At 47.7% G+C, this 70,407-nt stretch overlaps 5 protein-coding genes and 2 pseudogenes across 6 annotated transcripts; 5 read left to right on the top strand and 2 right to left on the bottom strand.

The window, feature by feature from the left end:
- Positions 1 to 1,653, bottom strand: part of LOC120709840 — a 3,889-nt pseudogene extending 2,236 nt beyond the window's left edge.
- Positions 1,654 to 2,008: 355 nt separating this feature from the next.
- Positions 2,009 to 3,447, top strand: LOC120709839 (annotated as a pseudogene).
- Positions 3,448 to 5,605: 2,158 nt separating this feature from the next.
- LOC120707074 (PKS-NRPS hybrid synthetase CHGG_01239-like) lies at positions 5,606 to 9,894 on the top strand. Its single transcript, XM_039991852.1, has 8 exons — positions 5,606 to 5,765; positions 6,181 to 6,390; positions 6,510 to 6,598; positions 6,717 to 6,779; positions 7,103 to 7,580; positions 7,665 to 9,256; positions 9,340 to 9,453; positions 9,543 to 9,894. The coding sequence occupies exons 4-8, from the start codon at positions 6,730 to 6,732 to the stop codon at positions 9,706 to 9,708; spliced, it is 2,400 nt and encodes a 799-aa protein (XP_039847786.1). The 5' UTR covers positions 5,606 to 5,765; positions 6,181 to 6,390; positions 6,510 to 6,598; positions 6,717 to 6,729; the 3' UTR covers positions 9,709 to 9,894.
- Positions 9,895 to 15,412: 5,518 nt separating this feature from the next.
- On the bottom strand, positions 15,413 to 18,538 carry LOC120707073. 2 transcript variants are annotated; one of them, XM_039991850.1, is made up of 3 exons: positions 18,413 to 18,538; positions 16,127 to 17,248; positions 15,413 to 15,683 (listed from the first exon to the last, which is right to left on the bottom strand). In XM_039991850.1, exons 2-3 carry the CDS (start codon positions 17,233 to 17,235, stop codon positions 15,638 to 15,640), a joined length of 1,155 nt encoding a protein of 384 aa, XP_039847784.1. In that variant the 5' UTR covers positions 17,236 to 17,248; positions 18,413 to 18,538; the 3' UTR covers positions 15,413 to 15,637. The 2 variants fall into 2 exon arrangements, with proteins under 2 accessions (XP_039847784.1, XP_039847785.1); XM_039991851.1 differs by having other exon boundaries at positions 15,435 to 15,683; positions 18,408 to 18,538.
- A 12,406-nt stretch (positions 18,539 to 30,944) lies between these two features.
- LOC120710623 (protein RGF1 INDUCIBLE TRANSCRIPTION FACTOR 1-like) lies at positions 30,945 to 31,967 on the top strand. The gene is made up of 3 exons (XM_039996254.1): positions 30,945 to 31,124; positions 31,402 to 31,626; positions 31,752 to 31,967. Exons 1-3 carry the CDS (start codon positions 30,945 to 30,947, stop codon positions 31,965 to 31,967), a joined length of 621 nt encoding a protein of 206 aa, XP_039852188.1.
- Positions 31,968 to 57,700: 25,733 nt separating this feature from the next.
- Positions 57,701 to 60,008, top strand: LOC120710622. Its single transcript, XM_039996253.1, has 2 exons — positions 57,701 to 58,598; positions 59,696 to 60,008. The coding sequence occupies exon 1, from the start codon at positions 57,725 to 57,727 to the stop codon at positions 58,580 to 58,582; it is 858 nt and encodes a 285-aa protein (XP_039852187.1). The 5' UTR covers positions 57,701 to 57,724; the 3' UTR covers positions 58,583 to 58,598; positions 59,696 to 60,008.
- Positions 60,009 to 63,068: 3,060 nt separating this feature from the next.
- On the top strand, positions 63,069 to 65,982 carry LOC120710620. Its single transcript, XM_039996252.1, has 2 exons — positions 63,069 to 63,856; positions 65,759 to 65,982. Coding segments are annotated over exons 1-2 (789 nt in total). The 3' UTR covers positions 65,760 to 65,982.
- The last annotated feature ends 4,425 nt before the right edge of the window (positions 65,983 to 70,407 follow it).

The following is a 70,407-nucleotide window of genomic DNA, read 5'->3' as shown; positions in this document are numbered from 1 at the left end:
TAGGCCGCACTCCAAGGAAGCTTGGGGTGCGGGGGGCGGAGTCCCCCCCCCCCCCCCCGCGGTACGGTACATATACCTTTGATTAGGGTTTACTCCATTCATTCTCTTGTAAGCCGCCATACGGCGTTGTAACCCAAACTCTTGAAAATAGTGAGAAGTGTTGCTGGCTAGCACCCGTGGTTTTTCCCCTTCGCATTGGAGGGGTTTTCCACGTAAAATCGTGTCTCCATTGTGATTGATCTTACTTGTTTCATCGTTTAGTCGCTGTTACTTGTAACTGGCCCTCAGCGATCCATCTCCTTAGCAGGCTGGTCCTCCTAATTCTATGGTCCTGGGGGAGGATGGATAAATACAGCAAGCAGCTCTTGTGGTTGATAGGCAACTCGTTGTAGTAGAACGTGAGCATTGTCTTGGCAATGTTGTTTCTGTTCCGTTGTAGGCCTTTAAGTAAGATGATGAGTTCCCACGCAGACCTGTCAGGATATATGTAGAGTAGATGAAGGAACATCTGCGAGGCAAAGGTGTCGTGATGGCACTCTTCGGCAACTTCTCTGATCTTGCGTGAAGGGCAGCTTTCGGCGGCAAGGGCTTCTGCTCTGCTCTCTAAGGACAAGCGACGAGTTTCTTCTTTCGGCACGAAGACTGTATGATAAAATCTCCAAGGGATATTGGAATGATAGTAACCTTGATGTTTCCGTCCTGAATTTATGACAACATGGTATGAACAGAAAAATAGAACATTCCTAGAGAAGTCTTCGATACATTTACCACCGCGGCCGTCGTTCAACATGGTATGAAAAACGATTAGCAACCATTTACCTCGCAGACACTCTGTAGCCTTCGCTAATAACTCATATCCTGTCTCAGGTTGAGGTAGTGTTTGCCTCGGTATTTCTTCTGCTATCACAAATTCATGAAATTCATAATTTTTTGGAATGTCAATCCAGACCCTAAGCTGGAATGAGCTCACCACGGAACGATGTTCATACACATTCCTCGCAACAGCTGCTCTTCCCTCGGCATCGTCCCGTGTAATGTTCAACCAGGTCACCCTGAACCTGGCATCTTCCTCAACGGTGTCCAGCGGTAGCTGGCGGAGAACTTTTTCGGTGGCTTTCTTAATGGTGTCCGGCGGCACACCGAACAGCAACTCATCACGTTTCCGGATATCTTCCTCCTCTGCGCCGGCCGGCTGGTCATGGATGATGATGCCATATGGTGATCTGCTTGTGCAGACGGGACGGTGACGCCGTACCTCTGCCGTCGGTAACCCACGTCGCGTGCCCGGACCTTGAGCTCCTGGATCCGCGCTGCGATCTGGTGATGAACCCGAATCGTCCGCAGGAAGTGGTTGATCCGGCGGAGGTATCCTAAGAAGCCCTTGCCGGAGTTGCTGCCCGCAACGTAGTGGATGTAGAGCTCGACGTTGCCCCCGCAGTCGCAGCTGAGGCCGACGACCTGCTTCATCCAGGTGCGCACCTGGTGGTTGCGCTGCTGGGTTTCCGTGAGCTGGAGCAGCTGGCTGTTCATGCACTCCATCTCGTCCCTGATGAACTCCACGTCGCCGCGGACGCCACCAAGCAGCTGCGCCTCATTGACGAGGATGGTGGTGAGGCGGCCTAGGAACGAGTCGAGGCCGCCATTCGCGTCCATCTTCGGTGAAGCACCCGCGACACTATGGATCTACGAGCTGGGAATGCGAAGGCGGAGAAGATTGAGGCTAGCTGCAGTAGCATGCATGCGTGCGAATTAAGCGTGATGCCGGATGCACGGAAGCAGGCTGCTATATCTCTAGGCTCTAGCTAGGACGACCTGAAAATAATAACAGGCAGATCATCATGGAGTATTGGAGTATGTATGTCTACGCAGGCTCCATTGCAGGCTGACCAAGGAAATAGTGATTAGTGATGATTAACCACTTGCATTGAGGAAATTATAGCCTCAGTTAGTGTCCTGACGTGGTTTGATTAAGTTACACCTGCATCAACTTGCGTTGACTGTCCTGGCCATGTGGACAAATGTAAAGATGCCGATGGCACAGAGACTAGATGATTATATTCAGTAGGATCTCCCCATATGCTACGTACAGGTAGCCCTGCTCGATTCAATGTCAGAGGATATATAATTATATAAACTTGAAAAATACTTCCTAATACTTTTCAATGCCTCCCAATGTCTACCCATAATTTAGGTTTTAATTAATTTTAATTATGGAAGGGTAGAATAGTAATTGACCCCAAATCCCCCCCCCCCCCCCCCCCCCCCCGACGCGCACTCTTCCTCCTCTGCTCCTTCCATTCTCTGCTTGCAACAAGATGAAGAAGCGGCGACGTTTGCTGTGGGTCTCGCCATGCGCCGAGGAGCCACCCGATGCTGGGCTGCCTGGTGGAGTTCTACCGGAACCGGCGCCGGCTGCTGGACTGGTACACCGGCCTCCTCGCGGCGTCGCCGTCGTAGACGATCGTGGTGGCGCGGCTCGGCACGCGCCGCACCGTGGTGACCGCGAACTCGGCGAACGTGGAGCACCTTCTCAAGGCCAACTTCGGGAACTACCCCTAGGGGAAGCCGTTCACGGAGGTGCTCGGCAACCTGCTCCGCGGCGGCATCTTCAATGCCGACGGCGAGCCGTGGTGCGCAGCGGAAGCTCGTGAGCCACGAGTTCACGGCGCGGGCGCTCAGGGAGCAGGTGGACTCCGCGCTGGAGGCGGAGGCGCGCGCGGCTCGTACCGGCGCTCGACACGGCCACGGCGAGCGACAGAGAGGTCGACGCGCAGGAGCTCCTGCGGTAGTTCGCGTTCAACATCATCTGCCGGGTATCGCTCGGCGCGGAGCCCGGCGACGGGATGGCATTGCCGCTGTCGAGGCTGGCGGCGGCGTTCGACGCCGCGGCCGCGATCGTCGCCAGGCGGGGCCCGTGCCTGTGGCCGCCGTGTGGAAGGCGAAGCGCGCGCTGGGCGTCGGCTCGGAGCGGCGCCTGCGGGAGGAGCTGGCGGTGATACACGACGCCATCACGGAGCTCCTCCGCCGCGGGAGGGATAAACACCGGTCCCGCGGCGGCGGCCTGGTCTCCCGGATGGCCGCGGCGGGGTACGGCGACGAGGCGATCCGCGACATGGTGATCAACTTCGTCATGGCCGGCCGCGACACGACGTCGTCGGCGCTGACGTGGTTCTTCTGGCTCATGACGCGCCACCGCGACGTCGAGGACGAGGTGCTCGGGGAAATCGAGTCGGCGTCGATGTCGGCGTGCGGCGGCCGGCGGCGACGGCGGCAACCTCAACGGCTCCCGGATGATGCGCATACTCCACACCGCACTCTGCGAGACCATGCGGCTGTACCCGGCGGGGGCGGACGTGCTCCCGGACGGCACGCTCGTGGAGCGCGGCGACCGCGTGACCTATCTTCCCCTACGGCATAGACAGGATGAAGGCGATCAGGAAACTATAATAAGAATGATCATCCTTTTCTTTTTCTTTTAACAAATATTCATTTCACTATATTAAAATTATGAATTTACCCTTTTACCCTTAATTTAAAAAATAACTACAAAGGAATTGCCTTGGAATTTCTAATTCTCTAAACTTCAGAGGTATTGGGAAGTGTTGGGAGGCGTTACGGCATCTATAGGCCCACCGACCATAGACACAACTAATGCCTCCCGACGCCTCCTCATTGACGTCTCCCAATGTCTACCCTTAATTGGGCCCATAAATCATAGACACATGAAATACCTCCCAATATCTCCCCAAGCATTGTAAAAAATACATATAAGGATATGTAGAAGGGCCAGGGCAGAGCTCAGGTATTCTCCAATGTTCTAGCTTAGAGCTAGCTGGAGTAATTCTTTACTCAATAAATAGTGCCAAAATGAAGGAACTAACGAGTAGTAAAGAGATAGTATCAAATATGTATACAATGCAAGACTGACAAGCTAACTGCCTGGATGAAGTCTTGAACGTTCACATGGAGAGAGGATACAGTCATACAGACGCTGATCCTTTTGGATTCGTTTAGCTGGGCTGTTTGAATCTCATATTGTATAAAATAATAGTGAGGAATCAATGAATTCATGTGACCAACACTGAAACAGATCAGAGGAACTAGTAACAGAGTACTGCATCCTTTTCTTCTTCTTATAATACTACTTCCAGCTACATATGGTTGTTAGGAGTAAAAGCCCACGTGGTCTCCCGATCACTGAATCATCAACACAACAAAAAAAATCATCAATTCACGCGTTTAATGTCCAGACCCTTAGAAGAGTTGAAAAAAAAGGTGGCAGTAGCTTGGTTTTGGTCAAGTATTATTGGTTAGCATCAAATCGTTTGAAAGAATAACTGAATTTAGGTTTACGATTTATGTTCTAGTGGCGCTTGTTCCATGTTGTGATTATTCTTTTCGTTGCCGCCTTACACTCTTGAGGTCCTTGCTTGTAGCCATCACCAGCTCTTCTACCTGATTAGTTTTTTTTAAAAATAAATCTTTGGCAGTCATTCAATCAGTGAGAAATTTTGGGAATTAATGTGTTATTTATCTTAGTTTTGAGAAAATCTTCATATACTCAGATTCCCTTCTTGTCCATGATTATTTGAAGTTTATTAATCCTGCCTTAGCATGTCAAAAATTCAAATTGCTTACCCACCATTGTTCATCGGACAGAGCTCAAAGTGGCGATTATCAGCAAGAAGTGCCAAGACAGAGTTCTTCTTCTTCTTCTTCTTTTCTTTTTTTTTTTTTTGATCGTGCGTGCCTAGGCACGTTTTTCATTAAGAGGATACATGACAGAGTTCTTGGATCTGCACAAAAGTTGAAGGTACGTAATTTATCTTTCTCCTTATTAGCCATGGTCAATCTCTCTCTCTATGCATTTCTCAGTATATACACATTCATGTGTGCTGGTGTCTGGTTGATCGAGACGCTGTGATGGTGATGATGCCAGGGATCATGTCACTGGCATGCAACGGCGAGAACGGCAAGCTGGCGGTGGTTGGGGAGGTGAACATGGTGGTGGTCATGGTGGCCCTGCGCAAGGCGCAGCTTCTCGTGATGCTTCCGCGGGAGGAAGAAGAAGATGTGTTTTCCGGTTCCCGTACGTGAGACAGATAGGATAGGTAAAGGCGTTCACCCTCCTGTGTGGAGTTGGAAGAAGAATCACGAGTTTACTAGCTCAAATGGAGGCATGGTGAGGAGGGCAGAAGAACAGGAGGAAACTGCTTTTGCCTTGTGTTACATCAGCTTTCTTCTTCACAGGATTTGTCGGCCGGTAGCTTATTCAAATAAACTGTGGGTGCGCTGTGTCCTGAATAAGAGAGAAAGACGTTCAATCATAGTTCAAATAATATTTATTATATATAGTAAAATACAAGACAGTATCATCATCGTGTGGTGATGAATGTTACCACCATTGGTAGACTTGGTTCATGGCTTTGAAAAGGAGGAGATGCCTCAAACAGCGGGAATGAAATCATCGTGGACTGGGTGGGAGTTTTGAATGTTATTTAGACGGGCCACATTGACAACCCACGCGGCCCAATGCTCATCAACCGGAGGCCCGCAGCGAGACCAAAGGACCTCTCGGACGGCCCACCCTAGGCCACAAACGAGTTGCCGACGGCAAACTGCGGCCCCAGCGGCGGCGGCCGGCCGGCCGGTCGCAGCAGGGGGAGGAGGGGGGAGGAGCTATCCTGCGCCGCGCGGGGTACCGCCGACGAACGCCCGACACTGGCTCACTACTCGACAGTGGACACGCCGGCCGCTGCTTACAGGTAACCGACTAGCACTGCCTTTGGTTCGTTTCTGTTTGCTGATGGCCCTGCGAAATCCGAGCGATTCAACCAGCTCGAGTAGAGGTAACTGGTAAGGGGTGAGAGGGAAGCAACAAGCAAGTACTTACAGACGTAGCTGGAGAGGGATACAGGCCGATTCCATTTCATGCATCAGTAGCCAATGCGGAGGCCAATCCATCACTGGTTTTGTTGGGGGAGAACCGCTCGATTTCAGTGTCAGATGAAAAGTGCAGAGAAAATTGGATTTTTAGCACCCCAGACAACAGGCTTAGCAGAATTACTACTCTAAAGATGAGCTTCGCAAAATCACCATCCAAATCGTTGACAACTCGTTTCCTTTACAATTTTCTCCGTTTCATTCATTTTTAAATTCTTTTTCCATTTACAAGTACAGGAAAAGACCAAACTGCCCTTGATTATACGTACATGTACATGTACCTGGGATTGGATCGATCCTAAAAGCAGTTCACGAGGATCGCACGCCGCCGGCCAGGACGCCTCGCGCGATCGCCGCCGGATCACCTCGCGCGATCACCGCCGCGCGCCGCCGGCCAAGACGCTTCGCGCGATCGCCACCAAGCTGCTGCCCTCCATCAACTTCCAGGTCTGGACACCACACCCTCGTCTTTGGCCCCACCTCTTTTTCTCTCCCCGTGTCTCTCTACAATCTGCAGTTCTGGTGCTTTTGATCATGATTTTGGGGCTTGATCGTTGTTGTTCCAGGGACCACCTCGCGCGATCACCGCCGCGCGCCGCCGGCCAGGACGCCTCGCGCGATCGCCGCCAAGCTGCTGCCCTCCATCAACTTCCAGGTCTGGACACCACACCATCGTCTTTGCCCCCCCTCTTTTTCTCTCCCCGTGTCTCTCTGCAATCTGTAGTTCTGGTGCTTTTGATCATGATTTTGGGGCTTGATCGCTGTTGTTCCAGGGACCGCATTGAGATGACCCAGGACGGCAGCATGGAACCAGATCTGATGGATTTTTCTAGACGGTATTTATCATCATATTTTTCATTAGCCTGCAAATTTCATTGGTTATGTATATGAGTTGTAGTCGAGGAGTAATTAAAATGTCAAATGTACCAGAATAGACAAAATAGGTTGCACATATTATCTCACTATTTTTGTGTGATATCATGGGTACATGAATTATTGAAATGGTGCACGTGCAGTAGCTTGCAATTGCATTATACTGTAGACCTTTGCATTAATTGTACAAAACATATTCCTCTAGTTGTGGTTCAAACTTGCAATTACCACTTATTATCAATTAATTATACTTGTGGTTACGGTTTCCATTGTGTTTATGGAGCAGTAATGACACTCCATTGTTGTCGGTTGAGGCTTCTTCACATGTCCCACAAGTGGATTGGGATACCTTACAGATAGTAGAGGCACATGATGACGAAGGTAGAATTGAATTGATTAGTGAGGATCAGCTGTATGAGATTTTGGGCTTGGGAGATGAGGATCAGAGAACAAAGATGATTGAACCTCCTAGAATAGTTGAGCAGAGGGGCGATACAGAAGGTGCTGCCATTCCTGTTAGTGATGCGATACCGGATGAGGTAGTGATTACATATGACAAGGATCATCCAAAAATGGACCTTGGGACTATGTACCCATCAATGAAAGAATTCAGGTTGGCTGTAAGACAGTTTGCCATCAATGAGGAGTTTGAGCTAGGCACACAGGCGTCAGATAAGCAGAGGTATAGAGTGTTCTGTAAATCTAGTGAAAATTGTCCTTGGAGGCTTGTTGGCAGACTGCAAGGTGACGAGAAAACTGTAAAGGTAAAATTTTATTAGTTAACCTGCAATAACTTCTAGTTTTTTACATGTATTTCCCTAATTATTCTATGTTGATTTATTTTGTAGGTGACACTTTTAGTTAATGAACACAATTGTATTTCAAGCAGCAGGGTCAAGACCATAACACCATCTCAGAATTGGGTAGCTAGCAAGGCTGTGAGTATCGTTAGGAATACACCCAACATGGGAGCTAAAGAATTGCAGAAAAAGTTGCAGGATGAATATTCTGTAACAATTTCATATGACACAGTCTGGAGGGGGAGAGAAAAAGCTCTTGCAGAAGTTTATGGTAAATGGGAAGAGAGTTTTGAGATGCTATACAGATGGAAGGCTGAGGTACTAAAGAGGTCACCTGGAAGTGTTGTGGAGATAGAAGTTTTGGAAATAGATGGGAATGTGTATTTTCATCGTTTTTTCTGTGCACTCAAACCTTGCATCGATGGTTATTTGGAAGGATGTAGGCCATATCTGGGTATAGATTCTACTGCATTGAATGGAAGATGGAATGGCCATTTAGCCTCGGCTACAGCAGTTGATGGTCACAATTGGATGTATCCACTAGCTTATGGGTTCATAGCTTCCGAGACAGAAGACAATTGGAGTTGGTTTATGAATCAACTTAAGAAGGCAATAGGAGATCCTCCACTTCTTGCAGTGTGCACAGATGCTTGCAAAGGTTTAGAGAATGCAGTGAAGAATATGTTTCCCAATGCTGAACAAAGGGAATGTTTTTTCCATCTTATGAAAAATTTTGTGAAAAGATTCCAAGGGTTTGGAGGGATGTATCCTGCAGCAAGAGCTTATAGAGAAGAGGTATTTATAGACCATATGGTAGCAATTATTAAAGAATCAGACAAGGTGCGGGTGTGGTTAAATAAGTACCATAATTTGAAATGGATGAGGTGTGCCTTTAATCCAGAAATCAAGTGTGACTACGTCACTAACAATGTAGCAGAGGTTTTCAATAACTGGATTCGAGACATTAAGGACTTACCTGTTGCTGAACTAGCTGACAAGGTTAGAGAAATGATCATGGGTTTGTGGAGGAGGAGGAGGAGAATTGGAGAAAGACTACCAGCTGGAAGGATATTACCAGGTATTATGGTTCAGCTGAAGGCAAATACTAGAGGCTTAGGGCACTTGAAAGTTGTGGAATCTGCTAATTATAGTGCAGAGGTTTGGGACAATAGCGGCAAATGTGAAAGGCACATCGTGAAGCTTAATCAGAAGACTTGTACTTGTCTTGAATGGCAGCACACTGGTAAGCCATGTCAACATGTTTTGGCATTTGTGACATCACAAAAGAGAATAGACCTTGAACAATTTGTGCATGAGTACTACTCGGTGGACAGATTCATGGCTGCTTATGGAGGAGAAATTGAGCCAATGACAGACAAATCCCAGTGGCCACAAGTCCATCTCCCATTTGTTGTGGGTGCACCACTTGCTAAGAGAAATGTGGGAAGACAAAGGAAACTGAGGATCAAAGGATGTCTTGAAGGTGGTCACAAGAAGAAAGGTGCCAATGATGGCAGCACTGCTCCCACTGATGATAAGGGGAAGAAAATGATTAGAGGCCCAATGACCTGTCTGAGATGTGGTGAAAAGGGTCATAGGCAAGCTAGTTACAAGTGTCCACTCAATGGAACCAAAAAAAGGTAAGTCTTACATTTTTTTCATTCAAAGCATTAACTATAACCTAGAAAATTGAAGGCAACAATCTTTTTTTGTTTAACTGCAGAAAGAGGAAGCCTAGGAAGAATAGTACAAAAGCTAAACCAGTTGAGCCTAGCACCCCACAAAGGCCAACTAGAGAACAAATACTACAAGATAGTCCAGGCATTGTCACTAGAAGGTAAGTACCAAAGAAAAATAGTTTTATGTCTAGCAATGTCGAAATGAGAAAGAAAAGTAATATCTAAATCTAACAACATGTATGTGCAGCCGTCTTGCTTTACTGATGGGAGAGGGCACTTCTTCCCAAACCACATCAAGTAGTCCACAAACGATGGCCACTGCAGCTCCAGCAAAGAAGTTTACTCCAAAGAAAAGGCCCACTGCAGCTCCAGCAAAGAAGATGGTTCCAAAGAGGAAGCTTCAAATTGGATAAAGATTCTCTGTAGTTATGTGACAAGTGAATAACTTCATTAAGGATGTGAACTCATTTGTTCTGTGAGATGTAAACTCATTTTAGTGAGGCTATACACTCATGTTGTGAACTCATTTAATTTCTTAGCTGTGAACTCAATATGGATCAGTTTGAAATGTCTCGATTTATTTCTAAGATTGTGCCTCAGTTTTAAATGTGAGCAGTGAGCTCCTTGATGCTCAATTTATGTATTGTGAGATGGCTGAAACCAGAAGCACGTATAAGCCAAGCACAAGCATCCATTGGCATGTGCAATGGAATTGAATTGTCCACACAAGCATCCATTGAAAATATAACATTGTACAAAATGGTACCATTTTCAGGAACTTTTACGGTTGCATTTTAACAATTATAAGCACCTGCACAAGAACTAGCTACACTCTATTGGCTTACAGAAGTGCAAAAACTCTCCCTGCACAAGCACAACAAGATCCAGAAGCACAAGAAAACTGTGCAGAAGCACTAGCAAGCAGTTGCATCTTCTTCACCGGCAAGAGCACGACTCCACCTCTATCCATCAGGCGGCAGTGCCCATCAGGGGGCAACGCCCAACAGGGGGACCATGCGAGCGGATGTCGACGGCGGCCAGAAAGAGGAAGTCGACGACAGCCTGGAAGTTGATGGAGGGTAGCAGCCTGGCGGCGATCGCGCAAGGCGTCCTGGCCGGCGGCGCGCGGTGGCGATCGCGCGAGGCTTCCTGGCCAGCGGCGCGCGGCGGCGATCGCGCGATCGCGCGAGGCGTCCTGGCCGGCGGCGCGCGATCCTCGTGAACTGCTTTTAGGATCGATCCAATCCCAGGTACATGTACATGTACGTATAATCAAGGGCAGTTTGGTCCTTTCCTGTGCTTGTAGATGGAAAAGGAATTTAAAAATGAATGAAATGGAGAAAATTGTAAGGGAAACGAGTTGTCAACGATTTGGATGGTAATTTTGGGAAGCCCATCTTTAGAGTAGTAATTTTGCGAAGCCTGTTGTTTGGGGTGCTAAAAAACCAATTTTCTCGAAAAGTGCAGCAGTGCACACATTGTACCACAGGCTTGCTTACCTAATACTGACACTAGTATTACCAAATGAGTACAATACAGTAGTTTTCCTGATACATAAACTCAGCATCACCGAACAATCGAATGAGTACAATACAGTGGTGTTCTTGATACATACAAGTGCAAATGCAATTCCACGGCACAGAACAAAGAGTGGGCCTACTTCAGCTCACTCTCTCGTACACACAAACAAACAGACACACAAACACATAGAAATAAAATCCAATTCCAGAGAGTACATATAAAATACGGTGCTAAAGGGAATAACACAAGCAGGATGAATCCAAAGGACATTACCAGGCTCTCCTTCAGCTGCATCTTTATTTTTAAGGATAAACGATTTCAGATGAAATACCGAAAAGTGCTTCTGGTTGATGGGGGAGCGCGTAACGAAGTAATCATGGTGCTGAGCTCGAGGCCGCCACGTCTTCTTGTGGTTGATGGCGTGGATTGTGCTTGAGAAGAGGTTCATTAGGATGCTTCCCAATCGCTGCTCTCACTGGGTCCAGGTTGCAATCACCATTGAGCTCCAGCTTATGCGACTTGGGAAGGTGCTCAACTCCAGAAAGATCCTCCATGTTGGCGGAAGACCACACAATCCTGTAGAGTTTAGGAAGTGTGCCCTCATCAAAGCTAACCTTGGTGATTTCACTGCCCTCGATGAGTAGGAAGTTGAGAGCTTGGAATTCTTCTTCTTTGAAGGCGAGCACACTTTCCGAGTATGATCTCTGCTTAAGCCTGAGGAAGCGCAGGCCACGAAGCTTGCCAAGGATATGGACGCCTTCTTGATTCAAGTAAGTTTCCGTCAGTGTAAACTTGGCAAGTTGATGGAGCTCTTGAATCATGTGAGGAAGCCCGCTGGTGATTCCACTGATGTTAAGGCTTTCGACGAACTGTTCATCAAGTGCCCACTGATGAGGAAGCCCGCAGAGACCTGAATTTCACCACTTGCTGCTGGTTGGTTGATCCGGATTGACAAGGAGCGGAGGCATCTATGCAACTTCTCAATCTGACGGAACAGATCACTTAGCTTGGCATTTTTACCATCAAGCGCTACTCCTAGTTTCCTCAGTTTCAGCAGCTGAGCGATTAGGCAAGCTCACCGTCGCTGTTGGAAACTAGGACATGGGACAGTATCTCCAAGTTTTTCATTCTCTCAACACATAGGGGCATGCTTATTACTGCAGAAACTGATTCTTCTTCAGGTCTGGCAGCACCATAGCTTGGAGTAACCTTGTCACCAGCAAGGAGATGCTTTAGGTGTGGAAGCACAATAGTCTTTTTCCCAAGTGCTCGTACCTTGGTTTGACGAATGTCAAGAGTCTCCAAGCACTGAAGCTCTTTAATTTGCTTGGGAAGTTCCGTGACATCAGTGTTCCTGAGGCTCAAATACTTGAGCAGCAGTATCTTGCAGATGGTCTTCAGATGGTGCTTCTTCAAGCCTCTGCAGCCTTCTAAGTCCACCAGCCATGTTATCTAGTCGTCCGACTAATCGCGATTAGTCGCGATTAGTCGGGCTTATCGGTCCATGGACCTCGATAAGGGGCACCGATTAGGTTGGAGTGACTAGTTTTCTAGTCGTCTGATTAGTCGTCGTCTAATCGCGATTAGTCACACCGATCAGCTTGAAAAACGATCAGACCACGAGCCGGTGGTGGGCTATTTTGCGTTGTGGGCTTGGGCCGGTGGTGGGCTGGAGAGGCGGCCCATTAGGTTTTAGGTATATAGAGTCAGACACAACAACTCCCAGCTCCAGACCACGACCGTCCGCGACGCTCCTCCAGACCACGAGCGCCATCCGCCGCCGCCCGCCAAATCCGCGCCAAAATCGCGCTACCCCGCCCAAAATTGTGCTGCCCCGTGGACCGCCGCCGCCTGCTGCACGTCCGCCGGCGCAGCTGCTGGCTTGCTGCTGCTACCGCGGCAAGACCCGGCGGCCGGCGACCCTCTTTCTTCCGCTTCCTAAGTTCCTGGCTCTGCCTCCGCCTCCGCCAGGCCTTGGGCGCCGGCGTTCTGCAAGGCTGCCACCACCAGCAGCACCTGAAGGTGACCTCCTCTTCCTCCGACGGTAAGTGGCATGTTTCTTCTCTGTGCTCTCCTCTCCCCTGCTTCACTATCTGCTCGTGCTTCTTCTCTGTGCTCTCCCCTCCCCTGCTTTACTGTCTGCTCATACTCGAGCTCCGCTTCCCCCCCTTGCTTGCTATTCTTCTAGCTTCTTTCTCTCCTCTGCTTAGTGTTATGTGTATGTGCAGATGTGGATCGACGCCACAGAGCTGTGGAAGTGTTCCCGCACATACACTTCCACCATCATTGTTGCCTTCATGCTTGTTTTTTATTAAGTAATATGTAGTACATATATCATATCGGTCCTGGGACACTAGGACGACTAGGCAGACGACTAAGACCGACTAGGCTCGACTAATCGACCTGATCGACGACTAATCGCGACTAGTCGTCTGATCGGTCCCAAGGCGACTAGGTCCGACTAGACGATTTGAAAACATGGTCCACCAGTTTCAGCAGCTGCCATTGGTAGGATGCAGACAAGGTTGGAAGCAGAGCCACAAAGTCATTCCCCTCAACATCAGCGTTACATTCTTGCAACCATATCCTGTTGTGAACGGAGAGGTGGCGAGCAAAATCTTGTGGCATGTTTGCACCCACAAAGTTGACATCTATAGCAATCTTGGCGATGAACTCTTGGACCTCACGATGCACTGTAAAGCTCTTGATGTTGCCTGCAGTGCTGATCTCCACAGGAGAAACAAACCCTCGAGCTACGAGCACCCCTAAGTAGCGCTGTGTTTCATCCATTGCGGTAGCTCGGTTCTTCCCTTTTCCCGCTGCATGCACCATGCTATCAGTTACAGTGCTAGTGGCTATGAGGCCTTCAACAATGCATCTTCTAGCCAGGCTTGTTGCCCTGATCACTTGGTCTTGAGGGAAGATAGTCAGGTACAACAAGCAGCTCCTGTACTTGCTGGGTAGGTCATCGTAACAGAACAGGAGTACTTGCTTAGCAGTGCTTTTCTTGAGATGTTTACACTGTGTAATGATGGCACTATAGTGGCTCATATGATTTGGTTTTCTGCTAGGATTAACATATAGATGATGCAAGAATATCTTCATTGCAAAAGCGTTGGGGAGGTCCCACAAAATATTCTCAGCATAAGCAAAATCTCAACTGGAGCTGGAGTTTACCGTCAGCTTCACGGTAAAAGCAGTATAAATATTTAAGGCATGTTTGGCAGGACTCCGGCTCCTTTAAAAACAGCTTCAGCTTCACTGGTGGAGCGGCTTTTTTGATGGAGTTGGAGCTGTTTTAGAAAACATTTGGCAAAACAACTCCTAATTATTTAATATACACAAAAAAATGTAAAATGGCCATACTACCCTTGTCTATCTATTTTTTTTCTCAATTCATCTTCACTCCTTATCCTTTCTTCCTCCCGACATCCAACAGGCCACAGCAAGTCCGCCCCCTCCTCCCGCTCGGCCCCGGTGCCACCGGCAACTCCGCGCCATCTCATCCAGCTCGGCCCCGGCACCAGCAGCTCTGCCCTCCTCCTCCGGCTGTGCCGCGGCGGCGCTGGCACCTCTGCCCCCTTCTCTCGCTCGGCCGTGGCGGCGCTGGCAACTCTGTCCCCCTCCTCCAGCTCGGCCGCGGCGGCGCCGGCACCTCCGCCCCCTCCTCCAGCTCGGCCGCGGTGGCGCCAGCACCTCCCCCCTCCTCCTGCTCGGCCATGGCGGCGCCGGCTGCTCCGTTGTGCTCATCTTGCTCGTGCCGCGGCGCCACCATCCTCCGCCCCCGCCGTGGCCCGCCGCCGCCCCGCCCTACGCTACCACGCCTCGGCTCCCGCCACCGCCCAGCCTCCTGCAGTTGGCGAGGCTGGCCGAGTAGCGTGCGAACAAGCCGCGAGGAGACGCAGTGTGCGCGGGAAGGGGAGGCGAGAAGGAAAAAGGGCCTCCTGCAGTTGGCCGAGGAGCGCGCGAGAACAGGCCTCCTGTAGTTGGCGCGGCAAAGGTGGGAGGCGAGATGGAGGAGCCGCCGGAGCCGCTTGGAGCTACCATTTCGTGGCTCCCCCCCCCCCCCTCCCGCTCCAATCACTGGTATTCCCGGGGCTTCAGCGCCGAGCTGGAGCCGGAGTCGGGTTGCAGCAACATTTGGCAGGGTGGAGCCAGAGCCGGAGCTGCTTGTTTTGGTTTTGCGTTGGAATTTTGGGTGTCTTTTATTTTGTGGTTTTGCCCTGTGCAGATCAGTGGTCGGCAGCGCTGCTTGTTTTTTGTTTCCTTTTTGTCTCTGCAGGGGCGGCGCTGGTTAGCAGCAGCTGCTGCTAGCGCGGCTGGCTCGGGGCGGTCGGGAGCATGGCAGCGCGAGGGACCCAGGCCGGCGCCAGCCACGCGAGCGCCCAGGCGACAGGCGGCTCCAAGGCGCAGCCAGCGGCCGAGTGCGTTGACCTGAACTTGGGGGCATGTTTGGGAAGGCTTATAGATTTTAGGCCTAATACTAGAGTATAATTTTTTTTCATGCATGTAGTACAAAATCTTTTGAAAAAGATGGACGTTATTTTACAAGGCAAATCTAACGAAACTAATTAATCGATGTGTTGGCTATAGTAATACTACAGTAACCGTTCACTAATCATAAATTAATATATCTCATTAGATTCGTCTTGCGATTCCTGCAGGTAGTTTTGTCATTAGCCTATTTCCTTGCCGGAAATTACAAGTAGTGTTTGATTACAAGTAGGACGGTGAGGAGTGCATTGATGATGTTCGGCGATTGCTACAGTGACTCTATCACGTCCGATCAGAAAATTGATGATGTTCGGCCTCGGCAGTTGATCACCCAGGCGGCGCGCGTGCCTCATCTCCGTCGTCTTGTATGAGCCTGCCCAGTATTAGCAATTGCAATTCTATTATGAGATATGATAATTGCAAATGAAATAGCTGCAAAGCCAATCCTGCAGAAAAAAACCACCCCATTGGGAGAGATTTCTGAATCGATATCGATCCATTATAGATCAAAGGAAACAGGAGGATGATGCCCACATGCTGCTCATAAATCATAATAACACTAAAAAAACTTGGCTACAGGGTACTGAACATCCGAACATCATCAATTTTCTGATGCATCAGAGAAGTAACAGAAGATATATATCTAGGATCGCCAGGCCATTTTGCAGTGGATGATCATATTATATTTCCTATTATCTTTGCAGTGGTTACCAACTTAGCATCGCCTGATTAATTAAGCACATGAAGGTTTTTCCTTTAACATGGCGATACGTAATGAAGTATGGAGGAAAGGGAAAAGAAAGGATTTTGCCTCACCTGCCCAGCAGCACGGTGGAGCATGCCACATACGGGTACGCCTCCGATCCACGGCTGGCGAAGAAGGATGCCTCCGTCTGAGGATAGCCTCCAAAACGTAACTCGTCGAGCTCGTTGAGGCGATAGGCCCTGTAGTCCTCGAACAGCACAACGCCGGCATTCACCGCGCAGAGTGAATATCCTGAGAGGAACTTGGTCTCCCATCCAAACTCCCAGGACCCGCCGCCATCCTCCCTGCGAAGCCACACCTGCAGCGTACGGCTCCGGAGACGTCGAGACATTGCGACGCAGGCGAGGCAGCAAGTGCCGTCCTCCATGTCCCCGACCACGTACGACGCCGCCGCCTCTGCTAAGCCTGGCACCGGTGGGAGGGCAACGTGGCTTACCTGCACCGACCCGCTAGGGGCCGTCTCGAGACAGAGCAGCTTGTTGCTGTGCTTCCAGTAGATACGCCCGGCAGCATGCATCGCCCGCAACGAATCGTCCGGACTCCAGTTGATGATGCCGTGCGGCGTCCACGGCTGGGGACGCCACTCGCCCATGCGGGAGTTGTACTCGTGGACGCGCACCCGCTCCTGCTCATCGCGCTCTAGGGAAACCACGCGGAATGCCGCGTCGGCGGCAGGGAGCAAGCAGTCGACCGAGGTCTCCCTGTCATGCTCACCGTTCGGCAAGGGTACGCACGTGCGGCGGCGCGACACCGGGTTGAACACGGCGAGCTCGTCGTCGCTGGCGAAGAGGAGGAGGCCCTGACAAATGTCTTTGAACGTCCACAGGTCATCTTCGAAGAAGCTGGATAGCAGGAAGTCGCCGCCGCGGACCACAGCGGCCAGGTCCATGTCAGGGAGGTTCCTTGCGCGCTGGAAGACGGGGACCTCAAAGTAGCCGTCGTCGGCGTAGAAGAAGCAGCCGAGAAGCGGGAGCGAGGCGTGGCGCGCGCCGAAGCCGGCGAGGAAATCGCAGGAGGTGGCCAGGCGGCGCCACCGCGGGCAGGTGAGGGCGGCGCGGGCAAGCGAGGCCAGGGACGGGAGGCGGAAGAGGATCTCGGTGAGCACGTCGTCGCTGAGCGACGTGATTGTGGTGCTCGATATTTTGCTGGTGTTCTGCATGATGTCAAAGTCTCTGCGCAACAAAGTAAAAATAATGAAAACGTTAGAACTGAATGAGAAATGAAAGATATACATGTAACATGCTAGAGATTTGGATCCCCTGCAAAGATTTAGCATATGTGTTGTGTAGATTGGAAGTCACTTGTCAAGTTGTTATATACACTGTTACAAACATGCAAATTCTGTGCTGGGTGAAGCATGAAACAAACGTGAAAAGTGTGGGGAAAATGCCCAATTATACACTGAAATACAATTCAGTGTACTGTTCACAGATCAACCATTGCCTACAGAAAATATGTCAATATCCTGGGTTGAACCCTCCAACTAACATAAAACTGGACTCTTTTACCATAGCCATGTTACTCATGGGCATACATCTTTTTTGGATCTACTTGAGCAATGAGGTCCTTCTGTTACAGGGTTCATAAAAACTCAGAGGATGATGCTGACGAAATTCCTCTGCTTAGTTTGGATTAAGAAACCAAAGCACTGAAGGCCAGGTACAGATGTACCAAATGAACCAAGTAAAAAGGAAAAGTAGGGACTACAGAGCGATCCTATGTGCATCTGAAACCAGAACAAAAATTAATGTTATGCAACACACAGAAGAAATAATTTGTTCGAATGACATAAGTGCACAACAAAGTGCCAAAATGAGTACAAAAATCAAATTTGTGCTTCTGAGTTTATGGAGGGCAGAGCCCTAGCATCAGGTCAGGTTTTTAAAGTAGACTACATCAACGATAATCCAAAGCAAGCATAATGCAGTCTGCTACAAGACCAGTTTTTTTTCTTCACTAATTAATAATGAAAAGGATTAGAGCCTTATTAAAAAAAAAACCACACAAAGATTGCAGATCAACCATGACATACCCAAAGATTGAAACTTCTATATACTGTACCCACATTTTCCCGTTCAATTATAGATCTGTTCATTCAGATCTATCGACACTAGGGTTTTCCCGTTCCGTACATGTTACAGTCACACCAAAATGCAATACAAACCAAATCTAAACAGCTCAGTTCAAGATCACATCACATCGACAAACACACAACACAATTTATCCGTTTGGATGGTTCAAAAACCGAAGCACTACGAAAGGGGTAGGGATGCGCAGATGAACAAGGAAGGAAGAATAAAAACATCGGGAAGAGGGAGTGAGACTGCAGGCCTTGCCTAGGAAGCAGGCGGCGATCGGTGACGTCGGTGCCGGCGCCTTCACCGGCGGCGGCGATCTCGCTTCCCCTTTCTCCTCTTCCCACTCTGCCGCTTCCCAGTTGCGCTCGGCGCTCGGCGCTCGCCTCTGCCCCCTGCCCTACTACGCTTTTTTATGCACCAAAATTGGGCCTTGTGGGACAGACAGGGCCTCAGAGATATCACGTATTGGAAGTTTGGGCCAAAATGATGAAGCTTACAACTGGCCTAACAATACCTTACAATTTCAGAATTTTGCCCCCATTTGTTTTGAGCGACTATACAACATTTTCAATCCAAGATAAAAAAAAATTGTGACTCGCACTTGAGTGTTGAAATTGGACTTCAATTATTGTTTTACTAGAAAAAAAATTTGGTCACGTCAATTCCAGTTCCACATTCTTCTGTTTGGTAACCATTACAACTATATTTTGATTCTTTTTTTTCCTCACAGTATAGTTCGTTTCTTGTAGACATTAGTCTCTCACACACATTTCCTTCCAAATCGGAATTCCAGAGTTCCAAAAAAAAAAATCTAAGAGCATCTTCAAGAGTACCTAATATACACTCCCAAAAAGTAGTTTGAAATAAATAAAAAACAGCTGCTCCAACAGTTCCTAAACCATTGCCCGATATTCCCGCACGCCCAAAACTGACGAAAAACCAAGCCATTTTTTCGCCGCTCGGTCGCACTCCCAATCGCTGAAGTTGAACCGATTCCTCTCAATTTCTTTTCCTCCCACGTGATTTCTTCTCCTTGGGTGCCATTTTCCATGTCTCACTCATCTGTTCTCCTCCTGCAGTGCGACGGCACAAGGTCCTCCACTGTTGATGTGCCCGCAGCTCTACTAATGTCGCAGAGGCTTGTCGGTGGAGGAATGGCTGGTGTAGAAGTGGGGCGACTCGAGTTGCTAGCGCTGTTGGCTGGTTGTTTTGCTCAAGCAGAGTGAGGAAGGATGACCAGCAGTGGCGCATGGTACTCGGCCTGGACCTTCAGCTGCTGATTGCGTCGGTGGAGAGACGAACAGAAAGAGAGGGAGAGGGAGGAGCTCAAGCTACTTCGATTGGAAGTAATTTATTGGAGAGAGATGGTGTGGGTGGTTTTGCTACTTGGCTAGATACTTGGATTTGGAAAGGAGCTGAGATCGATGGGGCGCAAGCAGGGCTTGGATTTAGTGGTTGTGGAGCTCGAATTGGGAACAGGAAGGAGGGGGCGCTAGCTGCCGATTGAGTGCTTCAGTTGAGATACAAGGAAGCAAGGGTTGGCCGGTTGAGCTTAGAGAAGAACAAGATTAAGAAAGTGCTGCTGATTTGCTTCGTGGAGAAGAAAGAAGAGATGACGGAGAAAGGCGGCGGCAGCTTGCCAGCAATGGAGGGGTGAGAGACGAGACGAGGAGCAAGTTGAGAATTACATAGTGGCTATTTAGGGTTAGTGGTTGATTCATCCAATAAACTTTGCTCGAGAAATATTTTTATACAAAAGGCTAAGAATATGTGCTGGGAAATTAAATTGTTTTGGAACTAACTTTTGGGAACTGTTGGAGGAGGGGATCTTTTTTCCCTCCTAAAAGTTTTTGGCAAAGTCCCAAAAGTAGTTTTTTAGACTTTATTTTTTAGACGCTCTTGGAGATGCTCTTATGGAGCACATTATCTCGTCGGGCTGTACGCACGCTAAAAGTAGTCGCATTTAAGGGGTGTTTGGTTGACACCCGTAAAATTTACGCCCCCTGTCATATCATATCGAATGTTTGGATACTAATTAGGAGTATTAAATAAAAACTATTTGGAAAACCTTTTCACATATGGATGTTATTTTGCGGGACGAATCTAATGAGCTTATGTGATGCTACAGTAACCATCCGTTAATCATGCGGTCAAAAGGTTCTTTAGATTCGTCTCGCGATTTATCACAGGGTCATGTAGTTAATTTTTTCATTAGCCTATGTTTAATACTCCTAAATAGTGATCAAACATACTACACTGCCACCATGTAAATTTTGCAACCCTCATCCAAACACACCCTTAGTGGATCGAACTGCTGCACCAGTGTACTGAGACACATACACTAGTGGTCAGTTCCTCTATTTTCAGCGGCCTTCGCGTTGCATCCTCTATTCCGCCAGTGCAATGGATCCCAACCCCCCCCCCCCCCCCCACTCCCGTCCGATGGGAGCCAGAGGCCGTCGCCAGCCCAAACCTCACCACCATCGTGCACGTTCCCCGCCGGCAGCCCAAAGCCATTCTGAAGAAGCAGCGTTTGCGGCGTTTCACGCCGGACAAACGCGAAGCCATCAAGCAGTTAGCGAAACTACTCACAGCTGGTTTTATCAAAGAAGTTTACCACCTAGAGTGGCTAGCTAACCCTGTACTTGTTCTTAAAAAGAGTAATAATGAGTGGAGAATGTGTGTTGATTATACTGATCTCAATAAACACTGCCCAAAGGATCCTTTTGGGCTACCACCCATCAATCAAGTAATCAACTCAATGGCCGGCTGTGTCCTGCTCTCCTTCCTTGACTGCTATTCGGGTTATCATCAGATCGCCCTCAAAGAGGAAGATCAGATCAAGATAGCGCTGGAACAAGATCACAAAGATGTTACCAAGGGTGGCAACACTGTCCTGGGGAGAGCAAAGCTGCCCGAGTACTGGCCATAGCGAGTAGTTGGAGATGCTTTCCCACCGAGTTCAAAGGCTCGAAGGCAATAGAGACTGCCCATGTGCCTACTAGAACAGGATCATGGAGATGTTACCGAGGGTGGAACACCGTCCCAGGGAGAGCAAAGCTACTCTAGTACTGGCCATAGCGAGTAGTCAGAGATGCTTTCCCACCGAGTTCAAAGGCTCGAAGGTAACAGAAACTGCCCGTGTACCTGCCGAAATAGAATCACAGAGATGTTACCGAGGGTCGGAACACCATCCCAGGGAGAGCAAAGCTGCCCGAGGACTGGCCATAGCAAGTAGTTGGAGATGCTTTCCCACCGAGTTCAAAGGTTCGAAGGTAACAGAAACTGCCCGTGTAGCTGCCCAAACAGGATCACAGAGATGTTACCGATGGTGGGAATGAAATTCCAAGCGCATGTATTGGTTTCAGAGAAATTTGTAAGCTTTGAACCTGGTACATGACTGTTAGACTCTGAAACTCTTATCTAACATCTTTTGTGGCTTAAATAATAGCTATTGCAATAACATGACAAGGTAGGATAATGCTCTAATGAGTGATGGCATCTTTGTGTGATCTTCTAGCCTTGGCATAGGTCATCAGGCTTTTGTCGAGGGTCAGGGGCAAGTTGTGGCGCCCCCCAGAGCTCTGCGTAGATTGTGGCACTCGAATGTAGAGTGTCTGCCGCTTGGGTGCCATGGGTAATCCAGTTTGTCTAAGTAATTCATGAACTCTTTATCATTTGTTGAATCGAGAAATTGTGGGGTATTTTCGATGTGGTTGGAATCAAAAGAATCTGTGTGATCAAGTCCATTCATGAACTCGTCGAAGTCAGAATTGAACCTTGCCTCAGGTATATTGTACTCCTTGGCGTCATTGTAGTTAAGAGTGTCTTCAGCCAACTTGATGCAATCTAGTATAGAGTAGTGATCGACGCGATCTAAACCGGCGAAGATGTTGTCTAAGGACGAAAAGTGTGGATGCGCTACTTTAGAATTTTTGGAGATTTGAATGCCGTTTTGGTTGAGTGTCGCCTGTGCAAGTAAAATGCACTCGACGAGTGTTGACGCTCAATAACGATCGATTCCAAGCATCAACTTGATCAAAAAATTATGAGAGTTTACATTTGTCACGCACATTATTTTCCAAATAAATCCCAAAACACACTTTACCCATAGAACAAATGCAAGATGTGTTTTCGAGCTAAAATGCAGGTTGCAAGCACACTTTGGTCCAAGATAAAATCATCAACAAATCATAGCACAGTTATCAGGCTCAAATGGACCAAAGGAGGCCCAAACACCTAAGTTAACTGGCTTAGGACAAGGCTTAGCACCTGGTATTAGGACAAGGAGGCCCAGGATAGCCCAACTCCTGAAGTTGGGGGCGGTTGGCGCCGTTGGTAGGCCGGCGACCATGCTGGTCGACCGACCAGCCCATGGGCCCCACCGCCTTAAACCAGCCATGTGGAGGCATGGCATTGGTCCTAGAAGTCGGTTCTTGGAAGCTTACCTGTTGAAACCGATGTTGCTGGCCGTGGCTCCCTCCTATAAATATGAGAGGGGGTAAGAATCAAGACACACCTCAAGTTAAAGCTCAAGCTCCCTCGCTTGTTTAGCTCTATAGGTTAGTGGAGTTTAGGTGAAGTCTTGTAGTCATCTAGTCCCCGAAGTTGATCAAGAGTTCTGGTATGGGTTCTTCTCTAGTTCTTTTGTGTAGTTCTCGGTCGTTTGTAAGAGATTTAAACTATGGTAACTGATATCTGCATGATTTATATTCTGAGTTATCAGACATATGTTTCATGATCTGGTTGCGTTATCGCCCTGTGGTTGCGATGGTTAATATATTAGCTTTAGAACTTAGGCAACTGCTCCAGTATTCGTAGTTTTGCTCTAGTATGATGTCCGTCCATCCGGAGGGTGGGGGCTCCGCGCGGGATACTAGAGTATCGATTACTAATGTAGACGTGGTGTCTAGATTAGTCAAGTGTTGCTGGATGTCGCCCTTTCCCACGGTTTGAAGAGGTAGCCGACATGTGGTGACAACTCTGTCCGTGCCCAGTAATCCTCCAAGTTTGGATTTGTGGGTAGGAGGTCCATAAAGAGCCGTATGGTTTGGTCGGATTTCTTCCATCCAGCTAGTAGCAGTCTCCTTGTTGTACCAATTTAATCTTCTGTTAATCTAACTATAAGATAGTATAGATATAGCTAGCCTAGTACATTTGACTTGAGCTGCTAACTTCTTACTTTCTCCCTGCCTTTAGAATATATAGAGTTGAGTGTAGACTTGTGTGTCACACTACATCCTATCCTATCATTTATCTTACCCCTGTTTATGCAATTGAATATCCAATCTAGATCACTTCATTAAGTAGCCTATGTACTTTCAACCGTCACCTTCCCAGCGAAAATATAAACGTCGCCCCGGTATACTCCCAGGTAAAATGCTATAGCAGTATTCCGTGCGCTTGTGATTCATGAAATACCTGCCACCCTCCTTGGCGTCTACTGGCGTCATCGCTGACGATCAATGGCGGCGTTGGTAGGTGCCAACAGCGAGTTTGTCTATGATGCGATCAATCCCGTAGACTAGATCAGAGTTGTCTACTCGAGGGTAGGGCGTAGCATTGAGGTTGTCTAGTTAGTTTTCTACGTAGTTTTCGATTAGATCGGAAGCTTTTGCAACTTTGGGATTTTCAATATGAGCGTCCATGCTGCCGTCAAGAGTTGTGGCATTATGATCCAAGTTCTCAAGACTAGCAAGGTGGATGGTGAAACCGCCCAAACCGTCGTCTACATAGAGCCATAAACCGAAGAGGATGGTTGTGCCCTATTCAGGGACGTTGGTGCAATTGAAGGAGGCCATCGAGTTCGTCCGGAGATCGTGGAAGATAGGCCCTAGGTGGGCGCCAGCTGTCAGTGTTTTACCGGCAAGTCTACTTGGGTATACCTTGAGGTAGAGGATTGATCGTAGGAAGTCGTGAGATCAAGAACACGATGGTGCAAGCAACATGGGAGTTTAGAAAGGTTTGGGCTGTAGATGGCATAATACCCTGTTGGGTATTTTAGTATCATGAATAAATCCACGAGCACACGGATACCGTTGTAGCTTTTACCTCAGAGTATTCCAAGGCTTATCGAATCCACAGGGAATGTGTGTGCACTAACTTCTGTTCTAGTCGGTCCAAGGACACACCAAGATAGGTAGAAGGATAGAGAGGATTCCTAAGATAGAACTATAGCTAAGTTAAAGGTCGATCTCTCGGGCAGAATACTCTCTTCGGGCACCGACTTACACCTGGTCTCCGACCAACAGCTCTACGCTATATCCGAACGTGGAGGATTACAAAGGACCAATAGGACTGTCACCACCTACGGCCTACCTCTAACAAACCGTGGGATATAAGGCAAATGAAGAATAACCTCTAGCCTATACACTGTGTCTACGCTATATATTACTGATGCAGTGTAACTACATTTGGTACCCCGTAGCAAACTACAACATTCTGTACGAATACAGAGCGATGGACCCGCGAGTAAGAGAACTGATCTCACTCAACTACAAGCACTACTAGCATCTACTATACCAAGTAAAATACTAGAGATAAAAACCACGAATACTTACTAAAACCCGAAGAATGTTGCAGCATCCGTAGAGGTACAAGTTGGGGCAGAGTGCCAACATCCCGGCACTTCTCCTGAACTACTCTCTCACTCTTGTAGAGTTAGAAAATGGAGAAGAGAGCCTAAGACCAGCACCCCTCCTAAGTACCTCTACCCTCTCCCTAGGCTATGAAAACTCAAATGCAAGAGGAGGTTTGAGTGAGCACTTGATGGATGTCCTCAAATGGAGTCCCTCCCCTCATATTTATAGAGGGGGTATATGGTGCTTTCGGCCGGGGAATGCAGCTATGCCTCTTGGAACCGACCTTGGGAGCCAGTGAGGAGCTGTCATGCGTCAAAGTTGAGGCGGTGTGCCTATGGGCTTTGTTGGTCGACTATGGTAGTCGGTCGGCCTGCCCGGGGCTCCAACCACCCCCAACTTTAGTCCTTGGGCTGTCCCGGTGTCCCTTGTCCTAAACACATGTGTAAGGCCTTGTCCTAAACTGGTTTTCTTTGGTACTTGGGCCTATTTTGATCCATTTAAGCTTGGTTCTCGTGCTTTGATTGGTGTGCGCCTTTTGCCTTGAACTGTGGAGTGTGTTTCACCCTTATTTCATCTGCACAAATATTTACCAATACTTGTGGAAACGGATAGTAATAAATCCCTATCACTAGGTTGATGTTCATATTTTATGTATTTATGCTGGAGTTGATGGCCTAAAATTGGTACTTAAGCGCCGTCAACAATACCCCCACACTTAGCCTTTGCTCGTCCTCGAGTGAAGGAGAAAGGACTAAGGTAGGACATGACTTCCAAAGGTATGAAGCGAGCATAAGAGATATTCCAAGCCATACCTTGTACTTGCAAACTTTTGAGGTGTTTATCATGCCATCTTGGGCAGTTGCGGCATGGAATGATCTTGAATCAAATCACTTCTACTCCTTATGTCAAGTAGCATGGATTTTTCAATAAATTTCCAAAACAAACCTTGCTTCAAATCACTCAAATGTATATGTCCTTACCAAGGCATTTGGATTGCCTTTTCTTTATCCTACCTCTAATGGTGGCTATATTTGGAGCTTAAGGTAGGGTATGAAGGATAAGGCATAATTGTATCACATGTATTGCAAAGTCAAAGACCGGATCCAAAGAAAAAAAAACAAGTCAGACAATTAGATCAAGATGTGCATGTGTATGGATTGTGGTGGATGAGATGGAAACTCCTTTTGTATGATCTTTCTCTATATATAAATTCTTTTGAGAGCATGGCTATATTTTTTTCATGGATCTTCATGTGTCCATATTTTTTTCTTTTTTTTCAATACTTAGACCTTCTTGTGTCCATTTTTTATAGCCCGTGCCTCTCTTTCTTTTTCTCTTTTTTTAATAATAGCTAAAGAGAGAGACCAACACAATTTGGAGCATTTATTTTATGGAATGGATGATGGTACAATGCTAACTTCTCATAGAAGCATAGCAAGGGGGTGTGCACGTGAATCATGTGAATCATGATCGCAAAAGCATGAAAAGAATTCTTTGAAAGGTCACAACAATTTGACAAAGCTCAATGCAAGACAAGCAACATATGTGTATAGTTGGCTTTGGTAGGACTTTGGCATATCAAATAGGAGCTTTGCAAAGGGTTTTCCAAAATTTCAAATAAATTTCCCAAGCAGTTAAACATTAAGAGCGAAGGTCATATCATTGAAACCATATCTCAAACATCAACTACTTAGACAAGCATGCTTTCATAAATATTTTTGTTCACAAGAATCAAGATGATAAGCATGGAATAAAACATATTCAAGTCAACCATAAGAAACAAGTAGAGCAGGTGGAATATGCTGATCCATTTTGAGTTTGATTTTAGTCAGGGGCGGATCCACAAGGGGGGCTAGGGGGATCCAGCCTCCCTACCTTGTCAAGATCAATGGATACACTCCTAAGCCCCCCCCCCTCCATTTTGGGGACCAAAGAATGGAGAAGAAGGGTGAAAAAGAAGAAGAGAAGTGGAGAAAGAAGAAGAGATGTGAGATGAGCCCCTCTTAATTTGGTTGCTGGATTCGCCAGTGATTTTAGTGAGTCGGATCTAAAATTTATTCAAACTCATGAATCAAAGAGAGTTGAGCGGTAGAGGAAGCACAAACCATCACTTTCAAAGAAGATGGGGATCAAGGCAGTGGTGATTCATCCAAACACCGGGTGGCCGGCTGACTCTGGTGTCCTTGCCTTGTCTGTTGTCATTGTTGGTACAGACGATGTTGTCATTGTTGGTACAGACGATGTTGTGCGATACATCTGTGGAAGATCTTGAATGTGTATGGCAATGATGATCTTGAGAGATCTCCCCCACACTTGTACTTGTACTGTGTTTTAAGAACTAGGGAGCTCTAAAATAATGGAAACAAAATACTGGCTCTGCCGGTTTTAAGAACTAGGGAGCCCTAAAATTTATTCAAACTAAATTTTACTCGCACCAAGAGACTAAATTTTACTCGCACCAAGAGACTTACTCTGGTAGTCCTCGGGCTACCTCCCAGTAGAGCTTTGTTTAAAGTCAAAAGCAAGACATACCTGGAGGTGCTTACCTTGACATCATGCATGTAGATGATCTGGGAGTCGGGCGACTCCCCCACACTTATTCATTTGACTGCATTTTATTGGGGGACAAAACAAAACAACAAGGACCCTAGGATAATAAAGGTTATCTATCCTATTTATTTGGAAGGTTGATTTCAAGGCTAGATTTCTTCAATGAAGTTAATCACATCATAGTCTTTATTATCAGGTTCTAGGAAGATTTTTAAACGATGACCATTCACCTTGAAGATCTTACCATCATCATCTTGGAGTGTGATTGCTCCATGTGGCGTGGCTTCGACAATAGAGTACAGTCCTTCCCATTTGCTCTGAAATCCGATGCTTCCCGTGTCCGAACAATTTGATCCTGGAATTAAATAGTAATAACTTATCTCCTGGTTTGAATTCTTTCTGCTTGATCCTTTTGTCGTGCCACTTTATGGTCTCCTCGTTGTAGATCCTAGCACTATGGTATGCTTGTCCCTTCATTCTTCCACCTCTGATAGCTGTTGCTTCCTGCGCATTCTGGCTTTTTGAATGTTCAAGTTGAATTTCTGGATTGCCTAGTGCGACCTATGCTCTAGTTCGACGGGCAAGTGGCAAGTCTTCATGTACACTAGCTGATAGGGTGATATGCCTAACGGTGTTTTGTAGGCAGTACAATATGCCTAAAGTGCATCTGGTAGCTTCATCTTCCATGATTTCCCCATTTCGTGTGCCGTCTTCCGTAGAATGTTCTTAATTTGCTTGTTCGACATTTCTACTTGGCCACTTGTCTGAGGATGATATGGAGTTGCAATATTGTGTTGCGCTACAAGTTGTTTCAGGAAGTTTCGGAAGGTCTTGTTGATGAAGTGTGATCCTCCATCACTTATCGCCATTCTTGGTGTCTCAAAGCGAGGGAAGATGACCTCATGAAATATCTTTCGAGCACGCTTGGAGTCAGCAGCACGATGTAGTATTGCTTCTACCTTCTGGGACACATAATCAACCGCCACAAGGATGTATTCACTTTCATAGGACTTTGGGAAGGGTCTCAAGAAGTTGATGCCCCTCACGTCAAATATTTCTATTTGGATGCTGTTCTGTAAGGGCATTACATCTCGTGCGGTGATTCCTCCATGCAGTTGGCATTTCCGGCATCTTCGAACGAAATCTTTGGTATCTTCATATATGGTTAGCCAAAAGAATCCGCTCTGCCAGATATTCGCTTAAGTACAAAATACACCATAGTGTCCCCTATATGGTGTTGCATGACATTTCTCAATGATCCTTGTTCCTTCGGCTACTGGTACACACCTCCTCAGCAAGTCATTAGAACAAACTCTGTAGAGGTACGGATCATCCCACAAGTGGAGTCTACTTTCATAGATCAACTTTTTCTTGTATTTTCTTGGCGGTACATATCCTGAAACCATAAAGTACACAATATTTGCATACTAGGGGGTAGAGTCTGTTACCTTCATCAGCATGTCATCCCGAAGGAAGTCATTTATCTGTAATTCATGCTGTTAGTACAATGCATACGCGACAAATGACCTGCAACATCATTTTCTACTCCTTTTTTATCTTTTATTTCAAGTTCAAATTTTTGGAATAGAAGGATCCATCGTATCAAGCCTCACTAGTGAACACTTGATCCCATAAACGATAGAAACTATTACTTGAACTTACACTCTAATTCTAAGAAACATAAGGAAGTCAAGAATACTTACTATGATTGATAAGCATCCGTCGAGGTACAAGCAAAGAAGAGTGCCGACAGACCTGACACTTTACCCGAATCTCCCTCACTCTCGTGGAGGTACAATTTGGAGAAGAGCACCATTACCTCCTGAGCACCTCTACGCCTAAACCCCCAAAGGTAACTCTACACCTCAAGTGAAAACTGAAGAGAGGAGTGAATGTGTTATGTGTGGGGTGTCTTCTCATTTGGAGCCCCTCCCCTCATAAATATAGGGGGGACAACCAGCCATTCGCCCGAGAACTGATCCAAACCGACATGGAGGACCAACCACACACTGCCATGTGCAGAGAGGCGGTGGGGAACATGGGCCGCCGACACATGGTCGGCCGACCATAGACTGTGTCCAATCGGCCCAAATCTTGGCCTGGACAGTGCTAGGTGGGCCCTCATGTCTTGTATGGGGGTCATGGCTTGTCTTAAGGCGGTTTGGATGCTCTGGTGGGCTCATGATCCTCGTGAATGCGCTTGATTCGTCGAGAATGTGTTGCCTCGGATCGATGACATGTCACCTTGCTTATGGGTTGCGTTCTCTTCTCATTTCCAAGCATAAGCAACCTGCACACAAATGTACACCAACACTTTGTGGAATTTGTTAGTAATAACACCTACCACCAATGTTGACGCTCATCTTTTATGTGCTCATGCAGGAGCTGATAGCTTGCTCTGATGGTAGGGTTTGTGTCTTAAGCTTGAAGCCTGTTTTACCTGCATTTCTATCCGAATTTCAATATAGCAATATTTTCAATAGGAAATGTGGAATTGGCTCTTTTTGGATAACATAAGCATGCATGATAATTTATTTTCACGATTTTAGGCTCAAGATGACGCTTGAAATGGGTCATTGTCGAGCGTCAATAGTGTTTTCCATTAGCCTAAATTCTTGAAGTTGAAGACTCTCAGAGGGTCCCAGCAATGACACGGCAGTAGAATGGGTATTACGGCCTCTCAATGCGTTGCAAGCTATCCAGATGATACTGTGGCCATTGTTGCTACGTACATGACAGTGTGTTTGGTGCCCTTATCTAGAGGATATCATAGCTGCATGTACCGTTACACTGGTTGGCAGATCCAAATAATAGTAGCCTCTGGTTAGTAAGCAAACAATGACGAATGGTATATATATCCGCAGTAGTTAAATTAGCAATAATTAACAAACATCTAAACCATATGCTATAATTTAGATTGCTCTTGGACCATTGTGATGCTTATGCTCATGAAGCAATCTTCTCATAGGTAACTAAACGATTTTCTTGACCAATGGTACAACAAAAGATTTGTGACCTATTTATTTTCATAGATATTGCTAAATTTGTAACCATTATAAAATCTGTAGCAATACAATGTATGGCCAATCATAAATAACATACCACTAAAAGAAAAGGTAACGTTTTCAAAACTATAATTCTACGGTATACATAAAAAATTATGCTTGCATATCTTAGACAATGCTAACGTACATCCTTTGGAAATGATATGCAAATATTTGGTTTTTGTCTAACAGCTAGCAAATATGATACTAAATAAAAAAATAGCAATTGTAGATACAACTATTTCAAGCCAGTATTTAAGATCTTAGCTCAATAAATTATCTAAAACTTCTTACCGGTATACATAAAAAATTATGCTTGCATATCTTAGACAATGCTAACGTACATCCTTTGGAAATGATATGCCAAATATTTGGTTTTTTTCTAACAGCTAGCAAATATGATACTAAATAAAAAAAATAGCAATTGTAGGTACAACTATTTCAAGCCAGTATTTAAGATCTTAGCTCAATAAATTATCTAAAACTTCTTACTGCACCAATAGATTCATCAAGATGCCGTGTGTACCTCAATATTGTTTCCCTATAAATATGTCCATTGCATTCTATTATGAGGTGCAACATTTGTAGAAACCAAATACTAGACTAGGTTCTACCATGAAAAGAGGGACTGTGCCTTCATGGCTAGAGCTATTGCTTGCAACACAATTCTTTCTCACTTGCAAAAATCATATGCTTTCTAGTCTTAGTGAGTGTAACCTATTTTGCATCGAGTGCGAGGTACCATTCTGCTATCACTGTCGTTCAGACCAGCATTCGACTCATCATTTACTCCAAGTATATTATGTTACTGGTTATAGATACAAAGAAATTTATATATAGTTATACATCCAGTCCTTTTACATGTCGTGCAATGGGATAATTTATAATTTTAAACTCTTCCTGCAGAGGCTTTCACCTTGGAATTAATCAATTTATCAGAAAATTGACAAAACTTTATTACAAATTGGAACATGTGCAAATCTGTATAATGTTGGCATTTGTGATAAAGATGTATTTACTATGCTTTGAAAAGTTGACTTAAATTGTTCATATATTGTTATTAAATTTTCAGATAAGACGATCGTCATATCATGATGTTGTAAAAGTATCTGAATTGGAGGATATTCTTGATATTAGCGATGTGCAAACTTATGTGATCAATAGTGCAAGGGTTGTATTTTTGAACGAGCGACCACAACAGCGCTCTGGTGGTCCATTGTCGTCATCATTATACAACTATCAGACCTGTAGCCGTGCCCTTCTCAACAAATTTCGTTTCTGCTCTCTTGGTTGCAATGTAAGTTCTTATGCACTGCTAAATCTATCATTTAGTCAATCTGAAATAAAAAATGCAAGAGTCATGTAGTTTCTCCATACATATTCCAAACTAACCACTTTTATTCATTCACATATTTGGTGTAGCTTAAGGGCACAAAAAAGGATTTGAAGATGCCTAGTGATGTTGCGAATCGTTCTGAATATAAAGGAATGGAAGAAGTGGCTGCTGGCAACAGTAGCGGTTCAAATACTAGGAGTGGGAAAGAGATATGTAATGAAGACAACAATGAAGAACCACCAGCAAAAAGGGTTGCTCGTCATCGGCGTAAGGGAATTCCCCAACGTGCACCATTCTTTTGATGTGATGCTCATGTAAAAGTTTGTTGTTGAACTGAATAAATTGAGCACTGACAAAATAATAACAATGTAATTATGAAATGCATATACCAAATTGCACTCGACTGGTTTTTTACTCCATATGTAAATCCGAGGCAATCTGGCTAGTAGGTGTAGGAGATGTGCTTGGAACAAGATTACAAAAGGAGTGAATCATGGGACAAAAAGCACCGTATTGCAAAGCTGTTTGATTAGTCCATTTAAATTATCTCAGAAGTGTTGACTATTCAAATCTATTTGTAGAATCTACCATCGACCCACCTGTTGCTCAAACTGAAGCTGCTACTGATGCCGTTGGCCTCAACCAGTGAGTCGCTGGAGGTACCTCCGCTGCATGCTCAATCTCCCATTATTCTAAAATTTTAATGCATGCGTGTTCCTATTCCATTTTGAATTTTCTCAATTTTGCTGTATCACTATGGACTGAGGCATCACAATTCTAATGCACTGATTGTTCATCTCTGTCCAAACTTGACTTGATTGCACCAATGCCCGGGAAGATGGCATGGATTTTAACTGTCTTGTTTGTTCCATTTATTGGGAGTGTTGAGTGTTCTCAGAAAGGCCCCCTTTCTATCCTCGAAAGTGTGGGTTTGTTGTCTCACCTTTGTGATCTTCAATAGCTTTACGGTCGATGTGAGGCATGTCTGATGGAGGGGCATAATTGATTGACCGCCCAGAATTGCTATTTTGTGAAGGAAAGTTGGCTACATCCTAGGGAAATAAGTGGGTTTGTTGAGAATCGAGAGGAAAGGGAAAAAATAGGGAAAGAGGATGTTGTTGTACCTCATCTATGGGCACAACAAAAGAAGGGTAAATCATCTGGCAGTAGATCCTAGCTAGTATGCAAAAGAGATGACTGCACCATTTTGACAACCATAATAAAAAAGTCTTAGTGGTAAATGATGCCATAATCCAGTTCTCCAGAATTATAGTTTCAGCACTTGGTGCCAGGTTCTTTAGCCGATCATATTCCGAACCACTATTGATGGTATGTCTTGGTTGTACTAGATTGGCAAAGAATGCGTGAATTGACAGCTGGCCAAAGCCAAACTGACAAGCTGCCGTAGCAGGATAGTAAAATTCATATGTTCGTTGGTGGTTTTGTCCGACATAGAAATCGACGGGGAGAACTCCTAGGGTTTTATCCATAATTCCAAAGATAAAACGGTGAAATTGGCGCTCTCTGGTGGGATCTAGTCCTCCCCCGCAGTAAGTTCCTTGAAAATGCGGGAGGGACGGGTAGGCGGAGAAGCGACGCCCTCGTCGCCGCTGGAGAGAGATGAATGGCGTCCCCTTCTGAGCAAGCCTTTCCACCCCTGTCTAGGGTGGTTTCCTCTGCTCCACGTGTGTTCCCTCTTCCTCACGCTGTGGACTCGATTCTCCCTTAGAACAAAGGATCTATGTTGGAGCCGAGAAGGGAACCCCCTTGGAGATCTGCTTCCTCACCATCTTCTTCGTCTTCGAAGCTGAAGGATGAGGGAGAATTAGGGACCGATTGGTGTGCAATCAGAGATGATTGGCGGAGCAGGAATTGGCTTGAGGCCCATCCTCATGTGTTACGTCTTGCACCTCCTTAGGATGCTCCACGCGGTCGGTTGAATCAGATGGGGAGTTCGATGCTTTCTCGCGAGGTGGAGCGAGGGGAGTTTGATTCACGAGGTGTTACGGGTTGGAGGCTAGCGGCAGATAGGATCCGTACGGCTAATGAAATTAAGAGGATTCTATTCTTGCCACCAGCCTGTGATGGCGCTATGTATTCGGCTGATTCCCCATTTGCTGCGGCTTCTAAGGTGAAGAGTGGCCAGTAGGGGGAGGGCTCATCTCTTCGTGGATGCCATGGCGAAATCCCGAATCCCTGCGCCAAGTCAAGAGGTTGAAGACAAGTCAAAGTGGAGTGTTGGGCCTTTTGGGAGGTCTATTGCTGACCTATACGGCCACTCCTGGCGCAGTGAGCCCACGACGAGATGGGTCTGAATTCCCAAGCCCATCACCAAGGAGGCGTGGAATACCCTGCACACCCGGAAGAAGTCCGGAGACACGGGTGGAGGGCATGCCGCCTTGTTAGGGTTCTGACCCCTCCTCCTCTTACCAAATCCTTCGTGGAGGTCATCTCGTCCCCCATGGTGCATGCTCCTCCTAGAGGCTTCAGGTAGCTTGATCCAAGGGGGCTAGAAGAGGTGCTTTGAGGAGGATAGGATGAGAGATACCTCTAGGATGATCGGGAGCTAGAAGAGACGAGAAGGAAAGACCGCTTTCGTGATTGCCAGCGCTGAGAGAGGGGTGCTCTTCACGATTCAAAGTACTTTGAGGAAGATTGGCGTAATGCTAAGTCCAAACACAGGGCGACAGATCTAAGGCTACAAGGTAACTAAACCAATCCACCTATCAGAGATAGATTGGCGAGAAGAAAATTGATCACCATCCGAGAGTAAGAGATGATGATCTGGATGCCAGAACAGGGACATTTGAGAGAACTAGAGATAGATACAAGCCAAAACATTTTGGGACGTGCTATTGGTGTGGGGAAGTAGGTCATCATCAGGTGACCTGCACAAATGATCCGTTCTTCTTTAGATGCAAAACCTCTGGTCACATATGCCCCAGTTGTCCACTGGCTTAGGGTAGGATGCATCTTTTGGGGTATGGCTTCCCTCATCATGGCTTCTTCAACTTGCAAATTCTTGGTCTAAAACTTGAACCCCCCTCCAGAAACATGGCTAATATTCAGATTATCAGTGGGGAGGCAACTGTGGCTAGAGTGGAAGAGAAACTTAAACATTTGGTGGGTAACAAATTGGACTAGAAGGTGAGACAGATGACTTCCCTTTCTTATCTTGTTTTCTTCCCCAACAAATCCATTCTTGAAGCTTTTTCCAAATCCTCTGATATTGAGCTCTCTATTCATGGAATCAAAGCCAAGGTCTCCAAATCTTATTTGATCCCAGGGGCCCCTGTTGTCCTTCAAACGGGCTGGGTTAAAATTTTCAACATTCCTAATCATGCTTGGAATGTTGAGACTGTTAAATTGATTGCAAAACTAGCTGGGGAAGTAGTGGTGGATGAGCTATCCTTAATCAGGGAGGGCCTGGTGTGTGTGAAGATCAGCAGTAGGTGCATTAACAAGATCAGGGGGTAGGTGGTGGTTTTCTTTAACAAAGTGGGGAAGGAGCTAAATTTCCTGCCAGAGGAAAGTGGAGGTAAACCTCAACCACCAAACAGCCCTCCTCCAAAAAAAACTGGAAGATGACTCATATGATGAAGAAGATCAAAGCTCTAAAGATACTGAACCGGAATGGGAGAAGATGAAAAGGCAATATGAAAAGAAAACAAGAACTCTGGGTGTAAAACTACTGCTGCTGCTTCCCTTGACTGTGAGTCTCTAAAATCTATCCTTGTGGCTCTTGAGGTTGTCCCTATGACTGTGGAGACCCCTATTCAAGATGATAAAATGGTGATCAATCAGGAACATAATATTTTCTCTTCCCTAGATGGGAGGAGCACACTTGTCCCACTCTCTACCAAAACTCAATAGTAGTCCTGAGGAGAATCAGTGTCTGGCACATGCAGCTGAAGGGGGGAAATCTACTAGATAAGAAGAAACTACAAGAGTTAGTGGTTAATCCAAACATCCCACCTGTTGACGGCCATTATTTCACATCTTGGCCGTCAACTTCTCGGAAATAAATTGAGCTTTACACTATGTTCCATTCATATTTTATTTAGTTCTAATAAGTTCCACAAGTTTTGGATGAGTTGTGATTTCGGTGAATGTGTACCAAAATTGGGCAGAAATAGGTAGAAACCCAGGCCGACTGGCCTCTCCTAGGCCGGCCGGCCTGGCACCTCCACGTACACTGCCACGTCTTCGATCCAGCAGCAATGTAACAAGTTCAAGTGCATCTGAGCCGAGGATTGGATGTCGGTTTGATCGTATGGACCGAAAGGCTTGCACAAGGATCAAAGGACCCACAATTCAGCGCAAAGCCATGTCCAAGTCAGCAATCCACCTCCCTGGAAGACCACAAGCGTCCACTTGCAACGTCGGTGCAACGGAGGGCCGAGGAGAGCCATAGGGAGGCCGGCCGGCCTGGCCTTGGCTGCGTTTTAGCTACGCAAGCTGCACCGACTCCAGGAAGCAATCAGGGACATCCACGCAAAGGCGGTGGCCAGATGGCTACACCCCTAGGCCGGTCAGCCTAGGGAAGGCCGGCCAGCCCCACCTTGCAGTCACTCAAGCCCCCAGCTTCGCGTGGAAGCTAAGCACAACTGCCACAACCGCCTCCAACCGACACCACATGCTTCACCTGCTCAGAACCGACCCTAGAAGGCTATAAATAGAGCACTCATCCCTCACTTGTAACACACACCTTGGAGCTCATTCTCTCTTCACTTTTATAGTAGGATTAGTAGTTTGGGAGTTAGAGTCGAGTCGATCTTGCTCGGGATTCTGGAGTCCTCGAAAGTCTGGTATAGCTCTTGTATCCATCTTTCGAAGTTATTAATATAAGTTATCTTCTCTACTTTCTGAGTCAGCTTTACTTTCCGCTTTCTTTTATCCTCTCGAGTTTGAGTGTTCAGCTCGAGCGCGAAAGTTGTATCCTTTAGTTTAGACTAAGTTATCTCTCTAATAGTCGGGAATTTATCTTACGGGTTTTCTCACCCGGACTAGAGTATCTCAAGTTAGTGCTCTAGGTTGAGGGGGATTTTTCTTGAGGGCCTCGAGAGAAATCCTAACACCAAGTGCAGACATGGTGTCTGAGCTTAGTGTTAGCTAGAAAGTGTGTTCCACCCCACGGTACCGTCGTGGTAGGCGGCAGGTGGTGACAGCCCTGTCCGTCTCTTGTAGTCCACCACGTTCGGGTGCTTTCATAGCAGTAGTGCCGGCTGTGGCAGAACCGCCAAAATTAATCCAGTTAAAGTGCCCTAACCATCATCTGCACGCACTTCAATGGAGTAATTTCTCTTGTAGAGGAGGCTAGACAATGGTACACCAAAAATGTGGAGACTGAGAATGGAAGCTGGAGTAAACTCATAGACAAGTTCTATCTTAGATATTTTTTCCCAGTCCCGTATCGTCGCTCTAGGAAAGGATATCCTCTACTTTCAGCAGAATGAGGAGAAAACCATAGGTGCGGCTTTTGCTAGATTTTCACTCTTAGTAAAATCCGACCCTGTCCTATCGATACCCAATCATGTGTTGCTTCAACACTTTTTCTCGGGACTCGGCATGGAATCCACCTCTTGTCTTGATGCAAGCGTTGAAGGGTCTTTTTCCCACAAGACTCAGATCGAAAGCATGGAAATACTAGATCGTATCACTGTTGGTACTTTGTAACGTCACGAATAAAATCCGCAAGTGCACGGGTACTGCTGTAGCTTTCACCCAGGAGTATTCCAGGGTATCGTATCCACTGAGGAACGTGAGTACACTATCTAAGGGTTCAATCTCATCCAAGGACACACACACTGGTGTAGGAGGGATAGGACAGAGAGGACTTCCTAAGATTTAGAATCTATGTTTAGAGGAAGAGATACTTCGCCATTATACTTCGACCTACATGTTTCGACTGGCTTAAACAAGCCAATAGCTCCAGTAGTAATGCTCTATCTAATATCCGAACGTGGAGGGTTACTAGGGCTCGGACAGGGCTGTCACCACCTACCGGCTACCTCAACAAACCGTGGGACTATCAGACAACTGAGTGGTAAAGTCTAGCCTAGACACCACGTCTACGCTATTCCGTACTAATCCTAACCCTGATCAAGATTATCCTACTCTATCCGGAGTCTTAAGCTAGGATCAAATGCTACTCTAAGCATACACTCAACTAATATAAGGCAGAAGAAATAACTTGCAACTAAACCCTAATTCTAAATAAGAAAGTCTCGAGCACTTACAATCGAATAATCATCCGTCGAGGTACAAGCAGAGAAGAGTGCCGACAAATCCGGCACTTCCTCCGAATCTCTCCCTCACTCTTGTAGAGGTACAATTTGGAGAAGTGTGCCATCACCGGTGTCCCTCCTGAGTACCTCTACCCCTAAAACTCCCTAAGACAACTCTCACTCAAGTGAGAACTCAAGAGAAGAGTGAATTTTGATGGTGTGATGTGTGTTTGTGTCCTATTCTCACCCCTCCCCTTGTATTTATAGGAGGGAGCCATGGGCTGAGACTTGTGGAACCGACTTAAGCAACCAGTGAGGAGGCGACATGTGGCAAAGTTGAGGCGGTGGGGCCCACAGGCCTGGTCGGCCGACGGCCCAGGGGCTCCAACCGCCCCCTACTACCTCTGGTGGGCTGTCCTGGGCTGCCTTGTCTGATCCCCATTGGTCTTCACCTGTCTTGGTGTTGGGTATTTTAGCGTCATAATCCGCAAGCACACGGATACCGTTGTAGCTTTCACCTTAGAGTATTCCAAGGGTTATCGAATCCACAGGGAACATGTGTGCACTAACTCCTATTCTAGTCGGTCCAAGGACACACCAAGGTAGGTTGAAGGGAAGAGATGATTCCTAAGATAGTGCTACTGCTGAGTTAAAGGTCGATCTCTCAGGCACAATACTCGCTTCGAGCACCGGCTTACAACTGGCCTGCCAGTCGACTCCGGTCAACAGCTCTATGCTCTATCTGAACATGGAGGATTACGAAGGACCAATAGGGCTGTCACCACCTACAGCCTACCTCTAACAAATCATGGGATATAATGCAAACGAAGGATAACCCTTAGCCTAGACACCACGCCTACGCTACTGATTACTACTGCAGTCTAACTACGTATGGATCCCCGTAGCAAACTACAACATTCTATACAAATAAAGAGCGACGAACCTGCGAGTAAGAGAACTGATCTCACTCAACTACAAGCACCACTAGCATCTACTATATCAAGTAAAATACTAGAGATAGGAACCACGAATACTTACTAAATACCAAAGAATGTAGCAGCATCCGTAGAGGTACAAGCTGGGGCAGAGTGCCGACACCCCGGCACTTCTCCCGAACTACTCCCTCACTCTCGTAGAGGTACAAAAATGGAGAAGAGCGCCGAAGACCGGCGCCCCTCCTGAGTACCTCTACCCTCTCCCTAAGCTAGGACTACTCTAAACCCAAGAGGAGGCTTGGAGTTGCACTTGGTTGGATGTGAAACTCAACTTGGTGGCGTGTCTTGATTCTTACCCCCTCCTCTCATATTTATAGGAGGGAGCCAAGGGTGTGCACGGGTGAGAGATGTAGCTATGCCTTGCCAAACCGCCTTCTAGGACCAATGAGCAAGTGACACGCCAAAGGGGAGAGTCGGTGGAGCCTTCGTGGGCTCGGCCGACCATGATGGTCGGCCGATGGTCCACTGGGCCCCACCGCCTCCGGCTTCCTCTGGTGGGTCACCACGTGTCCCATTATCCCTGTTGCATGTGTCTAAGCTTTGGTTATGTTGGTTTCTTGCTGCATGTGGTCCCATGAATCCATGTGAGACTGAATGGCGTGCTCTGATTGGTCGACGTCTTTTGCCTTGGATTGAGGAGTGTGTTTCCTTGCTCTTGAAGTGTGTTTTCGCCTTTAATTCTCCTGCATACAAATATTTACCAACACTCGTGGAAATGGTCAGTAATAAACCCCTACCACAATGTTGATGTTTACATTTTATGTATTTACGCAGGAGTTGACGGCCTAAATTTGGTACTTAAGAGCCATCAACAACTCCCCCACACTTAGCCTTTGCTCATCCTCGAGTAAAGCAGAAAGGACTAAGGTGAAACATGAATTCCAAAGGTATGAAGCGAGCATAAGAGATATTCCAAACCATACATTGCATTTGTGAACTTTGAAGTGTCTATCATGCCATCTTGGGTAGTTGAGGAATGGAATAGTCTTGAATAAAATCACTTCTGCTCCTCAAGTCAATTAGCTTGGGATTTTTCAATAAGTTTTCAAAATAAACCTTGCTTAGCTCCTCATTTGATTCTCTCGGATCGCTCAGTGTGCATGTGTCCTTACCAAGGCATTTAACTTGCCTTCTCTTCATCCTACTTCTAGTCATGGCTATATGTGGAGCTCAAGGTAGGGTATGAAGGATAACACATACTTGTATCACATGTATTGCAAAGTCAAAGACCGGATCCAAAAAGAAAAGCAAGTCATACAATCAGATCAAGATGTGCACGTGTATGGATTGTGATGGATGGAATGTAAACTCCTTTTGTATGATCTCTCTTCCTATATAATTCTTTTGAGAGCATGGCTATCTTTTTTTCCATGGACCTTCATGTGCCCACATTTTTTCTTTCTTTATTTTTTTCCAATACTTGGACCTTCATGTGTCCATATATATTTTTTTCGATAGCCCATGCCTCTCTTTTTTTTTACAAAAACTGGAGAGATAGACCAATACATATAGTGGAGCATTTATTTTGTGGAATGAGTGGATGGTACAATGCTAACATCTCAAAGAAGCACAGCAAGAGTGTATATGGTGTGCACGTGAATCTTGATCATGAAAGCATGAAAAGAATTCTCCGAAGGATCACAACAATTTGACAAAGCTCAATGCAAGACAAGCAGCATATGTGTATATGGTTTTTAAGAAGTATCATCATATGGCTTTGGTAGGACTTTGGCATATCAAAGAGGAGCTTTGCATAGGTTTTACAAATTTTCAAATAAATTTTCCAAGCACTTAAACAATAAAGAGCGACGATCATATCATCCTAACCATATCTCTAACGTCAACTACTTAGATAAGCATGATTACCTAAGGATTTTTGTTCACAAGCATCAAGGTGATAAGCATGGAATAAAACATATGCAAGCCAACTATAGGAAACATGTAGAGCAGGTGCAACACACTGATTCTTGAGTTTGATTTTATTGAGTAAGATTTAAAAAACCATTCAAACTCATGAATCAAAGAGAGTTGAGAGGTATAGGCTGCACAAACCATCGCTTTTGAAGAAGATGGGGATCATGGCAGTGGTGATTCAGCCAAACCACTAGGTGGCTGGCTGAATTTGGTGTCCTTGCATTATCTCTTGTCATGTTGGTGTAGACAATGTTGTGCGATGCATCTGTGGGAGATCTCAAATGTGTATGGTAATGATGATCTTGTATGGTAATGATGATCTTGAGAGATCTCCCCCACACTTGTACTTGTACCTGGTGCTGAATTTAAAACAAAAGATGGAAACAAAATAATGGCTCTGCTAGTTTTAAGAACCAGGGAGCTCCTAAAATTTATTTAAACTAAATTTTACTCTCACCATGAGATTTACTCTAGTGATTCTCGGGCTACCTCCCGGAAGGGCTTTGTTTAAAGTCAAAAGTAGGACATACCTGGAGGTGCTTACCTTGGCGTTTCTGCATGTGATGATCTAGGAGTCGGGCGACTCCCCCACACTTATTCATTTGCCTGCATTTTATTGGGGGACAAAACAAAACAAAAAGGACCCTAGGGATAAAGTTTACCTAGTCTATCTATTTGGAAGATTGAGTTCAAGACTAGGTTTCTTCAATGAAAGTAATCACATCATACTCTTTATTATCATGTTTTAGGAAGATTTTTAAATGATGACCATTTACCTTGAAGATCTTACCATCATCATCTTGGAGTGTGATTGCTCCATGTGGCGCAGCTTCAACGACAGAGTACGGTCCTTCCCATTTGCTCTGAAGCTTCCCTTGTCTGAACAACTTGATCCTGGAATTAAAGAGTAATACCTTATCTCCTGGTTTGAAATCTTTCTACTTGATCCTTTTGTCGTGCCACTTTTTCGTCTTCTCTTTGTAGATCTTGGCACTATGATATGCTTTGTCCCTCCATTCTTCCAGCTCAGAAAGCTGTTGCTTCATGTGCATTCTGGCTTTTTAAAAGTTCATGTTATATTTCTGGATTGCCCAGTGTGCCCTATGTTCTAGTTCGACGGGTAAGTGGCAAGTTTTCCCGTACACTAGCTGATAGGGTGACATGCCTGTCGGTGTTTTATAGGTAGTACGATATGCCCAAAGTGCATCTGGTAGCTTCATCTTCCATGATTTTCCCATTTCGTGAACCGTCTTTTGTAGAATGTTCTTGATTTTCTTGTTCGACGTTTCTGCTTGGCCACTCGTCTGGGGATGATATGGAGTTGCAATGTTGTGTTGTGCCCCAAGCTCTTTGAGGAAGTTTCGGAAGGTCTTGTCAATGAAGTGTGACCCTCCATCACTTATCACCATTCTTGGTGTGCCAAAACGAGGAAAGATGATCTCATGAAACATCTTTCGAGCATGCTTGGAGTCAGCAGCACGGCATTGCATTGCTTCTACCCACTTGGACACATAGTCAACCGCCATGAGAATGTATTCACTATCATAGGACTTTGGGAAGGGTCCCTTGAAGTTGATGCCCCATACATCAAATATTTCTATCTGGAGATTGTTCTGTAAGAGCATTGCATCTCGTGCGGTAATTCCTCCATGCAGTTGGCATCTCCGGCATCTTCGAACAAAAGCTTTAGTATCTTCATACATGGTTGGCCAAAAGAATCCGCTCTGCCAGATCTTCGCTTGAGTACGAAATACACCGTAGTGTCCCCCATATGGTGCTGCATGGCATTTCTCAATGATCCTTGTTCCTTCAGCTGCTGGTACACACCTTCTCAGCAAACCATCAGAACAAACTCTGTAGAGGTACGGATCATCCCACAAGTGTAGTCTGCTTTCATAAATCAACTTTTTCTTATTTTCTCCTGGTGGTACATATCCTGAAACCATAAAGTTCACAATATTTGCATACCAGGCAGTGGAGTCTGTTACCTTCATCAGCATGTCATCCCGAAGGAAATCATTTATCAGTAGTTCCTGCGTGTTAGTACAATGCATTCGCGACAAATGATCTACAACAGAGTTTTCTACTCCCATTTTATCTTTTATTTTAAGGTCAAATTCTTGGAGTAGAAGGATCCATCGTATCAAGCGGGGTTTAGCATCTTTCTTAGTGAGCAAATTTTTCAAAGCAGCATGATCGGTGTAAACAACGATCTTAGCTCCTACTAAGTAAGATCTAAACTTGTCTATAGCAAAGACAATGGCAAGGAGCTCTTTTTCAGTGGTAGTATAGTTTAGTTGAGCTCCTGTCAGAGTCTTGCTAGCATAAGCGATCGCGTGATGCTTCTTGTCCTTAGTTTGGCCGAGAATGGCCCCTACGGCATAGTCACTAGCATCACACACGATCTCAAACGGCAGCATCCAATCTGGGGGTTGGATGATTGGCGCTGAGATGAGTGCCTTTTTGAGGGTGTGAAAGGCAGCGAGGCACTCATCATTGAAGTCAAAGGGTGCATCCTTAGCTAAGAGGCTCGTGAGGGGTCTAGCGATTTGAGAAAAGTCTTTGATGAAGTGACGATAGAACCCAGCATGGCCTAGGAAGCTACGGATTCCCTTGACATTGATAAGAGGTGGAAGCTTTTCTATAACTTCAATCTTGGCTCGATCCACCTCTATCCCTCGTTCAGAAACAAGGTGCCCTAAGACAATCCCTTCGCGAACCATGAAGTGGCACTTTTCCCAATTAAGCACCAAGTCTTTTTCATGGCATCGTTGCAAGACCTTGTCTAGATTCTCAAGACAGTGCTCAAAAGTTTTCCCATAGACGGAGAAGTCGTCCATGAAAATCTCCATGATTTCCTCAATCATGTCTAAGAAAATAGACATCATGCACCTTTGAAATACGGCGGGTGCATTGCATAACCCGAATGACATCCTACGATAAGCATAGGTTCCATAGGGGCATGTGAAAGTGGTCTTGTCTTGATCATCGGGATGGATGGGGATTTTGTGATACCTAGAATACCCATCAAGGAAACAAAAGAAAGAATGGTTTGCAAGCCGCTCCAACATTTCATCAATGAAGGGCAGCGGGAAATGATCTTTCTTCGTGGCCTCGTTGAGTTTCCTATAGTCGATACACATCCTCCATCCAGAAGGGAGACGTTGAGCGATCAGCTCATTCTTGTCATTTGGAACAACTGTCATCCCTCCCTTTTTAGGCACTACCTGAACGGGACTAACCCACTCACTATAAGGCACGGGTTAGATAATCTCGGCGTCTAGGAGTTTCAGGACCTCCTTCTTGATAATCTCCCTCATCACATTATTCAACCTCCTCTGAGGTTCCCTCGAAGGTGTGATGGTGGAATCCAAGGGAATGCGATGGGTACAAAGAGCTGGGCTAATTCCCTTGAGATCTTGAAGGGAATATCCCAAAACGGTTTGGTGTTTCTCTAGGACGGTGATGAGTCTCGCATATTCTTCTTCCGAGAGTTTGTCACTAATGATTACGGGAGACTCGGTATCACCATGAAGGAAGGCATAATGGAGACCTGTGGGTAAGGGCTTTAACTCGATCGGAGATCTACGGGGAGTCTTGTACTCAGAAAAATCTACGGGTTCGACGGAATCATCCTCCTCCTCGATGAATTTTTTCAGCGTCTTTCTCGAGTAGGGATTCCGGTGAGTCAACTGGGAAAACTCCATTTACCTCTTCGATCGGTTCATAGTTTAGGGATGAATCTGCCATGCAATTCGTGGCCCTAGCAATTTGGACAGAAAAGGTATCCTTCCCTAAACGGACATCGATCTTACCCTGAGTCGGAGCATCCATGAGCAATTTCTCGATGGGGTGCCCGATCAAGAGATCGAAGTCTCGGACATCGAAGATGTGAAAGTCAAGGATTACGCCAATGTCCTCGTGCCTAATTGACACATTCTGCAGAATCACACCTCCTTTTAGGATTTCTCCAGAAGAAGTCCGGAAGGTTTTGTCGTTATGAACCAATGGCACATCTCCTAAAAGGTAGAATGAACATTCCTCAGAGATGATGTTGGCTCCGACAGTGGGACTATAGAGGGTGTCTACCGGGAATCCTCTTATGATGCAAGGAATAGTTGAAGGAGGAGAGCTGATCTGAAGAATTTCTGGGGACAACTCAAGCTCTCTTGACCATTCTCTGCTCATAATGGTCGTTAGCTTCTTAACATTTTCTCTGTGGAAGGCGGCTTCCATAGGATCTGTGGAAGCAACGGGAATCGGTGGTTTCCTCTTGCAGAAATAATTCGAGGTGTTTTCAAAGTCTTCAAAAAAGATCATCCTCGAATTTGAAAGGGGGTTCTAGAGGTTGAATTTCTACATTCTCTGAAACTCCTGTCGGGAGAGGATTCTAGAGCTGAATCTGAGGTTGTGGGAAGTGGAAGATCGGATTCGGCTACTACATTATCCTTATGGCTTGATGTATGCTCTTCTCGGGAGGCTCTAGACTTCGATACGAAGGAATTGTTTTCGGTGATATGATCTAAGATTTCCATGCCTTCGATCGGAGTCTTATGGGAAAAAGACCCTGCAGCACTTGCATCAAGATGATCGGTGGATTCCTTGTCGAGTCCCGAGAAAAAATGTTGAAGCAACACATGATCGGGTATCGACAGGACAGGGCCGGATTTTACTAAGAGTGAAAATCTAGCCCAAGCCTCACCTATGGTTTCCTCCTCATTCTGCTGAAAGCAGAGGATATCCTTTCGTAGAGCGACGATACGGGACTCAGGGAAAAATCTAAGGCAGAACTTGTCTCTGAGTTTACTCTAGCTTCCATTCACACTCTCTACATCTTTGGTGTACCATTGTCTAGCCTCCTTACGAGACAAAAGGTGAACTACTTCCACCGAAGGATATCATGTGTCATGCCCGCGAAGGCGTAGCATGAACACATCTTTTCAAACTCTCGCAGATGATGGTATGGGTTCTCGCCATCTAACCCAGAGAAGGAAAACTCCCGAAACATAGCGATAAGATCGGGACGGAGTTCATAGCCGGATGAAAGAATTGGATGCTCAGATGGTGGTGGCTCAAGGAAGTTGCCCGTAGGAGCAGAAAGGTCTTGAATAGAAGGGTGCTCCATGATAGCGAGCGTAAAGATAGCAGGAAGGAAATTAAAGATGATACGGGATATATCCCGTAGGGTAGAGAAGCTTTTAAAGGATAGCTCCTCTATAGGTAGCGGGGATCAAGGTAGAAGAAAAGAAAAGCAAAGGATATGAGGACGACTAGGTTCGAAGAAAGATACAGAAATCATTCCCCGGCAACAGCGCCAGAAAGCTTGTTGGGTATTTTAGCATCACGAATAAATCCGCAAGCGCACGGATACCGTTGTAGCTTTCACCTCAGAGTATTCCAGGGGTTATCGAATCCACATGGAACGTGTGTGCACTAACTCCTATTCTAGTCAGTCCAAGGACACACCAAGATAGGTTGAAGGGAAGAGAGGATTCCTAAGATAGCGCTACTGCTGAGTTAAAGGTCGATCTCTCGGGCACAATACTCGCTTCGGGCACCGGCTTACAATTGGTCTGCCGGTCGACTCCAGCCAACAGCTCTACGCTATATCCGAACGTGGAGGATTACGAAGGACCAATAGGGCTGTCACCACCTACGGCCTACCTCTAACAAACCGTGTGATATAAGGCAAATGAAGGATAACCCTTAGCCTAGACACCATGCCAATGCTACTGATTACTACTGCAGTCTAACTATGTATGGATCCTTGTAGCAAACTACAGCATTCTGTATGAATACAGAGCGACGAATCCGCGAGTAAGAGAACTGATCTCACTCAACTACAAGCACCACTAGCATCTACTATACCAAGTAAAATACTAGAGATAGGAACCACAAATACTTACTAAATACCGAAGAATGTAGCAGCATCCGTAAAGGTACAAGCTGGGGCAGAGTGCCGACACCCCGGCACTTCTCCCGAACTACTCCCTCACTCTCGTAGAGGTACAAAAATGGAGAAGAGCGCCAAAGACCGGTGCCCCTCTTGAGTACCTCTACCCTCTCCCTAAGCTAGGACTACTCTAAACCGAAGAGGAGGCTTGGAGTTGCACTTGGATGGTTGTGAAACTCAACTTGGTGGTGTGTCTTGATTCTTATCCCCTCCTCTCATATTTATAGGAGGGAGCCAAGGGTGTTGCACTTGGTTGGTAGCTATGCCTTGCCAAACCACCTTCTAGGACCAATGAGCAAGTGACACGTCAAAGGGGAGAGATTTTGCAGAACATTTCTATTAGGCACGAGGACATCGATGTAATCCTTGGCCTTCACATTTTTTATGTCCAAGACTCCGATCTCCTAATCGGGCACCCCATCGAGAAATTGCTCATGGATGCTCCGACTCAAGGAAATATTGATGTCCATTTAGGGAAGGAAACCATTTCTGTCCAAATTGCTAGAGCCACATCTTCCATGACATAACCATCCCTAGACTCTAAATCGATCGAGGAGGTGAAGGGACTTCTCCCAGTTGACTCACCAGAATCCCTCCTTGAAAAAGATGCTGAAAAGTTCATTGAGGAGGAGGATGATTCCACAGGACCCGTAGATTTATCTGAGTTCAAGACTACCCGAAGACCTCCGATCAAGTTAAAGCTCCTGCCCATAGGCCTCTGTTATGCCTTCCACCATGGTGATACCAAGTCTCCTGTAATCATTAGCGACAAATTCTCGGAAGAAGAATCCGCGAGACTTATCACCGTCCTAGAGAAACACCGAACAATTTTGGGATATTCCCTTCAAGATCTCAAGGGAAAGCGCTCAGGCATCTTCCTTCAACAACATCGGGGGTAGTGTCCGCGTGAAAATGGCAGTAGGCGCAGACTCGGATCGAGTGCCAGCTTGACAAGGACCAGCAGCGGAGGGCGCCACCGCCTGAAAAGGCGGCGACACCGGCGATGATGGCTTGACCACGAGCGTAACCGCTGCAACCTGGGAAGGCGCAGCGACAACCTCATCCTCGGGAGCGGCGACGATGGAGCGGCGACAAACAACAGGGTGACGCAAACCGATCTTTTATATAAAAAAAAAGAAAATTGCAGCAGCAAGACGAACCTCCAGGTACTTCCTCCACAGCCATTCACTCGCACTCAAGGTAGCGGTGTGTTGGCACCGGTAGGAGGGGGAGCGGGGAAGGGGCAAAGCCCAGCGGCGCGGTGGCCTGGTGACCGTGTCGATTAGCGATGCGGTGGCCTAACGGCCCTAACGGCACAGTAACCCGGCGACCCTATGGTCTTCCTCCGCAACCACCCACTCACGCTCATGCATGGCAGCGGTGTGGCTGGCCTGTTGCGCAGAAGGGACAGTAGATCCACATGCGAAGCCGAAGGCAACGATGACGCGGAGGCATGGCAGGCCTAGCGGTGACCCATGGAGACACGGTTCCTGACAAGGATGACGATCGGGGCAGCCATGGAGCCATCGGCGGCGAGTAGAGGTTGGCCCCTCTGCTGCTGGTTGACCACGATGGCGCGGCAGATCAGATGGATCGGTCGCGCATCCTAGAGGCCGCTGCCCTCGACGGAGATCGATCTCCCCGGGGGCGGCGCGAGGGAAGCGGAAGCGGCCCCGAGGGTTTGAATCTAGATTCATGATACCATGTAAGATTGTGTATAATATGGTCGATGTATTGCATTGAGCCCCATGGGCGGTACATATAGAGTACAAAGACTTGGGGAGTATGACACCTTCCTGATACATATGGCAGTCCGGGATTACATATCCTAACCTATCAAATATACTCTTACAGTATTAATTACTCCCTCCATTCCAAAATGTAGGTCGTTTTGGTTTTTCTAAATTCATAGTGTTTGTTATGCATCTAGTTATAACATATGTCTAGATACATAGCAAAATATATGAATCTAGAAAAGTCAAAACGACCTACATTTTGGAATGGAGGGAGTAGTATTATGTTTTTTCTTAGGACATAAAGACAACAAGATGCATTGCTCTGTAAAGAAATCATTTCACAGTACTAACAGGATCCACATATGCTAGGAGGTAACGGCATCTTGTACCATATAGCTGAGTCATATGACATGCGCATATATAATGGCAAGGAACCTTTTAAAAAGAATAATGGCAAGGAACATAGAACATTTCAAATGGGAATTAGAATTCACAATCACCGAATGGACAACTTCAGTGTTGTATCCCATAACCAACATAAACTAAGCGAGGTTATTGTGATGCTCTCGGCCAAGTCTAGACATATACCCTGCATAGGTAGATATATATATTATTATTATTATTATTATTATTATTCTAAGAATGTAAAGACAGAAAGAGAAGAAGCAATGCTCTTCAACCAATCAACCATACCATTTCACAGAATTAACAAGATCCCGTGCTAGGATGGCTGAGTGATGAGGTATATGTACAGACACCTGCAAGGAACATGGAGCATTTTAGTTATGCGTCCAGGGTAACAATGTAACAATGTAACTATTTTGGATAAAATTAACTTCCGCAGCATTTCATTGCGCATTAAGAAACATCTGTTGTGCTTCTAACATATATACTTACCGTCGACGAGCCATAGAAGAACCCCAACTCTTACATCCCATAATAAGAGCTCTAATATGTACTTTCTGTTCAGGAGGAAAAAAATTGCACAATAAGCTGAAATGATGCAAATGCAGATAACGATCCTAAACTCAGAAAATGGTTACAACAATAAACTTTTGTGGACATCGTTTGCAGAACAGATATAAAAGAAGACAGCTACCAGAATCTCATGGTAGTGGTATCAATAGTGATGAATAATATGGTAGTCTCAAATTAAAGTTGTCATATGTCCGGCAGCTTCTTTTTTTTATCAGATGCAATGCCGCTTTATTTGTGATTATCAGATGACACAACAAATAGGTTAATGTGCTTAGAGTTTGTGATCACAGATCCTATATTAATGAAAGTGTCAGTGCCCCAAGCTTGTGACAATCAGATGCTATGGTAAATTGTGCCTAAAAATCACAATAAGAATGCATAGGCTTAGAATTGATAAGCTTTCAGTTTTGTAAAGTAATCTTAACGCTAACTTTGGTGGCATAGAATAAGACTACAGGAGTATAGGATTGTGAAGCTTCCTGTGCTTGGACATGCACATTTTGTCGAGCACATTGCGGACAGTGGTACTACTACGTAATGGTCATTTTGTTCCGATTGGTAAAGACCTTTAGTCCCGGTTTCTCAACTGGGACTGCCAATCCCGGACTAAGGTGGAGAGGAGAGGAGAGGAGAGGTAGGTGGTTGGCGACGATGGTCCCGGTGGCGGCACCCACCGAATTGGAGATGGGAACGACGCGGTGGCTGTGGCAAGGCCGCATGGGGAAGGGACTTGGGGCTAGGACGATGATATTGGTGCGTTGCCTGGCAGGTGGACAGCAGCGGGCAGTGTCGCAAGCAGAGGGAGGTGCGGGCAACGCAGCCGCGCGAAGGGCGGCCAAGAGGCTAGCGGTAGGGCAGGCGGAGAGACGAGCTGGCTGAGCAGATTCACAACATTCACGAGCACCGTATATCGTTAGCTTAAAGGCCGTGAGACCCTCACTGGTCCGTATCGGACGGTTAAAATAAATAGCTGGTTGGATCCAATGGCTAGCGGATCAACGGGCGACGTGGCACTATCGGATATCCGAACTTGGCTTGGATTTTGTATTAGGGAGATTGATATAAGATGGATTTGATTAAAAAATAGATGAAAACCCTATCTATTCTAAAAATAGTTAAAGATATACTAGCATAGACGCACGTGTGACACGCACGTGATTTAAAAAATCTAATTAACTTTTACTAAATCTAATTAACTTTTCCTGGTCGACGGGTAATTAGTAGTAGGTAGCTAGGTAGGAGGAGGGAGTGTAGTATCATGAGTGTCTAGTGCGGAGTGATGGTCTCGCGTCATGTCTTGGTAACAAGCAAGCAAGCTGGCGATGGAGGCCGGATCAGATCACGGGCACTTGTGCTTGCTGTGCTTGGTGGTCATGTTGGCGTAGCAGGGGCGGACGTCCTCGTTGCCGGAGGTCGGGAGGTTCACGGCGGGAAGCAGCCACAGTGCTGGCAGGCTGGCAGCAGGTGTTGCACGCCCTCAGGCACATCTTGGGGCGCCCGGACTTGCTGCACCGGTACGAGCAGCTCGCGCCGCAGTCTGCACACAACCAATGCAAGAATTCATCGACGACCCGCACTACTAGAAAAAGAGCTCTTAGCACCGGTTGGAAACAAGCTTAGGTACCGGTTCTTCAACCGGTGCCCCCAAAGTGAGACCAATGGGATCTGCCTTTTACACCGGGTAAATCAACCGGTACCTAAAGCCACCTTTGGTACCGGTTGGAATTCCAACCGGTACCAAAGGCAGCTATGCCCGTAAGGCAGCTACGCCTGTTCCCTCTCATCATCTCTCGTTCTGTTGCTTGCACTCTCTCCCATTCCCCTCCCATCCGACAAATCATTCAAAAAATCGTTCGTAAGATAGATACAGTCCATTAATCCCATAAAATAGATACAATCTATAATCCCACATGCATCTCTATTTAAAAAAATAAGAAGAAAAAAGAAAAAAACAACGGCCGGGGCAGACCCGTGCTGCGGCTGCAGGCGAGTTGCCGGCCGCCCCCTGCTCCGGCCACGGCGCACACCGGCGGGGGAGGCGTGCAGGGGCACGCCATGGCCGCGGGCGGGCGTAGCGGGGGGCGTGCCCGTGCGGCGGAGCGGCCACTGCGGGGCGGTCCGCGGCCGCGGCACGGCGGGGCGGCCCACCACCTCCTCCTCCTCCGGTGCTCGCCTCCCGCTCCAGCCCCCTTCACCATCCCCGCCTCCCTCCCCTTGCCTAGCGGCGGCCATGGTGGCGGCCACCTCCCTCCTCGGCGCCTCCCTCCCCAGATCCACCCCGCCGCCACCCCTCTTGCTCCGCGTCTCCACCTCCTCGTTGCCGTCAGGGCGGAGCACGGCCGCAGGAGCATGGACGGCGCGCGCGGGCTGCGCGTGGACGCAGCGGCGCCGGGCGCGCGCGCGGGCAGCGGCCGGCCGCGGGCGGGGGCTGCAGAGGCCCGCCGCGGGCGGAGGCCGGCGGCGGGTCCACACCCCGCCCCCTCTTCCCTCCTCTCCCTCGCCGGCCGTGGGAGATAAGGTGGGAGAGATGAGAGGCAGAGAATGAGAGACGAGAGAATGAGAGATGTGAGAGATCGATGAATGGCCACACGGACTTAAAATATCGCAGAGGCAAAGTGGGCGGCCATGTTTTGGCGCCGGGCGATCTTTTCAACCGGTGCCAAAAGATGTATTTTCAATTGCCACCGACCAGTGTTATATCTAAGGCATGCACTGACACCGGGTTATGGCGTGACCCGGTGCCAATGTCTGCACCAATAGCACCGGGTCGTGCCTCCACCCGGTGCCATTGATGCATCGATCATTTGGTACCGTCTCATGACATTACCTGGTGCCTTTGTCAGTGCATTGGCACCGGTTTGTGCCATGACACATCTTGCCAGCGCTCGACGCAGGCCAATAGTACCGGCTAGTGTTGCAGCCGGTGCTGATGCCTTACATTAGTACCGGTTCAAATAATAAGTGGTACTTTTGGCCTGGACCTTTGGTCTGTTTTCTAGTAGTGCCGGCCGGGTTAATCATATATACAAAGGTATATACATGAGGAGTAAGAAATAGATCGAGAAGAACGATTCCATGGGTGGGCTGATTGCCGATGCTTACAAATCAATTAACACGAATATTTTTTATTTGATATATACATGAAGAGACAAAGCAGGAATCAGCCAATGCAGGCAAGTTTCATCATCAGCAGTTCAGCACGCACGCATCATTGATCAATCAGGGAAGAACAAATCGAGATGCGCTGTCGTTGGTCAAGCTCGCTGTGTCTACTCACCTCGACAAGGAGCAGGGCGACGACCAGCGAGAGCGGCAGGAGCAGCCTGGCCTTGCCCATGGTGGCGCGCGGAAGCAAGCTTTGATCGCTTGCTTGGACGATGGGAGACTGGCACACACGCAGCCTCCGCCATGCGCCCGAGAAAACCTCGCGTGGCCGCCGCCCCTCCCTCAGACGCCTCACACCGCCCCTACCGCCGTCGCCGCCACCACCGCGGCAGGAGGCGCCTTGGAAGTGCGAGGCCACGTAGAGCAGCGCTAGGGCCCCAAACGAATATCTCGTGCTGCCGCCGTCGGACCACGGAGGCACCACCTAGGCGTCCTCCTTTAGCTCGCCGGGCTGCAGATCCAGGTGGGGAGCCAGCTGGGGCCGAGGAGGAGAAGGTGGAGTGAGGGAAGGGCGCCGACGGAGTTGGAGAGGGGCGCCGCCGTGGGCTCCAGGGGCGTTGGGGAGGGGCCCGGCCGTGTTCAGTCGATAGGTGGGTAGAGGAAGCGGTGGTCAGAAAAAAATTAGATTATTGGCAGAAACACTCTTCAACATGAGATTTTTATAGGTCTCCACTTCCTCCACCTGTCTCCACCCTGACAGTTAGTTCCGACGTGAGCGGTACGGTGGACCCAATATAAATAAAAAAATTCAATTATTTTCTATCTTTATAATTGCTAAAAATAATGTATATTCAATCCAATGCTCTTCAATTGACGTGGGCTAGGTTCCGTTGCTCACTTGGCTTCAGCCGTCAGGCGGAAAAAAATGGGGTGCGCCCCTCGCGCACGGACGCCTCCGTGCGCACCCCCGCTCGATGGTCGCCACCATCCCAGGTTCGCATCCGAGGGTCCTGCGCTGTTTCGATTCCTCCTCGGCTCGACAACCGCGCAGGAGGCCCGCTCGGCTCCAATCGCTCGGCTTGGCTCCGCTCCAATCCAACGCCCGCTCGCTCGCCCGCTGCGGATCCCCTCGCCGGAGCCGCCGCGTCCCCCACTCCCGGCGGTGCCCCCGCTCCCACGCGCCCGAGCCGTCTTCCCCGTTACCTGCCACTTCTGCCTCCCCGCCGGCCGCCCTCCCGTCGACCACGGCCGACTCTGCCCGACGGCGTCTCCTCCCCTCCCGGCGTCCCGGCCCCGCGTCGCTCGTGGCCACGTCCCGGCCAGCCACCGCTGGCCCGCCCGCGGCTGGGAGCGGATACTGCTGGCTCCCCATCCAGCCGCTCTCCCCGTCCGTGGCCTCTGTTTGCTGCCTCTGTTTAGTACCTCTGTTTGCTGAATTGGCCAGGTCGATTGATGTGGTTCCAAGTTTAGGAACCATGGTACAAATTCCGATTAACTCAGTAGCCAGTAAATTCCAAAGTGGTTTCATACTGATACTCTTCATAAGGTCTATTGATGTTGACATACTTTTCTCTTTTCATTACATGGTTTGCAGGAGAGAATTTTGTTCACAGTGATAGGACATGGTGATTTTGATGACTCACCTGATCTTATTCTGACTGAAGATTTCAGTGGTGTGAATAATGCTGGTATGGGAGACTTAACACGTGAGTAGTTTGTGTTTTTTGTTTATTAGAATTGTTTTGAGAGCAAATTATTGTGACACACTACATTTCATCATGTCCAACTCCAAAGAGGCACCTTTATAATCCCAAATTGTCAACTCATCTCTGTCAATATAATGGAGTCTGAAACTGCATTTACTAATTTGAGTTTGAGTGTTCCTCACCGACAGTAATGCATATTCAGAAGAATATGATGTTTAGAAATATAAATTTTGAATGGCCATTTCAGTTTTCTCTGTTTTCCGGTATCCTGATTTCACAATATTTTATATAGTCATCATTCACCATGACACTTCTCATGCAGGAGTTTCCTTCGTAAGGAGGTCAAAATGGAGTAAGTGGTTTTTGGATACATGGTGGAACCAGACTTCATTTATACAGTTTGGTTCCACAAAAAGTGGAGATAATGCAGCACTCAAGCATCTAATTGATCACCTATCAGCTGAAGAAATGCAAGCGCATGTTCGAATAGCAAAATTTCAGTGCCTCTTCAATTCCTACTCTTGGGTCCTCACATGGAAGTCAGGTTGGCCAATTAACTGACTGTCTCTGTTTGCAACTGGTAGATGGACAGGGCTTCGATTCTTGGAGACGCAATTGAGTACCTGAAGGTGTAACTTCCCAGAAGTCATCGGAGGAAGACAAGGCAGAGGCAAGTTTTGAGCCATCAAAATCAATGCTTCTCCTGGGAATCCATAGGAGGAAAATGAGGAGAGTGCCAAGCCATCGGATAATGTTGTTACTCTAGAGAAGCTATTGGAAGAAGATGGGGCAAGCATGGAGCCATCGGAAGACAATGATGCTCTTGAGGAACCAAACGAAGAAGAAAAGGCGATTCACAAGCTGTCTGAGGACAAAGTAGCCCTTGTTCAACGTTACGACTGCAAATTGTGGCTAGTTATTTATATGTAGTTAAATTTTGCATAATTCATCACTGCAGACAGGATAAGGCAGGCTGACAATCTGATGTATATAGTGTAGGGCTCAAATTGTACAATGTATGGATGTATTACAAAAGAGATATTATTCTAAAATAAATATGATTGTTCTTCAACATATTTGTCGTTCAGTTTGTATACAATGACAGGTTTCTATTTTGGTTGATTCAATTTAAGACCCAAGAACATTGCAAGGGATATGAATAATATTGTTCACTCAAATGGATGACAAGTTCAAAATGGGGTATCCTATATAACAAAAATGTCATATTTCCATACAAATTACATTGAACATGTGAAGAAAAAATGGCAGATCCATTATAACAAAGAACAGTGCAAGACATGAGATGTTGCATCAGGATTCACATTATTTCAGAAACTGTCGAACTGATAAAAAATGACAGGTTCCTTAACATCAAAAGGAGCACAGTTATACTTCCAACATATTCAACATATCCCCGTCCGTGGCCTCTGTTTTTTACCTCATTAGGTATTTCATTGTCCATTGACCCAATCTGTCTTATTGGTTGTTCCTCTTCTCCACCATCGCCACCACCAACAACAATTTGCAGTGAACGTGGATCCTCCATGAAAGCAGAAGATGCAATGTCTTTAGGGCCTCGAACACCATCCATGGAGGATGCTCGTTGATTCATGGAAGCGACGGTGAGAGGTATACTTGATATCTCCTGCATAATAGCAAAAGTAACTAAATCATTGACAGATGGAGTGCTAAAGCAAATGAAATTAGCAAATGATGATCGGGGTGCAGCCCATTGAACAGATGGAGTTCCACCTATATGCAATAAAAATACCAGTTTAGATTATACTAGTTACCTATGCTAAATTATACTAGTCTAGCATGAATGCATCCAGAAAATTATACTAGTCTAGCATGAATGCAAAGGAGATGTGTGCTCAAGATGCATACGATCGAACTGGGATTCGTGGCCTACCTCGCCGCAGCGGACAGGTGGACGATCCCACAAGCAAAGTTCTACATTGATCGCAAATGAAGTTGCCGTGCTGCCACACGATCACCGGCCGGTAGGGCTTCGCGGCAACACCCTTCCGCCCCGACCGCGGCAACGTCAACCTTCCTGGATGGCTGTTGTACGTTGCTGACGGCCGCCGCAGCCTTGCGTCCTCCTCCTGCCGTCCGCTTCTGGGCGCGCCTGCAATACGGCGGCCTGCGCGGCAGCTAGGGCTCCAGTGCCGCCTTCCATACGAGATGAGTCCACGAGGAACTTCCGTCCCACTATCGCTCAATTGACGCGGGAGCCGAGGTCGCGTCGTAGCAAATTGAGCCGAGAACGCGGATAGGGGGTGCGCGTGAAAGCCGATCTGAGGGAGCCGAGCCGCGTTTGTGTGAAGGCCGAGCCGTTCAGCGCGCTCACCGTTGGATTGGAGATCGACCGCATTGTGGCAGGTGCGCACGGGAGCGTCCGTGCGCGGAGGGGCGCACCCCATTTTTTTCCCGTCAGGCACCTGTCCCCAGGGTTTATCTTTTCGTTTTTTTTCCGAATCCCGCCGTTTGCCGGAAACGAAATTTCGGCCGAAATTTCGCCGAAATTCGCTAATTCCGAACGGAAAGGGACTTCAAATTCAAAAAACGAAATTCCGATGAATTCCGACCGAAATTTCGGTGATTTCGACCGAAATTCGGTGATTTTCGACCGGAAAATTATATAATTTGTGTTTTTCCTACTGTTCCCGAGGTCAAATGAAAAACTTTTGAATACCAACTTTGTTCAGTTTTTCGAGATCTACAACTTTTGTTTTACGAATTTTTTCATTTGAGTAATGGTTTGAAAGTTATTTAATTATTTTAAAAACTACCAATTAAAAATCTTGTCATTTCATGTGACAACTTCCATTTTCTCTCTTAGGCCTCAACTGGACTTTTATTATTCTTGTTATTGCGGATATGGCTATAAATTATTACAACACAATACATCCAAAGTATATTAGAATTATTACAATCCAAAGATACAACAGAGGCAAAGGCATAGTTCATACTAAGTTCATATAGCATATTCTCTGCATTTAAATACAACAAAGTACACCAATTGTTATATATATTCATCATCTGACAAGGAAGCTTAATTTGTGTAACAATGTTAGAAATTATTCTGTTGACTGCGCATACATTGTAAAATAAGAAAACGAATCTAATTTGTCTCGGTAGTTTACCATCCTTGATAGGACAAAGATACTTTATTCGTGCGTACAAGGCAAGTAATCTATATAGTACAAGCCTAGCAGTCAAATCTCCAGACAAACTTTTATTTTAAAGTGTGAGTTCGGTCATAAAAAATATATTAATAGCTGGTTAAAATTTTAAGTTCTCGAATACACGCGAGTCGTCCGTCCCCAGGACCCCACAACTCTGCTCAGCTCCGGCCCCACCGAGGCACCCAATAGAATCAAAAGCCGCGAGCACACACAAAGCGACAACACAAACCTCTTCGCCTCTTCTTGCTCCGGCCATGTCGCGCTTCCTCCGCCCCGCCGCCCTCGCCGCCGCAGCGGCCGGGGGGATCTTCTCTGCAGTCTCGTGGAGCCCCTCCTCGCGCCTCGCGCTCTCGGCCTCCCCCTCATCTTCTCCGTGGACGCCCGTCGGCCCCGCCGACGCCACCGGCCACATCGCCCTCGTCCGCGCCCACCCGGGCCTCCGCGAGCTCAACGCGATGCTCACCCCGGCCTCCTTCCTCGTCGACGCCACGCAGACGCTCCTCGTGGGTGCTCTACGCATCGCGCCCTTCTGCCCCGGGAGTCTCCGCCTGGCCCGCGACTTCACCACCGCAGAGATCCTTTCCGCGGAGTCGGAGTCGGAGGGCCCCGCCGACGCAGCGGCGGAGCAGGCGGTGCTGCAGGCCCGGATGTATATGGCCCTCCTCGACGCCCGCGACGGCCGCCTCGACGACGCGCTCGACGCCATGTTGCGACTCGCCGCGGAGCACTCCGGCGACACCCTCGCGCACCTCTACGCCGCCGCGCTCTGCCACGTCCTCGGCCATCACCAGGACGGGGCCCGGTGGCTCCGCGACGCCGCCGTGCCCAACCTCTCCCGCCTCGAGCTCAAGATACCGTTCGTGGAGGGCATCCTTTTCTCCACGCTCGGCTCCGCGCCGCGCGCCGTGGCGGGCTCAGAGGAGCTGGTCCTGGCCACCACGCTCGGGCTGGTGGAGATGTCGATGTGGTCCTTTTTCAAACACGGGGATCTGTCGGAGAGGCTCGAGGTGTTGGCGTTGATGGCATTCTTGCGTGGCGTCGTGGCAAGGAAGTTACGCAGAGATGATGAATCAGCACCGCTACAGGGATCTCAGAACGCCACCCCAAACTAGTACACGCCAAGCATAGGTCAGATGATGCTGGATAATTTCACTCAGATACTTTGATTCAGTCCTGTCATACAATTGGATGCAATCAATTTTGGGGTCTCGTAGTTGTTTGTAGTATTTCACGTGTTGCAAACTTGTATTGTTTGTGTGAATTATTCCATTATGCCATGATTCTGTGCTTGTTTGAATTAAACATCAATTTGATAGATCTGAATATGTTGATACAGTGTCCATTTAGGTGATGAATAAGTTGGTGAGCTTTAAGCATTTCTATGTGTTTAGGCCAAAGAGTCTGTCTGCTTTACCATTGCAGCCACATCCTTTCAATTCGTCCATATAAACCATGATAGTACCTTCTATGTGTGCTAGAAAGTTCAGTGAGTGGAGTCTACCTACCTGTTAAGGTGGGCAATTCGACACTGACATAATTGTTTTAGGAACTGAATTCAGTAAACTTATTTTAAATGCATTCGGCTGTAGGCAGTGTTTTTTCTTGGTAATAGATGGATAGGAAACATGCAACTCCTGTGTACAATTGAGGTCCAGGGAAGAAATGTCAGAACTGTGTATCTGATAATTGCTGGCGTATTTGTAATCAGAAGTATTATTCCATTTGGAAGATGTATCAAAGTGCACTAGTGAATGGTACTTATGCTTGATAGATGGCAATGGCCGTCGTTCCTATTTACCTTGCTGATCCTGCTACTAAAGTTAAATGGGGTGTCGATGGCACATTTTCCTGTTCAATGTGTCCAGGATTGATAGTACATATAAACCCGAATTGTCATATTTTGAATACAGAGTGCTGACCACCTTGTAATTACTACTTATAGCCATCTATTTCACACTACTACTAAAGCATTCAAAGTACAATAAATTACGTGCACAATGTACCAAATGACACATATGCATGTTAAGACTGGTTATTAAAAACACATGCTGTTCTTGTTTTTTATTTCTTGCTAGCTTGTTTCAATGTCGAAATGCCTATGCATCAAATCTGTACGGAATATTCTGTTATGAATGTCTTGCATTTTCAGTAGATTGTTTTTCTTCTCTTTATGACATATTGTGATCCATTAGTCCTAAGAACAGAGAATATTGTTGACCTTGCAGGAGGTGAATTGTCTTCAGAAGTCCACTCAGATTTAGGTAACCAAGTCAGAAGATCCTCGGTTAACACTGAATGAATGTTCACAGTGAAGTGCTGCTAAGGAGTTTTTAATTGATCAGAGTTTTGAATTGGTCGTGAAGCGATAGTGTAATGCAAATTTAGTCGCTGACCTTGTGTCCTTACCAAATTTCACTTTTATCTTGGCACTACCAAGGTGTACCGTAGATTTCTGCTTACGCTGGTGTGGCAATCAATGCATGAAAGCTGTATGACTTGATGGATTTATGTCACTGCTTGGATCGATATGCTGTGAAAATATTGCTCTTCCATTTTTCAGGATTACAAATCTTAGTACTATACAAGTTAAAGCATTCTTTGCCACTTCTGTTGCTGTATGCAAGCAGAGCAGCAGCTTATGCTGTTCTTTTTCAAATTTCTGGTGTCATTTTCCATTGCTTATATTTGTTGGAACATGTTTTATGTGGGCACATGCATATCTATAATAAGTTCATTCTTTTTGTTTTCAAGGCTTAAAAGATCCTAAAAGTTGTCCATCCAGGCAGCGCCCGCAGCTGAAGATAATTTTCACAGTGCTAAAAGTGCGTCTACTCCTTGATATAACAACATTCTTACACTCATCGATCACTAAGAACTATATAGGCTCAATTATAACATGGGTGCTAATTCGTTATATACGGTTTCTCTTACATCTTGTTGCAAGAGCTTGTTCTTAATTGTTCGTTTATTTTTAAAAAAATCAACTGTTGCACACATATTTTTTTCTCGTGAGCTGCTGCAGCCTGGAACGGTGTGCCAATCTGTGTTCAGCTGGCCAATCAAAAGAGCTACCGTGGCCGACAAGACGTTGAGCAGCCGTTCATCACCTCCTGCAGGCACACGCTGGGATACCAAACCAGCAAACCAAGCCACGCACCCGTTTCCATTCGTCCCCAACAAACTCAACTCTCAGTTCAAAAAAAAAAACAAACTCAACTCACTCCACCTCCCTCCGCCCGGGTTTTTTACATATTTACTATTATATTATAAGAAAGGACATCGCTCGTTTACCACTCTTAAAAGAGCTCCTACATATTTAGCACTACTGTAGCTGCAACTCTTACATTTTTACCAATTTGGCTGACGTGGCACGCAACAGCGGCCTGACACGGTGGCGCTGAGTCAGCAAGCTCATGCGAAATGTCCTTGCTGCCCCTGATCTCCCCCTCTCTTCCCCTCTCCGACAGTTGGGCCCCGCAGCTTCTCTCACTGATAGGTGGGCCCCACTCGTCAGAGTCGTCTTCCACCTCGGGCGCCCTTGCCCACGAACAAGACGCTCTGCTCCCGCCGGCGCCGCTAGCCGCGGAGGCGGCCACGGCCGCGACCGACCTAGACGCGCCGCCCCTTGGGGCCTGCCCTCTTCCAGCCGCCGGCCTTGAGCCCCTCGTGGTGCACGGGCTTGAGCCCATCGCGGACGTCGGGGAGCGCGCGGCCGAGCAGCACGGGCTCCACGACCTCCATGGCGTCCTTGTGCAACTCCATGGGCACAATCCGCTCCTTGATCGCCACACCCCCTCCATCTCCCTCCCTGCCACCACCCACACCCCTGCCGGCGGCCGCCACGCGCCCATCGCCGTCCCGGTAGCGGCGGTGCGAGCAGAGGGGCCGCGCGGAGCGCGAGGAGAAGGGCGCGGACCTGGGGGACGAGGAGGCGAGGAAACAGAGGGCGGCTCCAGAGGCCGCGGCGGCGGCATCGAGGACGGAGGCGGAGGGGCCGAGGAAGAGGAGGCGCGGGACCGGGAGCGGGACGCGGAGCGCGTCATTGCGGAGGCCGCGGCCGCCATCGCGTCCGGGACGCGGCTCGTCCCCGCGCAGGGCGGCCTCGACGGGGCGCTGCTGCTCACCGGTAGCCGCGGAGGCGAGCACGTCGCCGTCATCAAGCAGCTCGACGACGCCACGGGACTACCGGGGAGCGGCGGGTACGAGAGCCAGGCCGTGCTGCGGGAGGCCGCCGCCTTCCTCCTTGACCACGGCGGCTTCGCCAACGGGAGTGCGGCGGCGCCGCAAGCGGCCGTCGCACGGGCCAGCCGGAGGTGGAAGACGACTCTGCCGAGTGGGGCCCACCTGGCAATGAGAGAAGCTACGGGACCCAACTGTCGGAAAGGGAGAGAGAGAAGGAGATCAGGGGCAGCAAGGACATTTCGCATGAGCTTGCTGACTTAGCGTCGCCGTGTCAGGCCGCGTGTCGTGCCACGTCAGCCAAATGGTAAAAATATAAGAGTTGCATTAGTGCTGAATATATAAGAGCTCTTAAATATTTAAGAGTGGTAAACGAGCGAGTGCTCTTCCTTCCTTGTAATAGTAAATATGTAAAAAAAACCCTCCGGGCTCCTCCTGCTGCCCATCTATGATACGCGGATACTTCGCAAAATTCACGTACCGGTATCGGATACCGTATCGGATATACTTACTCCACGGATACTCCCGGATACGTATCCCGTAAGTATCAGACTATTTAGGTATTTTCAAATAATAAAAATAAATCGGATACTCGTGGGATACCTGTGGATACCTGTCCGATACCTTCAAACCCTAACAACACCACTCAATCACTTCGTATAAAGGTCCTCCGTTCAGCTGTGCCACCCTCTCATCCCCACTCGCGCAGCCGCAGGCCCGCAACAGCCTCGCACAGCTCTCTTGCTGTCACCGCCGCTCGACCAACTGCCCACGCCTCCTCCTGCTCCTTCCCCGCTGCTCATCGCTCCCTTGCCGTCACCGCCGCCCGGCCACCCGCCCGTGCCTCCTCCTGCTCCTTCCCCATCGCTCGTCGCTCCCTTGCCGTCACCTCCGCCCGCCCACCCGTCCGTGCCTCCTACTGCTCCAGCGGCTGCGCGGCCTGTCCAAACTGAGGCCCGCACATCTGTTAAAGCACTATTTAGGGTGGTGCTGCCCTGCTGGAGCTCGCCGCTGGCGGGCCGCCACGGCTGCCGAAGCGCGCCTCTGGACGGCCCGCGCGGCTGCTAGAGGGAGAGGATGAGCCGCGGCCTCCGGAGAGGGAGAGGAGGAGCCGAGAAGAAGACGTCCGACATCCATTCGTGGAACAGACGAACAGGTAAGATAAGGTTGGTTCTTTTTTCCTTTGCCCCTTCCCTTTTCTAATAATTATAGAACATATGAATATATGAGTTTATGACGCATTATAGTCCTTGGAACTTCTATTTTCTCACATTCTAATTCCTGAAACTTTTATTTATTTTTATTTTTTTTATATATTGGCGTATCCTCGTATCCTTGTTTTTGGAAAAATGTCGTCTCGAAGTATCCCCGTATCGCGTACCGGTATCCGTATCCGCTTATCCGGCAACATAGCTGCCCATGGCCGGCCGCGTCCTCCTCCGCGCCGCCGCACTCGGCCTCGCCGCAGCGGGGGCCCTCCACGCCGTCTCCAAGTGGACGCCGCCCAGGGAGATCTCTCCCTACGTCCCGTCCATGAGGTTCATGCTACTGGAGTCCGCGCAGGACCTCCAGGCCGCCCTGCTCGGCGCGCACCCGCTCTACGGCCAGCATCTCCGCGACGTCCGCGCCCGCGCCGATCACGACCTCGCGCTCGCCGACGTCGACCGCGCCGAGGGCGGCGACCCCGCCGCGGCCGCCGACCTCCGCCTCCTCGCGTTCCTCGCCACCCGCGACGTCCGCGCCGACGACGCCCTGCGCATCTACGAGGAGGCGGCCCGCGACGCGCCGTTCGACCCCCGCCCCCGCGCCCTCGCCTACCACCTGTGCTGCTTCGACCGGCGACACGACGAGTCGGTGCGGTGGAGCGCGGCATACCGCCGCCTCGTCCCGGTCATCGACGGCGCAAGCCAGGTTCCCGGGTTGGAGTCCCACGAGATGCGGGAGCTCGTCCGCGAGCTGTTCATCGCGGCGACGATGGGCGGCGTCTTTAGGATCCTCCACCCCGGGGACAGGGCCGCCGTCATGGACGCGGCCTGCGGCGCAGTAGACAAGGGGCTAGTCGCTGCGCTGCAGGACAAGGAGCTGTCAGCGACAGAGAGGCTTCGTCTGCGAGCTCTCCGCGTGTATCTGCACGCCAAGGTGCTGCTTCTCATCAAGGAGGCGAGGGACGTGGCCAACGGTGGTGCGGAGGCATCTCCTGTTTCATGGTAAGCAACCTTGTCCTTGCACTCGTCTCATCCTCAGATCTGATGCATGGATGCGGTGGATTGGATTATAAGCTATTGCGTGCAGACCTGTAGGGTTGTTGTGTACGTAGCATGTTTGATCGATTTGGTTATTCTTTGATCAATTTATCTGTTAGGCGCCAATAAGATTACAATCAGTTGGTACAACAAATCAGAACACTAAGTCTTGCTTTGTTGGTATTTATCCTTCACACGGAATCGATGGACCTTTTCATGTGCAACGCTATATGTTGTTGACGATGAACTGGGTTGGTAGTATTATGTCAGTTCTAGTATGGATTTGGCATTTTGTTGGAACTGAACTCAGGGTTTAACTTACCGACCGGTCCGACCAAACCGGCAGAGTCCGGTTCCGGTATACCGGTCCGGTTTGGCCGGAAACCGGTCGGAACCGGTCAAATTCAAATTTGAATTCAAAAGCCGCCGTGTAATCGGTTTGGACCAGCTTACCGGTCGGTTGGACCGGTTTATCGGCCGGTTTGACTGGTAACCGGTCTGTTTGATTGGTAACCGGCCAAATTCAATTTTTTTTCTTTTTTGGTTTAAATTCAAATGCCCACAAAGTATACTAAATAAATGTTTGTATAACATATTTTAGCCTAAATGAACCCTCCAACCCTCTTTTGTACAACTTTTACATTGTATTTGTATACTTTTATATGCACATTTTTTTGTTTAACTTTAAATCCCTGCAAACTATACTAAATAAACGAATTTTTGAGAAAATTTGACACCATTAGATTCGTCGCACCTTGAAGTATTTTTAGGAATTTTTTGGGAATTTTTCATTTTTTTAATTCAAATTTGAATTTTGAATTTGAGCCGGTTTGATACCGGCCCAAACCGGAACCGGGCCGGACCGGTTTGACTGGTAATCGGTTAAACCGGACCTGTTCCCACCGGTTTGATGAACCCTGACTGAACTGCAATACTGCACGCATACATGCAGATATAAATTTGGTTCTTCATTAATTTGATCAGTGCATAAGTAAGGTCCAGCTCATTACAACAGAACAGATGCTGAGTTTAGTGATATTATGACATTATTGCATAATTTTAGTATTAGTTTTAATCTAGTTGTGCAGTGTATTTGGTTTGTTTGAATTCTTTCTTCCCTGGACCCGTTCATTGGTCAGTAGGATCCAGTAAATTGAAACATAACAGAAGGTGCCAATGACTAGGATAAATGGTCTATATCCTTCCCGTGGAACCATTTGTTGATTTCAATGAACATAGTATGCGGCATTGCTTTGTCTACCATCTAGTTGCAAATGTATTTTGACAGAAATTTTCTACTGTTTTGTGTGGTTGTATTCAACTCTTTCTTCCATTGATGGATGCATAAGCCATAAGGTCCAAGTCATTGAAACAGAGCAGAGCAAAGTATTGATTTGTTGATACATGACATTATTTGTAGAATACATCTTTTTAACTAATATATGCTACTGTGCTAGTAGTGTCGTATGTATGAGATAAGGATTCCAATTGTTTTAGCTACATAAATATCACTATCAGACATCTCAACATCTCAGAAATGAGAGTTTCTTAAGACTTCAGAGAAATCTATAAATAAAAATAATGCAAAATATAATTTGTAGAAAAGCAAAAAAGAGGAAACAGTTGTGTCCATTTGTGAATTGTACTTGGGAATTTTTTTTTACAAACTGATGGACAAAGATTCTATTCAGTTTCTTTTAAAATTTATCTGACATTGTGTGAATCTTTTCCTTTCTCTTAGGAATTCCAAAAAACATATGTTACTTCCAAAAGACATGACTGCTCTGCTTTTTTTTCCCATATAAAAATTGTTCTAGAGCAAAAATGTTTACCTGGTGATTAAACCTATGCTACCTTTTTATGTAGATGAGGTTGACATATAATTACAGAAGTCGACAGTTCTTGTTTCTCTGAAGTGCCTGATCGGTCAAGTTACTATGGAGGCCATGTTCGTTGTATCAGCGTTAAGGTTCTAGATTGTAAGCAGAGATTTTCAACTAGCAGATCTGTTAACCATAGAAGCTAGGTTATTGTTTCGCAAGAATGTTAGTTCATGTGCCACTCGAATAGAGTTGCCTTTTATAAGGTCATATGCTCGAAGTTGACTTTCAAATTTTTTTTCAGGCATTAGACGTAATATCATTGACGGTGGATGTAATATTTTCTAGGCATGTAGCCCTTATTCACTGTGGCTTTTATTTTCTTAGAGATTATGAACTGGAGATGCAGTTATTTTTTACACATTGGTATGCAAGCTATTATAACCTCCGATCTTTGCAATTAGTCGGTTATGTTCTCTGGTTTCCTTATGAGAGAAGCTGCGTTTCCGTTGGAAGTTATGTCAGCTTCTGCTTGTTTGTGTTTTAGCCTATCTTGTAACGACTGTGCATGCTTTTGTTTTAAGGGAAAAGCCCAATTTGCATCCTCCAACTAGCATAATACTATCTCCGTTTCAAATTATAGTTTGTTTGATTTTTTCGACTCTAAGTTTGATCGCTTGTCTTATTCAAAAAATTTGTGCTAACATTGTCAAATTTCAATCATTCTTAAAGATTTTATATTGATAAAGCAACTTGGAACAAAAGAAGTAATATTCTACACAAATTTTTGAATAAGACAAGTGGTCAAACTTGAGGTCAAAAAAGTCAAACGACCTACAATTTGGAATGGAAAGAGTAGTAAGATTTTTAACCTTCAACTACAATACTAGACAACAGGAACCTCCAACTCTCAAAATTGAGCAAATTTGGCCCTTTGAGTAACTCCAAAATTGGTTATGATGGTTTTAAAAAATTATAAATTTCTAGTAAGATCTAAAAAAAATCAAGCATAATATTTTTAAATTAGGAATTTATGAAATTGGTACAATTTTTCTAAAAATGTAACTTACCTCTTAATGCTCTATTTGAATCTTATTTATTAAAAAATAATAAACATAACTACAAAGCAAATAAATACTACGAACATGAGAAAAAACGGATCCTAATAACCGGCAATTAGAGTACCAATACCAATAGATAGATTACCTTTTTCTAAAATATTGGTACCCATCTCGTATTTTTCTAATTTAAAAAATTACTTATAATTTTTTTTAGTTTAAACATGAATATTTTACATTTTAAAAAAATAAAGAGTTATCTTTGAAACCACATAGGGGTCAAATTTATCCAGTTTCAACACTTAGATGATCCTTGTGTATGAATAGATTAGATTTCATCAAATATCAATAGATATATAATATTCTTGTTATTGTTTCACATGAACATTTGATAGTTTTCTTATCCCATTGCAACGCACGGATATATTTGCTTGTCCGTATTTATTAATTTGGATACTCAGAAACAAACAAATTTGATGTGAAATTAATTAAGGTGGTATACTTTTATCAGTCGATTGATTTTAAAAAATTCCAATTTTACGAAATTTGTGTAACTTTAGTACAATCCCCCACTGCTTTGGGCACACCCGACTTGTGGAAAGCCTTCCGTGCGTGCTTTGGACAGGAGTCGTGCTCAATCCACATTTCCACCACCCCGCCGCCGCAACCGGAAGAAGCCAAAAGCCCCAAAAGATCCTCCTCTCCGCCGGCCGCCGCCATGTCCCGCTTCCTCCGCCGCGCAGCCTCCCTGATGCTGGGCCGCCCCTCAGACCCGCGTCCCTTCTCCGGCCTTTTCCTCGCCTCCGCCGCCCCGCCCGCCGCCGGCCACGTCGGCCTCGCCCGCGCGCGCCCGGGCCTCGGCAGGCTGCTCACGCCGGAGGCCCTCCTCCTCGACGCCACGCACGCGCTCGGGGCCGCCGAGCTCCGTAACCAGCCCCACACCGGCCGGGCCAACCGCGTGTTCCACGACGTCGTCGCCCCAGCGTACCTCGCGAGGGCGGAGGCCCTGGGCGACGCCCAGGCCGCGGCGGTCCAGCGCCTCCTCATCGTCCTGCTCGATGTGGAGGACGGCCGCTTCGACGACGCGCTACCCGCCCTCGCGCGCCTCGCCGCGGAGGACCACGCCGCGCGCCTGTGCTACGCCGCGATCTGCGACCTCATCGGGCGCTCCGACGAGGGCGACCGATGCCTCGCGTGCTTCCCGGAGGACCAGCGCCCCCGCCAGCAGTTGGCCTTCCAGATCGGCGCCGTGTCGGCCACGCTCGGCGGGGTACAGGTCGCCAAAGTCGACGGCTCCGAGGGCCGCGTGGCCTCTGCTGCCTTCCAGATCATCGACTACAGCGTCACCAAGATGTCCGCCTTCCAGATCATCATCGCTGCGATGCTGAAGCGCGCGGCGAGCAGGGACGTGGCGGCGCTCAAGGACGATGACGGAATTGGGATGTTCCGCGCGGTCTTCAAGGCCCTCTCCGGCGGCGGCGGCCCCGACCCCAATGGTGCCCCGTTCTTCCTTCTCAAGGCGTCGCAGGTGCTGCTGTCCGCCGTGGTGCTCCGCGCGCCCCCTCTGTCCGGTGAGCGCGTCCGCGCCAAGCTGCGCGTCGCGGAGCGCCACTTGGCCCGCGCCGTGCGGAAAAGGGATGACCCCGCGGCTGTCGCCGACCTCCGCCTCCTCGCCGCCTTCCTCGCCGCCCGCGACGGCCGCTTCGACGACGCCTTGGAGAGGTACGTGGAGATGGAGCGGGCCTGTTAAACAGACTGGACGCTTGGCTGTTCAGGTTCTTCAATTAGTGTTGGTCAGTTAGCGTTGGTTGGCTTTCCATCTTCTAAAGTCAGTTTCATCGAGTCTGTAATCTATATATGTAACTCTCCAAGCTATGAATGAATTAAGTTGTGTTAAGCACTTCTTCATGGTATCATTCGGGTTCCTTTCCTGAACCTCCCCATCTTCCGCTCTTCTCTCGTCGTGGCATGGCCAACGACGACGCGGCTGCTGCGGCTGCCGCTGAAGCAGAGCGCCTCGCCGCAGAGCAGGCCGCCGCTGCCCGCGTCGCGCGCGAGGCTGCTGCTGCCGAGAGCCGCGCCCTTCAGGCTGAGGTCGCTCGCCACGAGCAGGCCCTCGCTGATGCCCGACGCCGTCTCGCGGCGGCCCCCGCTCCCGTTCCTGAGGATGATGACGGCGCCTCGTCCGTTGCCACCGACGACATCGCCGGCGACGCTGTTCCTGCCCTCCACGCGCAGGCCCTCGGCATCCTCAACATCCGCGCTCTCGTTCCGGTGACCCTCGACCTCGACGCGCCCTCCTTCTCCAAATGGCGCCGCCTTATGCTCCTCGCCCTCGGCAAGTACGCCCTTGCCGATCACGTCCTCAGCGACGCCATCTACCCCAACAATCCGCACTGGGTGCGGATGGATCTTCATGTGCTGTCCTGGCTATACGGCACCATCACCACCGACCTCTTCGAGATCGTCACCACCGCCACTCCTTCTGCCCACACCGCGTGGGTTGCGCTTGAACAGCAATTCATCGGCAACCGCGAGACACGCGTGCAGATCGTCGACACCGAGTTTCGCACGTTGTGTCAAGGCGCTCTCTCCGTCACCGACTACTGCCGGCGCATGAAGACCCTCGCCGACTCTCTCATCGAGCTCGGCGAGGCCGTTCCCGACCGCGTCCTCGCCATGAACGTGCTCCGCGGCCTCTCCGAGCGCTTCCACACCCTGCGCCTCTTCCTCAAGAAGCAGCGGCCCTTGCCTGCCTTCGTCGAGATCCGCTCCGAGTTGCTGCTCGAGGAACTTACCATGGCGTCGGCCGCTCCGCAGCCGCCCACCGCTCTCGTCGCCTCCGGTGCACCTGCCTCCGATGGCGGCTCTCGTGCTCCATCCACCGGGTCCTCCTCGGGTGGGAGCGGCTCATCGGGCGGCGGTAACCGACTCCGCCGGCGCGGCCGCGGCAGCGGCTCCGGCGGACAGTCCGCCGGCAGCAGCGGCTCTGGCGGACAGTCCGCCGGCTCGGGCACGCCTGGTGGTGGCGGTTCTTCTACCTCGACGCCAAGGGCTGCCAATTGGCCCACGATCTACAATCCTTGGACCGGGACCATCCAGATGTGGCCTGGTCCGGTCCAAGGGTGGCGCGGAGGGCCATCTCCGCCGCCTGGGCCGCCCCGCTCGCTGTCTGGGCCACCTCAGCAGGCGTTCGCGGCCTGGCCTGCTCCTGATTCGGCTCCAACAGCTTGGCCGGCCCCTGGTCTTCTTGGGCCGCCACCTGTAGCTCCTCCTGCTGCTGCTCCGGTCTACTCGCCCACGCTTGCTGCTGGAGGTATTGGCCCATGGGATCAGCAGGCCCTTGCCAGTGCTTTCAACACCATGACTCTAACACCTCCGTCTTCGTCTGGTGATTGGTACATGGATTCCGGTGCCACTTCCCACATGGCCTCCCATCCCGGTATTTTATCTTCCTCTCACCCACCATGTTCCTCCACTCCTTCGTCTATCATTGTGGGTGACGGGTCCCATCTTCCCATCACTGCCACTGGGTCCGCTTCTATCGGTAATCTTCACCTAAACAATGTTCTTGTTTCTCCCCAAATTATCAAGAACCTTGTTTCTGTTCGTCGTTTTACCACTGATAACAACTGTT

This window comes from Panicum virgatum, chromosome 5K (assembly GCF_016808335.1).
Source record: "Panicum virgatum strain AP13 chromosome 5K, P.virgatum_v5, whole genome shotgun sequence".
In the NCBI taxonomy this organism is placed as follows: Eukaryota; Viridiplantae; Streptophyta; class Magnoliopsida; order Poales; family Poaceae; genus Panicum; species Panicum virgatum.
Note: the sequence above shows the minus strand (reverse complement) of the source record. Positions and strands in the feature narration are given on the sequence as shown.

Excerpts from the sequence above, each read along its gene's own strand:
- LOC120710622 (XM_039996253.1), top strand. The coding sequence starts at position 57,725 with ATGTCGCGCTTCCTCCGCCCCGCCGCCCTCGCCGCCGCAGCGGCCGGG.
- LOC120710623 (XM_039996254.1), top strand. The coding sequence starts at position 30,945 with ATGAAAAGAGGGACTGTGCCTTCATGGCTAGAGCTATTGCTTGCAACA. Across the intron at positions 31,125-31,401 it reads CGACTCATCATTTACTCCAA|ATAAGACGATCGTCATATCA; the intron begins GTATATTATGTT and ends TTAAATTTTCAG. Across the intron at positions 31,627-31,751 it reads TCTGCTCTCTTGGTTGCAAT|CTTAAGGGCACAAAAAAGGA; the intron begins GTAAGTTCTTAT and ends TATTTGGTGTAG.
- LOC120710620 (XM_039996252.1), top strand. The coding sequence starts at position 63,069 with ATGGCCGGCCGCGTCCTCCTCCGCGCCGCCGCACTCGGCCTCGCCGCA.
- LOC120707073 (XM_039991850.1), bottom strand. The coding sequence starts at position 17,235 with ATGCAGAACACCAGCAAAATATCGAGCACCACAATCACGTCGCTCAGC. Across the intron at positions 15,684-16,126 it reads TCCACCGTGCTGCTGGGCAG|GCTCATACAAGACGACGGAG; the intron begins GTGAGGCAAAAT and ends AATACTGGGCAG.
- LOC120707074 (XM_039991852.1), top strand. The coding sequence starts at position 6,730 with ATGACCCAGGACGGCAGCATGGAACCAGATCTGATGGATTTTTCTAGA. Across the intron at positions 6,780-7,102 it reads CTGATGGATTTTTCTAGACG|TAATGACACTCCATTGTTGT; the intron begins GTATTTATCATC and ends TTTATGGAGCAG. Across the intron at positions 7,581-7,664 it reads GTGACGAGAAAACTGTAAAG|GTGACACTTTTAGTTAATGA; the intron begins GTAAAATTTTAT and ends TTTATTTTGTAG.